General features: G+C 44.5%; 2 long non-coding RNA genes across 3 annotated transcripts; both read left to right on the forward strand.

Moving 5' to 3' along the window:
* The first annotated feature begins 13,618 nt into the window (after positions 1–13,618).
* On the forward strand, positions 13,619–16,548 carry LOC135320436 (uncharacterized). The gene is made up of 2 exons (XR_010379582.1): positions 13,619–13,904; positions 15,723–16,548. It is a non-coding gene; the product is annotated as an uncharacterized LOC135320436 (long non-coding RNA).
* Positions 16,549–22,412: 5,864 nt separating this feature from the next.
* LOC135320407 (uncharacterized) lies at positions 22,413–46,800 on the forward strand. Of its 2 annotated transcripts, none has more exons than XR_010379571.1 (3): positions 22,413–26,646; positions 34,249–34,358; positions 46,280–46,800. It is a non-coding gene; the product is annotated as an uncharacterized LOC135320407 (long non-coding RNA). The 2 variants fall into 2 exon arrangements; XR_010379570.1 differs by lacking the exon at positions 46,280–46,800 and having other exon boundaries at positions 22,413–24,030; positions 24,217–26,646; positions 34,249–42,339.
* Positions 46,801–61,555: the final 14,755 nt, after the last annotated feature.

Consider the following 61,555-nt stretch of genomic DNA (forward strand, 5'->3'; position numbering starts at 1 on the left):
TCCTTGGCTTTGCAGGGTATCTGGTTTCCACAGCAGCGACTCAACTCTGCCGTTTGATTGCAAAAGCAGCCGTGGAAAATATGCCGGGGAACCGGTGTGGCTTTGTGCCAATAAAACTTTATTGATGGGAGCAGATGGTGGCCCAGCTTCGGCCCAGGTGCCGGAGCTGGTCGGCCTCTGATCTAGAGGCTGAATCACCAGAGTCAAGCATCATGTACAAAGTTCTTCCTGACCTGAGGTTGCTCTCCTGAACGATCCTCTTTCCTGCCGTAAGGTCTTTAGGGTGAGTCCTGATGCAACAGGACTGGGGTCCTTCTAAGAAGAGGAGATGAGGACCTAGACACACACAGAGAGACGCCCACGGGAGGACACAGGGAGGAGACGGCCGTCCGCACACCAAGGGGAGAGGGCTCAGGAGACCCCAGCCCTGCTGATACCCTGACCTCAGATCCCAGCCTCCAGGACCGGGAGAAAATAAGTGTCTGTTGTTTAAGCCTTCTCCGTCCATGTTCTTTGTAACAGCCCTTAGCAACTAATGCAGACACCTTTTCAGTGCCCCAGAAATTATGCTGCCTTGTACCTCCATCACTTACTTGGCCATGAAGCCATGCCTGAAGTAATGTCTTTCGGGAAACCCGCGCTGTTGAGTTGGAAAGTCACAACATATGAGGGAATCAAGGTAGTCAATGACTTCATTCCCGCTCAAGTGAGGACCAGAAGTTGACCCTCCTTGGAAATCGTCACTCTTACCTCCGGCCCCCAGCCCATTTCCTCAGCATTTGGGAAGCAGCTGAGGCGTGTGGCTTGGTTCTGATTTTTCCATTCTGCCTTAGTTCATGAGATGCTCCAATGGATGGGTATATTTTTCTTGGTGCAACAATCTTCACGACTTCTTAAAAAAATACTATTTAATGCAGTTTCTGTTCTGGCTGAGGAACATGGAAAATTTTAGGCAATGGTCCCAGGGTTTCAGACCGTTTCCAAACTCTTCCTATTGAATAAAAAAATAACGCACGTTCCCCTTTTCTGTGATCGGCCCAAATGGGCTTTTTGTTTTCACCACGTTCGTTCTCCAGGTCATAGATGGCCTGCTCTTTGTTTGATCTCTGCTGCACTTTGCCACCTTTAAAGTACGCTCTCGGTGGTTTTATGTTAGACGACGCTTCACAGCCTTTCGTGGAACTGATGTGCCCGCCTTGGTACACCTTCTCGGAGGAGTAAAGGCGCTTGCTTGTCTGCACCTGCTTCTCCTCGCACCTGAGGTGTGCTAGTGTTGGCCCAGATGCGTGGACCGCACCGGGACCCGACACCAAATTGTCGCCAGTAAAGTAACTGCACGTGCCTTTAAAAGTCACACGTGCACAGACTGACGGTGAGCAGCCTAAGATTTAAATATGGGAGGAGAAGAACCGTCCAGAGGGCGTGAGAGCATTGCTCTGTTGCCACAAAAATGCACACGATGGAATGCACTCAGACGAGAATGGCTATGTTCAGTTTGTTTTCAGTTAGCACAGTCTTTCTTTTAGTATTTTCGTCCCTAGAACTTCATAACATCAATTGCAATAAACACGTCCCCCTTCATTTGGCTCTGGGACGCGAGTGTTCGTACCCGCGGGGCACGTGCCTCAGAGACACACATGGTACAATTGAAATTCCACTTATAATTTAAACATTGGCTAATGAAAGTCGTTGAGAGTATGGGACACAGAGGAAAAATGACTTTTCACTGCATCTGTGGGATTGCTAATAGGGAACTGGTGTGTTACCCGCTCTCTGCCATGTTACAGATCTGCTTCTTAGAACGATGTCTCCACTGACTGCTTGTGGAAACTTGGCCAGGTTCCTCACTCTCTCTAAGCTTCTGTTCCCTTCTATGCATGAGTCACAGATGATAACAGCGCCTATCCCAGGATGGCAGTGAGTTCACGGGACACCACGTCTCTAAAGAGCTTAGCAACATGTCTTTAAATAGTAGGACAGTCCATTGCCTGTTGTGTGTCTCTCCCTTTTATCTTCTGAATTTCGACGCTGTTATCTTGTTCATGGAAGAAAGCGAGATTTGGTCACAGTCCATGGTGGAGAGAAGACCTTTTAGACTCATAGGACGTTGGATGTTTGCTGAGACCAGATGTGAGAGTTCCCAGGGCAGGCTGTTGAGTTCACAGAAGTTCCCTCTTCGTAAGATGCCAGTAGTGAGAATTCACGTGGACCCCCAGGCCAACCACCTTGGACCCTGTGTCTTGCTCTGTCCCCCCTCCACTGGGTCCACCCAGGCTGCTGGCACACAGTATCCTACACTGGGGGTCTTGGGCACAACACACGTTATTTCTCACGGTTCTGGAGGCTGGTTGGCCAAGATCCTGGCGGGGGCACATTCTGTGTCTGGCGGGGATGCAGTTCTGGCTGACAGATGGTGTCTTCACACTGTGTCCTCACGTAGAGGAAGGGGCGAGGGGCCTCTGGATATTTATCTTGCTAACTAAACTTGCCAACCTTGACTTTTATTAACACAACCATCTATGTCGCGGGGGAAGTAACTCCCCGTGCTCATCACCGCGAATGTTAGCCACGTTCTAAGAGTCTGTCTTACAGTTTCCATACACGCAAGCTTTCTCAGCTTGTACTATGTTCAGCTCACATTTATGTCAAAAATAAATCTTCCCCACTTGACTTTCTCTTTGAAGTGGAATGCAACTTATTTGCTCTCTTCTGAAGAGTAAATAACGATTTCTTTTTACTTTTGAAATGTATGTCCAGAAAGTGTTCTAAATCCTGGCGTCAACCCGTGACACTGGTTGTTTCTTGGAACGCTCAATGTATCGAAACGCCGTCCTATAAATACGTTCCTACATATTACAATGTCAAGTGGAGGACAATGTAACGCTCTGAAAGTCAAAGATGCACTAAAAGCCATTTGCTGCAACGTGGATGGACCTAGAGATGATCATAGTAAGTGAAGGAAACCAGGCAGAGAAAGACAGATACCATACGCTCCCACGTATACGTGGAGTCTAAAGAAATGATACAAATGAACTTATTTACAAAATGGAAACAGACTCACAGACACAGAAAACAACCTTATGGTCACCAAAGGGGAAAGGAGGAAGGAGGGATAAATTAGGAGTTTGGGATGAGCAGATACACACTACTGTATATAAAATACATAAACAACAAGGACCTACGGTACAGCACAGGGAACTATATTCAACATCTTGTAATAAGCAATAATAGAAAAGAATTTGAAAAAGAACTGACTCGCTTTGCTGTACACCTGAAACTCACACAACATTGTAAATCTACTATAGTTCAATAAAAAATTTTTTTCTTAATATAAACAATAAAATCCAGTGGGGAGGATATGGCTCAGGCAGGGAATGCATGCTTACTTAGCATGCATAAGGTCCAGGGTTCAATGCATGTACCTCCATTAAATTAAATAAACAAATAAGTAAACTTAATCCCCCACCCCCACCCGCTGCCAAAAGAATAAAAATTAAAAAAAAATAAAATAAAATCCATCAGCTGACACACTACGATAACAGTCATTAAAACAGCCAATATCTTTTGGGAAAAAGCTATTCTGCACTCTTCTTTTATTCAGAATCTTAGCGTGGGTGCGGCTGGCTGAGTAATGCCTTCTCCTCCCCTAAATGCCCACGCACCGATCTCTGGGACTCACGAATACGTTACCTTAAGTGGCAAAGTCAGGACTGTGTGGGTGTGATTAAATTAACGGTCTTGAGATGGGAGGATGACCCTGGATTACTCAAGGGGCCCTTGTATGTCTTGCCAAGGGTCCTTGTAAGAGGGAGGCAGGAGGGTGGAGTCCGAGTAGGGGATGGGATGACAGAAGTAGAGAGAGACGGGTTGGGAGATGCTATGCTCCTGGTGTTGAAGATGGAGGATGCTGTGAGCCAAGCAATGCCGGTGTCCCCTGGGTGCCGGAAAAGACGAGAGAAGAGATTTTCCTGCAGAAGGAAAACAGCCCTGTGGACCCATTTCAGGTTCTGACCTCCAGCCAACAGCAGGGATGTGTGAGGAGAGGGGAGCAGGGCAAAGAACCCCAATGTGCAGAGGGAGCAGTCAGCTTGCTTGGGAGTTCAAGTGGAGAGGAGCATGTTGCTTCTCCACAAGCTGATGTTTTGGGCTCTTAAATCTCACCTGCCCTGATGTGGGTTACCTTGTGGCATTTTGAGCAGAAACTGCTAGTGATAACTGAAGTCCATTCTCAGTTGAACTCAACATTTTTTATTTTTGCTTTTGGAAAAGGGTGATAATTTCTCCAGCTTAACGTGCAAACTGGACTCTGAGTCAGCTAGGTGTGGCCATGTGACTAAGTTCAGTAGCATTTTAGTAGAAGCATGGTGTGACATTTAGGAAGGCTGTCGAAAACAGGGTAATTCCATTGAAAAAGGTAGGCCCATTGGTTCCTCACTCATCCCTCATTCCTGCTCCCAGGGATGTAGGCATGATGGCTGGAGCTTCAGCATCCATCTTGAGCCGTGAGGCAACCTTGAGGCTAGAAGTCAGAGCAGAAAGATCGAAGGAGTCTAGCTTCCTGAGCATCTTGGAGCCACCACAGTGATCCTGATTCTTACTCCCAATTATCTCTAGTTTCCAGGTTTATTGTTTTTGCTTTTGTCCTGTCTAAGCCTGACCCTCATCTGCTGTTAATTCTCTTAAGGAAAGTACCTGGTGCATCTCACAGAGACATCTGGCTGTCCTCAAACACTGCCCACTTTCTAAAGGTCTTATTACGTCCGTGATTTCAATTTGATACCCTGTCTGCTTCTCTAGCTGATCTGCTGTAGTGCTGAAGCTCCCTGGCGCAAGACTGTAATCATTTGAGGCAACCAAATACTTCTAGAGTTTAACCCCAGAACAGAATTATGTAACTGTCAGTTTATTGTGCCCTTTGGTCAGCGTGGGAGCGGACAAATGTGAGTCTGCACCAGGAAGGTCAGAGATCTGCATGTCTGCACATTTTGAGGGGAGGCATGGAGGGGAGTAAGAGGAGAGACACCCTCCGTTTTCCTGGCCGTCCCTCCCAGGGAACCTTGTAGCACACGGTTCCCACACTGTGAAAAGCATAAAGCACCCGGTCTGTTGCAGCTACAGATGTTCGCTCCCCGACATCTGCTTTATGACATCAGCTCTTTGATGGCTGATGACCCTCAGTGGACGCTCTGAAATGAGCTGCGAGAAAACTCGAAAGCCCATTCAGGAAACCGCGTCAGGTTCCAGCTCCCACTCGCACTCAAGCTGAGCTGTGATTTTTGGCAAGAAACGCCCTCGTAGGTGTCTACATATTTTGGACGCAAACCTCCCATTGAAATGCGGTTCCTGATTTGCGTGGAATTAACGGAGAACGATGCTTTCTGTTTAAAAGGTGGGGCAGATCATCCTCGGGGCTGAAACGTTGGCCAAATTAAAAAGATGCAAGTCCCGAGGAACATTTAGCAAGTTTTTTTTTTTTTTTCCCTCTTCTTGAATTTCTCCTTGAAAAACACTGACCTGCAGACCTTTTTGTAAGCCTGTTGGGATACGAGGCTGGGGAAGACGGGCAGAAGGGAACCCTGAACTGACTTGTAAGCCACAGGTCCCTGAAGGGGGAGTGCGTTTAGACAGGTACGTGTCAGAGCCGGGTGGTGCAAAGGGTGAGATCTTATCACAGGACTGATTATGCAGTGTGGGCGCAGCGAACAGCACGGGAGGTCTGGGGGGGGGGTTTCTCCAGGAGGCCGTTTCCACCTCGGGGCTGAAGGCACAGGGAGGGGAAAAAAAAGTTGCCGGAGGCTTTTGAAAAGTAGGATTGTGGGGTGAACTGGGAGGGCCATGGGGGTGGGGTGGGGAACACACTGTGAGTTTACAGGGACATGGGGGGACACTGTAAATTTGGGGGAATAGATGTGGACACTGAGCTTTTATTTAAATTTTTTATAATTTATTTTATTTTTAGTGTTTTTTGGGGGTGGTTGGTAATTAGGTTGGTTTGTTTGTTTATTTTTAATGGAGGTGCTGGGGATGGAACCCAGGACCTCGTGCATGCTAAGCACACACTCGACCACTGAGCTGTACCCTCCCCCTCTCTGTAGCACCTTAGAGGGTGACACCATCTTCGACAGAAGGGTCAATCTGGAAAGAATTGAAGTGCGAACTCCTAACAGCCTGCTTTGTAGGGGGAAAGGGGACAAACCAAAAGAGTTACGGGGTGAGGGATTTGCCCGTGCTTGACTTGCTTTGGACACCGCGCCGCCCGTCACCACGAACCGGACATCCAGGCATTGGCAGAAATCGGTGAAAATGATAGAAACTGGGGAACCAGCCACAGACAAGCACACAGAGTAAATGCAGGGAGCCCCCAGAACTCCCTGAGGCTGTGTCCCTCGGCTTTCCAAGTGCTCTCATATCCTGTTTTGCAAAGCACAAATGAGCCAGGGTGAATTCCTATCCCGCAGAGATACCGTTGCTTAGACCCGGGGCAAGCCAGCTTCTGCAGGAACTGGCTGGAGGGAGGGTTCTGCCGTCCCTAAGGAAGGAAATTCTCTCTTTCACGTGGTGCTTGCTCCCGCAGTGTGTCGTTTTGTCATTCACGTCGTTGTCGGGCGCGATCAAGGAGACCCCGGGACTACGTGTAAGGCTCTCTTGTTTGCCCTGTGATGAATGGTGACTCTTGAAGGGTATGCATTGGAAATATCTGGGGATTTCTCTTGTTCCCAAGGAGGTAGTTACGATTCCCTCGTCTCCTTCAGACCTGCCAAACCAAAATTTCTGAGATAGGCTTGGATGTATGAATTTTGGTAATTTATCCCTGGTTTTCTTACATTCCTCTCGGTAAGAACTCTGCCCTAAAGATTTGGGAGGGGTCAGGATTTAAGGGTATTTTCAACCCTGAGCTGTAGGATTCTGTAAACTCTTAAATTTGGGATGGGGCAAAAACAAACAAAAAACCTAGATATCCATCGGGGTTAATGAGTACCTACAAACTGGAAAAGTAGATATAATCCTGAGCTAAAATGTATCTTTTAAATTTTTTATTTATCAGCATGGGTGCCTAAGCCTCAGGAAACACTGTCTCCTGGAAGCAGCCAGCTTGTGGTCTCTCCTGTCTGTTCACCAACTTCCTTCTTCTGTTCCCCAAATAGCTTGTATATTCTTGTCCTAGACACACAGCAGCTCCCCGTGATTGCTTCTCATTCTGCTCAAACTTCCAAAACAAGTTTCTAAATCCATGACTCTTAATGGCGTCTACAGCACATCATTACAGTTTCAATCATCACTGTGAGCTGGCCTTGAGATGAGTTAAGACCATGGGACCCAAGGCCACGATCAGAGCATGTGTGTAGTATGCAGTAAATAATTGGTATACGCATGTGTCAATTATGTAAGATTTAGAACAAAGAAAATAGAAGGATTCATGTGCTAGAGATATTCTGTAAGCCTAATGAACAAAGAAACGCAGATTGCGCATGTGCTGGCAGAGCACAGATAAAAAGTAGGGCAGGTGCATCATGGGCACGCACCTCCCTGTGGCAATAAAGTGTTGTTAACCCCGTGGTGTCTCCGGCTGGTCTGTCCGGCGGTATGGCAACCCCTCGTGCATTTTTTCGTTTGGGCCGCTCACCTCCTAGAACCCCACGTCAGCCTCCCTCGGCTGACAATCACCCAGTGATAGATACATAGATAGATAGATGATAGATAGATAGATAGATAGATAGATAGATAGATAGATAGATTCCATGTTATTTAATGTGTCCCTTTGTAAAGTCTCATTTCTTTAGTTCCCAAACAAAATCGAATGTTCTAAGGAGGCACACTGAGGGGAAAACAGACATAGGAACTAGACGTGGTGCATCATGTGAATAGCAACGTAAACCTTGAACTCAGAAAGCAAACCACTTGGCTCGGGATAGTGGTCATGGGAAAACCGGGGAGATCAAAGAGGTAGAATTCAGGGTCGTCACTCAGACGTTGTCTGTGGGGCGTCAACTGTCTTCAGTTCCCAAAGACTGAAGGGTTCACCTCTAAACGCATCCCAGGATGTGGCCCTTTCGTCCTTCAATGCAGAACACAACAGCAACGCAGGATGAGTCAGGCAGCACGGTTCTGCTTCTGGTCCAGATGGGGTAACAGGAAAGGGATTTGCTTTTCAGCCTCAATTCAAGAATAAGCAAGCCGTGCACAGAAAACAGCAGCTTTCAAGACTGGACATCAGGCAATTAAGAGCAGTCACACCCCCTGGACCCCAGAGACAGAAAAATGAACAAAATGGAATCCTGTCTGTTTGATCTCCGTGTTGCTCCAGTGGGACGTAGCCCTCAAGAGAGTGGAAAAAAAGGTGGAGACGGGACGAGAGTTCTATCATCTCGATCTGGTCATGAACACACACACAGAAGGAAATTGCACAGCTCAGGGCTCAACTTGGTCACAGGTCACTACCAGCTGGAAGCGGGGACTGGGGAAGGCACCCCTACAGGGCAGTCGTGTGCCCAACAGACACTTGGGGGGACGGTGTCTGACATAAATGGCAAAGGGGAGGATGGATTAGGGTGGGCTTAGCTGTGTCTGCTACAGTCTTCAAGGAGATAATGATGACCTGAACCCCAAGACACATCGGTGGGACTAAGGAGAAAGGACCGAACTGGAAAGGGATGGTAGAATGTGTGGGACTCTGGGACACGTCTGATGTGAACATGGGAGCAGAAGGGTGGGATTGAAACACGTGGCTGTGGTTTCTCTTTTGTGGGGGGGGGGGACAGATGGGGGTGCCCGTTGAGATATGACACACAAAAGAAGTATGTTCAGGATTGAGAGACGGGTGAATGCAAGTTTTGAGACCTCATGAGCTTAAGCTCCCTGGGGGCATCTAAGTGGAGACGGTCAGTAGACCCCCGGCAATCTGAGTGTCACTAGGGAAGGGCTAGGGGAATGGGGGGCTCATTTGTGACGGGGAGATATTTGAAGGAGCAGAAGTAGATGAGGCCAACTAGAGAAAACGGAAGCAGCCAGGTTTGAGCTCTTTCCAGCATGAGAGTGTGGAGGAGAGGACGTTAGACAGAATAATGATTAAGGACAGGCAGCAGGGGAGGGAGGGAGACCCCAGAAGAGGATGACGGTGTGGAAATCAGGGGAGGGGAGATTTCTGGGGAGACTGAGGAGTGTGTACCTCCAAGAAGGTAAGGGTTTGAAGTTCGGATCTTGGATTGGAAAGTAGGTTATGCAGGAGTTTCCTGGGGGGCAACGCCAAGCACCACAGTGGGGCGGGCTGACTACTCAACGGGGATGAGCAATGGGGGAAAGCAATGAACGTGGCCCCCGTGCTAGAATATTCGGGACGCTAGCTTCAGGGAAGGAGGAGGGCGGGAACATCTGCAGGCGCCCGCCACTTCTTCTGTGTCTTTTAATAATGTCTAGCCGCATCCGACGGCTGGTAGTCACAGGCCGATGGTGGAAGCAAAGGAGAAAGAAAGGTCAGGGAGACGCCTCACCGGGGAGAGGAGCGGGCGGGCAGGGCGTGAGTCACGGAGGGCGCGGGCTTCGGGAGGGAGCAGTGGGCTCGCACCCCGGAGGTGCCATCTGTCACGAAGTCGTGGCGCCAGCACTGCGTCCAAGACGGACGCGGTGCACCGTGCACCTTATATGCTGCTAAGATGACGCCACCCCGTTCTCAGGCGCCGTTGCTTCCCGCCCTTGATGATGTCACCGCAGGAGAGTCTCATTAATGGTTTTTTTTAATCCTCTTCCCAGTGTTTCTGTCCGTGTGAACTGCAGTGCTGAGGAAGCATGACGGCTTGCTTTCTTCCTTTTTCCTTTCTTTTTTTTAACTGCACAGAACACCCAACATCCCATCATTCTACAGGAGTCAGACTGACGTCATCTAACGTCAGCAGATGCTTTTCATTAATGGTGGAAAAGTTTCTGCCTCATCCCCCAAAGGACTTTATGAGCGACCTAAGGGTGTAGGCGAAACTCTTCTATTATTAAAAAGAAAAAGAGAAAATGACCGTCTTTGGGAAAATTATCTGCAAATATTAAAAAATACATATATGTGTGTGTATATATATATATAGGAAAGTTAATAAAAAGAGATTCTATACGATTTCTATCAAACGTTCCACCCGCTAGATATGACATCTTTTGTCGAACACGCATAGAGCGTTTCATCATAGCATCTTGGGTTCATATGGAAAGGCAGAACACGTCTCAGTTATTTTAAAAATATACTTCATTGGCAGAATCTGGAAGCTCCAGATGTGAAAAGTTAAAAAAAAAAAAAAGTTCATCCTCTGGAATTTTGTCAGAATTCCCTACGACTTGTTCATATTTCTTACTTTAATAAGAATATTTAGTCACTGGTTTGGAAGAAGCTAGTTATCTCGAAGGCGTCTCCTTCCCCACATTTCAGTGGCTGTTAAACATTTCCTCTCCCTCCTCGGAGAGCCTGACATTTGTTTGCCTTTTCTGACTCATGAACACTTTGGACCCATGAGCTTGTTTCAAAACTCCCATCTCTCTAGAGTCCAGTCTGTTCCTGACCATCCCTCAAGGGTCCCCTTCTCCCTCAAGGGTCCCGAGGACATGGGCTGGCCAAAATGTCACCAGTTCCCACACTGTGAAGGCTCATGTTGCTGGAGAGAAAAGGGCAGGACAGAGATGGGAGAGGATGCTCTGGCCAGGACTGAGGATAATGGACAGAAACCATCTGCTGTAGGAGATAACTTAATTTTCTCTTGGAGAGATGCCGTGAAGGGGGAAAATGTTGGCTGAGGGGTCTGGCCCCGGGTCATCCTTCTCACCTCTTGGGACTTCTCTGAGACATCTGTGGGGAAGATTCCCAAGGTCCATTTTGCTTGTCACACCACCGTCTCCCTTCCAGCAGAGGCAGAGCATTTGACAATGGTCATGGTCTGTGTCTTGACTCTTTTTCCAGAGAGACATGGGACTGGTAATGGTTAAAAAAAAACACAGCCGTTCAAAATTGTGACAACATGTTCCTCTAATAGCCTGGATCAATATCCTCAAAGATACCAGGTCTCCATCTCTACAGCCTGGGAATGTGACCTCATTTGGAAAAGAAAGCTTTGCAGACTGTCCTTGTCACAGCTCAACCAGCCTTGCCTGAAACTCCATCCATTCAAGATTAGATTTTTAAATTTGGGGGTTTTATGTATTTAATTTTTATTGAGGTATAGTTGATTTACTATATTTTATTAGTTTCAGGTGTATAACATAGTGATTCAAAATTGTTACAGGTTATACTCCATTTAAAGTTATTACAAAATAACTTATAAAGATAAAATACAAATAAAATATAAAATATTGGCTCCCTCTGCTGTGTGGTATGATACATCCTTTTTGGCTTATCTATTTGATACAAAGTAGTTTGTATTGCTAACCGTGTTTTGCCCCTCCCCACTTCCCTCTCCCCGCCTGGGAACCACTAGTTTGTTCTCTGTATCTGTGAGTCTGCTTCTGTTTTGTTACATTCACTAGTTGGTTGTATTTTTCAGATTCAACATTTAACTGATAACACACAGTATTATGTACGTTATCACATGCATAAGTCTGATCTATCCCACGAAGCATAACTCCTTCCAGGTCCATCCATGTTGCTGCAAATGGCATTATCTCATTCTTTTTAATGACTGAGTAATATTCCACTGTATAAATACACCACATCTTCTTTATCCAGTCATCTGTTGATGGACATTTAGGCGGCTTCCAGGTCTTGGCTATTGTCAGTAGTGCTGCTATGAACACTGGGGTGCATGTATCTTTTCAAATTAGTGTTTTCATTTTTCTTTGGATACATCCCAGATTTGAGACGTCAAGGGAGGAAGGTTCACAGCAGGACACGAAGGTCGAGTCATGAGGTTGCCTGACCATTCAGGTCCCTGTGGTTCCTGAATCCTGACCACCCAGGCAAAGCTTGTCCATCCAGACTCCCGCCCTTCCCGGGCTCTGCCTCAGAATAGAAGACTGCAGGCTGATGGGATGAGGCGAGTCACCAGCAAAAACTGGAAACAAATACTCAATCTTTGTAATTAGGTCACCGCTACTCCATTGGTCGAAGGCCCCCCATTTCTCATCCATTTGGCAGATCTATTGAGCAGAACTGGCACCTAACCACAGCCTCTGCCAGAGACGTCAAAGAAGGGTGAGGTCAGCCTTGAAAATAATTTTCCAAACGCGTTGGCTCTCCAGATTCCTTCAGCGTAGAAAGCTAGAATTCCCTTACGAACAACCTAACTGTGTTTCCTTCTATGAGAAAATGGGAAGAATGTGCCATCTGCTCCAGGCGAGTGAGACACAAAAGGAGACAGAGTGGAGACGCCCCTGCTCACAGAGCAGCTGCGGGTTCCTTTCCAAGGTGACCTTCCGATGGCTGGGCAACTGGAGGCTCCTCAGCTCTTCTGAAGTGAGTGTGCCGGTAACCTGAGAAGTTTACAAGAGTTGGTTAAAAAAAACACTTAATGTAGAGATGGCAGTTTTAACTCAGTTGAAATCACTGTCCTCTAATTGCTGGGTTATTCTACCTGAGAGGCTCAACTGTCTGGGTGTGGGTGCAAGTAGAAATTCATATGCTTAGTAGAGACGTTAACTGTCAGTCTTTCATACCTGTCAGCCATCTCTCTGCTCTCTCTAGCAAATCTACCAATTTTTCATCTATATCTATTTATCTGTCCACCTATTTGCCATCTACCATATGCATAAATCTTACATATATCTGTATCTATCCATCCACCTGTCATTTATCTGTTCTCTCTATCTTTCCATCCACCCAGCCACCCATCCATCTATCCATCGTTTCTTTCTATCTATCTATCCGTCCATCCATCCATCTTTCCATCCACCCAACCACCCCATGCATCTATCCTTCCTATCTATCTATCTGTCTTTCTATCTATCCATCCATCCATCCATTTTTCCATCCACCCAACAACCCATGTATCCTAACTATCTATCTATCTATCCATCCATCCATCCATCCACCTATTATTTCTGCCTGCCTATCTATTATCTATCTACCATCTATCAGTCCTATAAATCTTTCATATATCCATATCCACCTACCCATCCATCCACCTGTCATTTATCTGTCTTATCTTTCTATCTATCTATCATCTATCCAGTCAATCATTCACAGATAATACCCTCAATGGTTCTATCAGATTCTCATCTTTCACATGGAAAACCACCTGGGGAGTCATCAGTTACCTTAGGGAGGGGACACAGCTGTCAGAGATGGAGCTGAGATGTGTCCTCTCCTACTTCTGCCATGAATGACGTGTGTCATTCACAAATCACAGTTACATTTGACCTCCTCATTGTTACGCATATTGTTACACGTATTCATTTTTACATGCAACTATGTTCAAGTCTGTTATTCTGAGGACTATCTGGCAGGAATTCAGTCAGCATTATAAATACCCATTGGGTATTAAATTTTCTTCAACCTTACCATTGCCGTGGAGTGTCCCTCGAATGCATCCTTTAGCCAAATCTATTGAATTTGTGGAACAGTCCTCTCCGACAGAGGACAGAAGGTAAATCTCAATTGTGTGAGTTTCTCAAGCACAGAAATTCAAGGAGGTGGGCGGGGGGGATTCACCATAACGTTGGCTTCTGCGTAAGCCCAGAAGAGCCCATTTAAAGGTCCTTGTACCTTTGAGAGGTTCACCGTCACAGCTTATCCTCATGGCTAAATCTGCTTCTTTATGTTACTGCTCATGTAGTCACTACTGTCTGATGTGTATTAAACTGTTGGACCTCTTACGGATGTAGTTTTAACTCATCTCTCTTAATAGTGTTCACACTCCCTCCAGGAGTCAAGACCCAAAGAAATCGATTTCACCTTGGGAAACAGCCCAGGGGTCACGGCCCTGTTTCCATGGCAGGTAAAAGTAAGTGAAAAACCCTTCACCTCCCCAACAATAAGGATATGAGAACAGCACCATGTATCCTCACAGTATATTCATTTATCTTCATCGAAGGACATTATTCCTGCAAGGAGGCTCTTGTCCTAACGGTGGCTTTAATACACTTTCTCAGATGCATATGATTATTTTGGGAAGATGGTTACAAAGACAAAAAAGGGTTTGTGTTCAGTAATTCCACACAGTAGCTCTGATTCCTTCAAATTACCTTTCGTGTGAGATGCCTCCCTATAGTTTGCAAAAAAAAAGACTGCATGGCTCAAATCCAGAAGTTTTATGTGACAATGATGGAAATATAGAATAGAGAGAGAAGAGAGGACCTTATGAAATTTAAATTTTTTATGGAAGCGTAGTTAATGTCCAATATTACATAAGTTACAGGTGTACAATAGAGTGAGTCACAGTTTCCAAAGGTTGAATTCCATTTATAGTTATTATAAAATACTGGCTGTATTCGCCATGTTATACAGTACATACTTATAGCTTATTTTATATCTAATAATTTGTACGTGTTACTCCTTTTCGCCTATATTATCCCTCCCCCCTTCCCTCTCCCCACTGCTCACCATTAATTTGTTCTCTGTACCTGTGAGTCTGCTTCTTTTGTGTTATGTTCACTAGTTGGTTGCATTTTTTTAGATGCCACATATAAGTGATATCACACAGTGTTTGTCTCTCTCTGTCTGACTTACTGCACTGTGCATAACACCCTCCAGGCCCACCCGTGATGCGGAGACGATTCTCATTTATCAGGAACGTGTTAGCTATGCTGAGGAAAGGCCCCTGCCCCGCCTGCCGTGAGCCCCAAGGGGAGAGTTATTCTCATTCTGTTTCCGTGATGAACCCCTAGGGTTTATGCGTCTGCCCTAACTCAGCCACAGAAAACGTGGGTTTTCCATGCCTTTGCCAGATGATACGACCTTAAAATGCCATTCATTTGGGTCAGACAACCACTGGAGAGATACGATCTTTGGAGAGGATGGTTGGAAGGACCATGGGTCCTGCACAGCACTGGTGTTCCTTCCAGCTCACCGTGGACCATTCCAAGAGCTGCATTCTTGGACCGCCTCTACTGTAGTGCCTCTGTGCAGCACTCTGTGGTTCTGTGCCAGGATGTGAACATGAAAATATTTATGCATTTACAGATGGTGTTCCTGGGTTCACTGTAGGGAAGTTACTGAAGACATTTTTAGGCATTAATGACTCAGAGATATGACTGGAACAGCTTTTCTTTTTCTTCCCCAAAGTTGGGAAATGGCTATTTGTATAATATAACAGAAGACATCTCACTTTTTCCCTTGGATGCCAGGAAACTCGTAACTAAATTCTTTTTCAAAGTCTTGTCTTTGTGGTTGAGGGGGACTTTGATTTCAAGTGAAGGGAATTGAGAGGGAGAGTGAATTTTCAAATATTCTGCCTTCTAAAATTTTTATCATTAGATTAAATTTATATATATGTTTTCTTTTTGGAGAATTGCACCCTATATGAAAGTAGGGAGCTATAGTGTATTGAATCCCCGAATACCCATTATGTTGAATATTACCAGCACCTGGGCAATCTTGTTTAATCTATACTGACTCCCCTCCTACGACCCCAGACTTATCTTGAGGCTAATCCCATGCATCATACCATTGCATTCAGGTTCTGAATTACGTCTTATTTTGCCGTACATGTTCTTAAGCAATAGGCACAATACACGTAAGGGATGTGGTGGGGGAGGGGGGTGGACATGTGCATATTTGCACAAGCTCATCTTTTTTCCCACGACTCTCTCAACCTCTGCAGCCGTGTTACTGTTTGCACTCACCCTCAGCCTCGAACCAGCCCAAGACCATCCCTTGTTGACAAGTGGATGTCCGGTGGTCTGGCCTGCAATGCTGTGGATGGAGCTTACCTGAAATTGCTCCTTTTCTTGGACCCTGATGGCTTTTTCCGGAAAGAAAGATGCGATTAAAGAGAAAAGAGTATGTCACTGGGCAGAAGACCTCAATAGACATCTCTTCAAAGAAGACGTGCAGACGGCCAACAGGCACATGAAAAGATGCTCAATAATGCCAATTATCAGAGAAGTGGGAGTCCAAGCTACAATGAGGTACCACCGCACACCAGTCAGAATGGCCGTCCTTAAAAAGTCCATAAACTATAAATGCTGGAGAGGGTGTGGAGAAAAGGGGAACCCTCCTACACTGCTGGTGGGAATGCACTTTGGTGCAGCCACTACGGAGGACAGTATGGAGGTGCCTTAAAAAACTAAAAATAGACTTGCCATATCACCCAGAAATCCCACTCCTGGGCGTATATCTGGAGGGAACTGTAATTCGAAAAGACACATGCACCCCAAAGTTTATAGCAGCACTATTTACAATAACCAAGACATGGAAACAGCCTAAATGTCCATTGAGAGATGAGCTGATAAAGAAGCTGTGGTATATTTATGCAATGGAACACTACTCAGCCATGAATAATGATAAAATAATGCCATTTGCAGCCACATGGATGGACCTAGAGATCATGTCTAAGTGAAGTAAGCCAGAAAGAGAAAGAAAAATGCCATATGATATCACTTATATGTGGAATCTAAAAAAAAAAAAAAAGACACAAATGAAGTTACTTACAAAACAGAAACAGACTCACAGACACAGCAAACAAACTTATGATTACCAACAGGGAAAGGAGGTGGGAAGGGATAAATGGGGAATTCAAAACTTGCACCTGTTGTGGAGTGATGGAAATGTTAGCTATCCTGATTGTGGCGGTGGTTTCATGGGTGTCTACATCTATCAAAATTCATCAAATTGTACATCTGAAATAGATGTAGTTTACTGTATAGTCATCAAACCACAATAAAGTCATTAAAAAAAATTTTTTTTAAGTGTCTCACAATTGGAATATTTGTAAGATGCTCCAGGGGTTGGAGGGCACCCATAATTCTTTCCCACCTGCCTCATATGTGTTGTCCTTCAGGGTTCTGGAAGGCGAACCCATTCTGTCATAGCACGAGATGCCACTCTGCATTTGTGCACCTTGCTTACATCAAGAGGTGAGGTGAGCTGGATGCTTCCAGGTACCTCCCCCCTTGGTCTAGGAACCAAGAAGCTCAAACACGCAAGGGACTGGACTTGCCCTGCCATCTTTTTTCCCTCTTCACCACATGGTGGCTGCTTCCAGGATCACTCCTCCATCTGTTCGGCTCACTTCTTGGAGTCACTGACGCATAAATCACCGACTTAATGCTCTCCTAAATCACACGCGATGCTGTCCTCCGGAATGCGCTTCGGGTTAATGGCTGCTGCCGGGTTTATGTCCTTGCGAAACTGGTATTTACGGGAATCCATTTAGCAATTAGGCTTATCTCAGTTTGTGTGAGCTTGACAGGGAGAACGCACGGTCTGGCCGCATGCAGGGGGAAAAGTAATGGACTGCGTTTTCCAAAAGGAGATGAGTCAGATCCCTGAAAGCTGTGCAAAGCCAGGGCTGTTTGGTGCTGGTTAGAGGGAAAATGGGGACTCTTTAGGTCCACACCCATCACTGGTGTCTACAGGGGTCCATCAAGGGTGGCGTGGGCACTACTGTGGCAGTATGTCCAAAGATGGAAAATCCTTAAAAAAAAAAAGGGGCATAAGGAGATAATGTCTGGGAATCCTACGAGAGACTTCTGCATAAAAAGTGTCCTTGCAATGTCACAGAAAGTAAGCTGAGCAGCAAATTGGTTCGTAAGGTTTTTGCTTAACTTCTAGTCAAGGATGAGTCAGACCATCAGCCATGCCTGATAAGGCAGCGTTGTTTAAATACAGCCTGCGATGGATTATTCTGTGTGTCCACTTGGTCAGGCCGCAGGATCCAGTCTGATCCAACAGTTGAAATGTCCCTGTGAAGATATTTTATGCATGTGATGAACAGCTACATGAGTAGCCTTTGCATAAAGCAGGTGACCTTCCATAATGTGGGTGAGCCTCATGTAATCAGGTGAAGAGCTCAAGAGTGAAAAAAGACTGAGGTCCCCCAAAGAGGAAGGAATTCTGCCTGAGTTTCCAGCTTGCTGCCGTGATGACACCGAACTAAAGACTGCAACATCAACTCTTACCTGAATCTCCAGGCTACTGGACTGCCCTAGGGATTTTGGACTTGCTGGCCCCCAAAATCATGTGAGCCTATCTCTGACAATACATCTGTCTGCCTCTTTCTGTCTCTCTAGAGAGAGAGATGGATGGATAGATAAATGGATGGATAAGATGGATGGATGGATGGATAGATAGATAGATAAGATGGATGGATAGATAGATGGGTGGGTGGGTGGATTGATGGATGGGTGGGTGGGTGGGTTGACGGATGGATGGATGGATGGGTGGATGGATGGATGGATGGAAGTATAGATAGCTAGATTAGATGGATGGATAGATAATACGTTGATAGATGATATAGAGATAGATAAATGATAGATTATAGATAATGACAGATGTACAGATAGATTGATAGAAATAGAGACAGATAATATAGATAAATGATAGTGTCAGATAGATGCATAGTTGATTGAAATAAAGGGGGAAAACGGATGATCAACAGTTAAATACAGATAGATGATGTAGATACAGATACACAAAGAGATAGACGTAGAGATACAGAAATCACAGATACTCTGTATCTTTCTATCTCTGTCTCTGTCTCTGCCTCCTACTGCTTCTCTCCCTCTACGGAGCCCTAACTAGTGAATACACCACCTGGAGAAGACAAAGCCTGGAGCAGCACAGCAGAACACAGCACCCAGGACCCCTGTGGTTCCAGGGCGAAGGTAATTCCGTGAATTCCATGAGAGGACCGCACTGTTTCCAGGAACAGCTGGCCAGCTGCGGCCTGTCAGGGCGGCGTGTCTAGACAGATTGGGTTTACTGCATCTGAGCAAAGCCAGCTCCACGTGTGCCTGGGTGTTTAGCAGCCCCATCTTGCACAATCTTCTAAATACCTGTGGTCTGTTAACTGGGAGGTCAAGTTGTTTTTTTTTCTTTTCTTTATATTGAGCAGACGCTGAGTGGGATTATCAGCCTATGACATCAGGGCTCAGATGGGTGAGAGCATCATGAGGTCATGGAGGTTAGACCATCTGTGCAACTAAAATCCATTTTTTTCCCAAGTTGTATTTTCGCACACACACACACACACACACTGAGATGGCTTTGCATTCAGGACAGCTCAGACTGTTCCACCGATGCCCTTTGTACAGACATGGGGAGCGGCCCCTTCTCACCAGGCAGGGGTATCAGCAGCCCCCAAGGGCACGGCTCTGTCTAGGTGTTTCTGACGATGCTGGGCGACGGCTCCGGGCTGTTCTGGGAGCAAATGTGGCTCCATCATGCACCTGTGAGCTTGGTGGGGCAGAGGCTGTCCACGATCTACAGCCGCCACTGACTGAGTTTGTTTCTTGCTTGTTTTTCTTTTGCAGCTCTTTTTGTTTCGTTGTCAATGGAGGTACGGGGGGATTGAACCCAGGACCTCGTGCATGCGAAGCACGCACTCCACCACTGAGCTTTACTTTACCTGACCATGGGTTTCTTTTTACTGTCCCAGGATTTTGACCAGACAGCCACATACTTCATGACTCTGCTGCCTCCATCCATGTGCCTTCCTCCAACACACACGTGTGATTCAGGAATGAAACCAGCGGACCCGCCCGTGGTGCAGCTGTCTTGTGATCGGTCCCCGATGTCTCCCCGGTGTAGACTTTCTCTCCACCGCTGTCCCTTTAACCTCAAGGCGCTGCATGCTTCTTGCAAACCTGACTGCCGGTCCTACGTGAACCATGCTCCATCAAACCCTGCAGGACGCCCCCGCTGCCCTGTTGCTGGATGCTTTGCAGAACAATCGAGAAACTCAGCTTGTGTACAGCCCTGCCTTCTTCTGTTTCTTTGCTCCCTCTGGAATTTTCTGAGACCATGTAAGTAGATACGGATCTTTGCACACGCCTTTGACGGCGCCATTTTGACTCAGTGGTTTCTAATTTAAAAAACAGAACCAACTCTGTGCCCTCAACCATTAACACTCTTTTGCCTTCTGTTTCGCAGAATCAGTTTTGAATGACGTTTTATTTCCAGGTGCTATTTTTAACAACAGACTTTGTGTCTTAGAGCAGGTTTAAGTTCACAGTAAAAATGAGTAGAAAGGACAGAGAGTTCCCATATCCTCCCTACGCCCCCGCAAAGCCTTCTCCACAATCAGCGTCTCTCACTGGCACACACATTAGTAGAATTAAAATAGATGAGCCTACTTTGAAACAGTATCGCCTTAACTCTGTTGTTTACATCGAGTTCCCTCTTGGTGTTGGACATTCTGTGAGTTTGTGCAAATGCCGTTAATGACACGTATCCATCACTAGCACATCGTAGAAAGCTGAGTGTGCCCCAGCAGTTCCCCCCTCGTGGGTAGGAGCTCTGGACAAACACTTGCACGTGTGTCCACGTATAAGCATGCTCTCAGGAGTAATCTCTCCAGTACTCAAACTAGCAGACAACCCACGTGTTTGCTGGCAGGAGAATGGATATACACTGGGTGCGATCATTGCTCAAGGGAATATTGTACAAAAGTGAGGCAAATAAACTAACCCTACAAACAACACCATCATGAATTTTAGAGATACACTGTTGAGAGAGAAAATGTACAGTGCACCACACTGCTCACATTCCTTTGGCCATATTATCAGTGAACAAAGCAAGCAGAACAGAACAGTAATATGTTATTGAGGGATACAGACATCTCTGGCAAAAGTATTACTGTTTTCTTATGACACATAAAATTTGGGAAAATACTTAACCCTCGTGGGGATGGTTCACGAGGCGTGTTGGAAGAAAGGGGAGCCCAGAGGGTAATAACAGTCTGGAAACGTTCTTGACTTTTGAAGCAGGTGGTGGATTCATGTTTGTTTTGTTCATCTCTGTAGATTCGTCACCTTCATATCACTGCATGTCTCCTTGTAAAGATCGCCAACATTTCATATAAAAAGTAAGTTAGTTTTAGGTGCAGTAAGTTATTCCTGGGTGGCTTCCCACCCCATAGTCATTCCCCATCCTTGAAAGAATCTTTTTAACTCAAGAGTGGGTTCTCTAGGACCGTTTTGTGCTGCTGTTACCAACCTTTGGGCTGTTATAACAAAGTACCATAAACTGTGTGGTTTATAAATAACAGACATTTATTTTTCACAGTTCTGGAGGCTGGAATTCCAAGATCAAAGTGCTGGAGGAGAGGGTATAGCACAAATGGTAGAGTGAATGCTTAGCATGCACGAGGCCCTGGGTTCAATTCCCAGTACCTCCATAAAAATAAAAATAAAGATCAAAGTGCTGGCAGATCTGGTGTCTGCTGAGAGCCGTCTCGCTGGTTCATACGTGAACGTTCTCCCACTGTGTCCTCACATGGAGGAAGGGGAGAGGGGGCTCTCTGGGGACACTTTTATAAGGACACCAGTTCCATTCACGAGAACACCACCCTCATGACCTCATCACCTCCCATGGTCCTCATCTCCAAATATCAAAACCTTGGTGATTAGGGCTCTAACATATGTATCCTGGGGGGACACAAACATGCAGCTCGTAACACTGTATATATAAGATTTGTTGCAGGGAGTTAACTCGTGAGTTATGGAAACTGAAATAAGTCCCACAATCTGCAGTTGGCAAGCTGGAGGCTCAGAAGAGTGGATGGTGTCAGCTCCACTCTGAGTCTGAAGGCAGGCAAAGACACATGTCCCAGTTTGAAGACAGTCAGACAGACAGAAGTTCCTTCTTATCTGTGGGACACTAAGTCTTTTTGTTCTATTCGGGCCTTCAACTGATTAGATGAGGTCCACCCACATTGGAGAGCGCCCTCTCCTTTACTCAGTCTGTCCATTCCAATGCTAATCTCATCCAGAAACACCCTCCCAGACACACCCAGAATCATGTTTGACCAAATATCAGAGCACCCTGTGAGCCAGTCAAGTTGACATATAAAATTAACCCTCATAATATCTATGTATATATGTGGGTGTGTGCATCTTACGATGCATTAAGCACTGGGCTGGCACAGGATAAAGAATATTATAATTTTTGCTGGGAAAATAAAACTGCACTGGAATAATAATTTAGAGTCATCCTGAAATATCATTTGCTATGTCCAAATACAAATTCAGGGAAGGATCTGAAAAAAATAAAATAGACAATGTAGCCAGTTGGCCACATGTAGAGAATGCAGACAGCCATGATGCCTCAGAAAAACTCCAGTAACTCCATAACTTTTCCGTGTCTTCTGTGCTCCTCACGGCTGAAGGAAAGACACCAACCGGTCACCCTGTTGTGGCCATGGTGTTTGGAGCTGCTGGCGGCTGGCAGCCTTGCAGCTGTGAGATCTGTGCGACGCTGGTTTCTCCCTCACATCCCTCTCTAGAAAATCTGTGTTCCCGGTTCATGTAAAGAATGCAGGGCAGTGTACTACACATATTTCAAGTGTGCAATTTGAACAGGAATCATACCATAATAAAGGTTAAAAAAAAAAAAAAGAAGAAGAATGCAGAGCAGATCTGAGCTCAGCTTAATTTCAAAAAGGCAAAGGCAACTGTCCTCAGCAAGAATGAATGACTCACTTCTTTAACCATCAGAAACGAAACGTCCAGCTTCACAATTCGATCCCACCAGCTGAACGTGGAGGAGGATGTGTGCTCCTTTTGTTTCAAAAAGGCACTGTTGCAACCATTTCCTTGCACCCCCACGCCTGCAACTCCTCACCCAGGCGTTCTTTTCACTTTGGACGGTGGACGGTTTGTAAGTGTGTCTAAAGAAATAGGAACAACCAGATAACCTGTATTTGCAGAGGATGCTAGAAATGGTGATCACAACCAATTAGGACAAAAGGGAGAGGTTGCCAAGAATCTTTGGTTGATAAACAAGCACAAACATTGTGACAGTCTGTAACATATGCCTTAGGACTGTATCTGTTTAGAAGAAGCTAGCTTCACCGTGACTAATGTTTCAAACCACAGCAGAACTTGTCTCTGGCGAGGTTAATGGAACAGAATAGAGAGCCCAGAAATGAACTCACCCAGGTATCTTATCAGCCAGAATTCCACCCAGCAAGCAAACAGGGCATTCCTCATTGTCTGGAGAACATCAGTATGCACATTTCCCACTGATGAGCACCTAATTAGAGCTAATGAAGTGCTCTCCTTGTAAGCAATCCTGTTGTGAGATAGACCATCGGATGACTCAACACAGCTGTCTCATTTTAGGCAACCCACGTTTAATTTCTCTCGTGGCATTTCACACTTAAGCCTTGGCAGAGAAGATTCAGGACCAGAGTCAAATTTTAAACAAAATTTGATGGACGCCTTTTGGGCTCTTTGAGCATTAGAGTTGGAGATAACAAACTCAGTTCTCTCAGCCTGCAAGACCTTTCGGTAGCCAATCGAGTTCCAAGGAAGATTTGGCCCCAAAGTTTAAGAAGATGGCAACTCATTCATCCATTAATATTCATGAGTATTAATAGAGTGGTCTTAGTGGTGACATGTCTCCTAAAAGAGAGATAATTTCTTGAGTTTGATTACGCTCTGCCTTTTCTAAACTCACATTTTTCCGGGAGACATAGTGTTTATCGCTGCTGCCAAAAATAGCGGAACATCGTGGTGGATGGCGGGGAGCACGCCTGGTCCAAGGGAGTTACGAGCAGTTTAACAAGCACTTGTGTGTAGAAGTCTGAGCGTCTGTTGGGTCCTTCCTGTACTTTCTGCCTCATCTTCCACTCTCTCTTAGATGGAGATACATATTGCCAGGTCACACTGAGAAGGACAACGAACGTTTCTGGTTTCCGTTTTCTCCACAGTGCTTTTTATATGGAGCCCCCCATGCCCTTGCAGTGCACTGTGCGTGTTTTTCTATCCCAGTGCCCTGAGACGAAAGGATTCCTTTCCTCCCAACTACGAGGACAGCGTCTTCTTCGCGGTAAGGACCAAAGCTGTTTCTCTCGTGTGGATAAAGCCTGATACAGTTTTGCTGCTTTTTCAGCGACTCAATGAATGTTTCTGTTGATTCCAAATCAGTGAAATTCCTGGTAAGCGTGGACAGATGCGTCACCACAGGTAAATGCTTTCAACGTCCACTGTAGTTGATGCTGAAACGTAAACAGATTCTGTAGCGCCTACATTTCCCCCAGCTTCAGCCATGCCAGCTGCAGCCTAGCTTCCCACAAATACAAAAAAAAGGGGGTGGGGAAGACAGCAAGAATCCTAAATGTCTAAACCCGAACATCTTGCTTGTCCTTACAGCCTGACTACCCAAGATGTCAGTAGGTGATTTGACTTCCATTCAGTCCTGGTAAGGTGGGTCGCAAGGAACAGCATCGACCTACTGCTTATAAAATCAAGAGGGGCTTCCCAAGATGGGAGTGGGGGTCACAAAAACAGTGAGAAGTGCCCCCCCCCAAATCACGGATGCTCCAGAGTTCTCATCCAGGGGACACGTCTGCAGTTGCTTTCTCTAAACCATCCCTTAAGATTCCTTCCAGCCTCATGCTTCCATCTCCATCGGAATAATGAGCTGGAATAATGAGCTGGAACAGAAAGCTGAACCCTCTCCCTCCAGAGCCTCCCAGCGCTGCGTGCTCGCACAAGCTCAGAGGCATGTAAACAAGACAGTCAACATCCTAAAATCTGCTGCCAAGCCTAAGAGATAAATCATCCTCCAACGGAGCCCACATGCACTCATCGGCCAATTAAACTTTATCTTGCATTTCTTCCGCCGCCAGATGGGTTTTGGTAGCAATGAAGGATGAGGTCCTCCAGGGGTCGTTCTTGGGAGGGGACTTCGAGAGTGTTCTCGAGGCTGAGAGCAGAGGGGGGACCATCTCTTGGAATTGAGATGGAGAGGAGTGCTGTTGGAACAGGACATTCTTTGGGAGGGGGGCCATGATGGATTTCAACGCTTAGATGAACAGACTTTCTACCGGAACAGACTCCCTTGGGTTTTACCAGGTAGATGGGGATGCCTCGCTCGTCTGTCTCTGTTTCTCATCCATCACGTCTCACCTGCCCCAGCCTGCTCCCACGACTCCACTATAATGGTGCCGGCGGAGGGTCCCCTTACTGAAACATCTGTAAATACAACGTACCTTTTCCAGTCCTCTTCTTCCTGATCTTACAGCAGCCACAGGTGCTTCTTGAAACACCCATACTCCTTGCTTTCATCATGGTTATGGGCTGAACCTTGCCCCTCCGAAATCCACATGTTGACGTCCTCAACCCCAAGACTTCAGAATGTCACTGTATTTTGTAGATAGAGTCTGGATATTTGGCTCATCTGGGTACATGTGGGATAAACAAAGTGTTTCTTGTAACTAACCCGACACTTGGGCTCAAAGGTCAACAGAGGCTCCGTGAAACATTTGCAAAGTTGGGGGGTTGGGGAGGGGGGAACTTGGGGTTGGACTTCCTTTGGCCATCCATTTCAATTCTCTGATTCCATTTTCTGCCTATTACCAAATCCACTGGTTTTTTGGTTTTTTTTTTTTTTTTTTTTTTTCAGTCTTCCTCCTTTTTTAACTTGGGTGAGTTTTTGTGAGACTTACCAATGAAATCCACCTGGAAGCTGCCCTTCTGTTAGAATAATGACCGTACCTTTGAACACTCCTCATCACTCTGCTTTGCTCCATTTCTCTGTGCCTCATTTCCCTGCACGGAAGACGCATCCTTGCCCTCAGTCTTCTTTTTCCATTTCTCCCCAAATGGGCTGATTCACAGTGTGTCCCTCCAAAATGACTTCATTATCACATCTGTCAGGAGAACCTTCAATACAAATCTGCCGTCCAAACCATCTTTCGTAAACACAGCCCTGCATGTATAAATGATTATTTGCCAGGAGTCATGTGATGGATGATCAAAAGAGAATTTTTTAAAAAGTGGAACAAACCCATTAATTTCATTCACAACTTGGATCCTTTTCAGAAGGGAAGATAATGGAGTGTTCCATGACAGAAATGGGGTATAAAACTCTGTATGATGAAAAACGCATATTCCTAAACATGGATCTCCTAAACGTAGAAGAATGTGTGGCAAAATATAAACAGTTCATCATTTGGCTGTGAGTTCATGAGTAAATGAATTTTTTTAAAAAAAAGAGTAGCTTTTGCAAGATACAATTCACACACCAAAAAATTCACCCATCGAAAGTGTATAAATCAGTGTTTTTTTTTAATATATTCACAGAGCTGCCAAATTACTATTCCAGTCAACGTTAGGACATTTTCAACACCCTAAGAAGAAGTCCATTAATTGTCACTGCCCTGCCTCCCCGAACGCTCCCAGCCCCTGGCAACCGCCAGTTTACATTCTGTCTCGGTGGACTCGTGTGACGTGCGCTGTAATGTGTGTTTTGCTTTTCCAAGTAGTCTACAATGTGGACATATTCCTTTCATGATCATTAAAAAAAAAAAAGCATCAAAGTTTCCTTCCTTCAACTTTTTAGTCTTAGTCTCATTTTCTGAGTAATGCTGACACGGTTGCCTTTAAATTGGAAGAGGCTGACCCTTCCCGAACTTTGATTTCATGCAGGTCTGTGTCCAGTAGGTGACTTGGGCTGCCCTTGACTGCGGCTCCTGGAAGCATTTGCTCACACAGCTAGATCCCCAGTCCTCTGGACAACTGTACAAGCAGCGGCAGAAAAAATAGCAGCTCACACTCACAGCTGCCTTCATTAGCAGGGTAAGTATCGGGTGAGCTGCTTCTGGTCATTTCAGCTGGGGTCCCAAGACTAGTGAGAGAACCCATAGACAAGAGCACAAAAAAGAGAAGAGAAAACCAGTTCTCAAGACATCGTAGACAACAGCACGCTTACAGAATATAACTAATGTCGCAGGTCTTGGTCATTGATGAAGGTTGAGCTAGTTGATGAATAATGCAAGGTTAAAGGTTATAGAGAATTTGGACCACAAATAGCTAATGTTGGTGAGGATGTGGAGAAAAGGGAACCCTTGTACACTGTTGGTGGGAATGTCAATTTGGTGCAGTCACTATGGAGGACAGTGTGGAGGTTCCTCCAAAAATTAAAAATAGAACTACCATAGGATCTAGCAATTCCACTCTTGGGCATGTATCCAAAAAAAAGAAAAAAAAAGGAAACTAATTTGGAAATATGCATGCACCCCAGTGTTCATAGCAGCATTATTTACAATAGCCAAGACATGGAAATGACCTAAATGTCCATCGACAAATGACTGGATAAAGATGTGGTATAGATAGACAGTGGAATACTACTCACCCATGAAAAAGAACGAAATAGTGCCACTGGCAGCAACATGGGTGGACCTGGAGATGATCATACTAAGTGAAGTAAGTCAGACAGACAAAGGCAAATATCATATAATGCCACTTTTATGTGGAATCTAAAAAATAATACAAATGAACAATATAACAAAACAGAAACAGACTCACAAACATAGAGAACAAACTAGTGGTGACCAGTAGGGAGAGCGAAGGGGGCAGGGGATTAAGAGGTACAAACTACTGTGTATAAAATGAAGACGCTACAAGGATATATTGTACAATTTTGGAATACAGCCAGTATTTTATAATAACTATAAACAGAGTATAACCTTTAACAATTGTGAATCACTATGCTGGGCACCTGAAACTTATATAATATTGTGCATCACGTACCCTTTAATGTTTTTGAAAAAGGTTATAAGAATTTGAGGGACAGAAATATAAAGAAACCAATGAAACGATTCCAAGGACTGTTGAACTGCAATGTCAGCTAATCTGAATAATTTGCATATCAGTGTCTCCTTCATAAATATTAGAAACATGTAAGAGAGAGACCTCCATCTATTAGCTTTGCAACAAAGGTTTTAAAATTTTCCAGGGGAAAGTAACTAGGTTTGCTCATTTATTTATTTTTTGATGGCAGCACTGGGGATTGAACCCAAGACCTCGTGCAAGCTAGGCACACGCTCTACCGCTGAGCTATAACCTCCCCCTTGCAACAACTTCTGAATTTATAATAACTTAAATATTGAAGATTTAAAAATGTTTAAAGCAGGAGAAAAATAAAAAGACAAAGAAAATGTGTCCACTTAGGGTCTGTCTCATTTTCTGCTCTTAAGTGATACAATCGTGGTCGTGTGTCTCTCATTGGAAGGCACTTTGGAGATGATCTGATCCACGGGAGGAAATTAAGAACCAGAAACACTGTGGGTCTTTTTTTTTTTAAGGTCACATGATTGGTAGAAAAATCAATTCTTCCTTGGTTGCTAGCTTTGGGGCACAAGTCTGCAGTTGCCTGATGCCAGAAAGACTGGGGATAGTGTTTATGCAACTTAGATGCTGAGAGCTTGAATGTTTTTATTTTCCTTTTGGTTTACATTTGTTTTTTGAATATTGGAGTTTAGAATTTATGACTAGTTGGGATGGGCAACGTGGGAGCAGACCCCATCCTCTGTTTCAGGCAGATGGCAGGGAAGAGTGGGCATGGAGAAAATAGAAATGTTAAAATGTGTTCCCAAAGATGTCAAGCAACAGCTGATTCTGAACAACAAAGACCCTGTGGAAATATAACCCCTCACAGATTAGAGGTTGTCCACTGCAGGGGGAAACCACAAGACAATATTAAAATCATAATGAACACTATCTTGCATTACATCTGTCTCATTGCTAAAACTTGAAGGTAACTTGCATTTTCGAGAAATGCATCACTGTGTAACTTTCCACTGATGGATAAGGTTCCCCAGTTGCCACCAGGTTCGTGATTCTCAAAGTGCGTTTGTTTATCTAGTCCCAGGTCCCTCAAACGCTGCGATTCCATGAGCAAACATTATTAACCAGCCCTATTAAAGCTCTGTGGTCATCCAGTCTGAGTTTGTCTAAGTGCTTTATAAACATCCTGTTTGAAAGGAGAGCTGTTTGGCTCAGAATGTTTACAGTGCATCCCATCACGGGAGAAATTCATCTGCAATGTAACTTGTATACTGTTTTCTGGGGAAGATGGGCGGTTCTGAGACTGTTTGAAGACCTGCACATTGGTTTTCCAAAAAAAAAAAAGAGCATTTCCACCCTGCCAGGAGAAGGATTCCTAGCAGATCCAAGCAAAACAAAAGAAAACAAAACTTTACACGTGTGTACAGAGGGCCTGGATTTCTAGAACAAATGCGCTGGCTGCGCCATCAAGGCATTGAAGAGGGTCACTGAAAGAATCTTTGCAAAGTGGACAAACTTTACAGGAATTCCGTGATGACCAAGTGTTCATCTTTAGGGCATTGGAGTCTCTATGTTGAAACATTTGTGCATTGATGTCTGTTTTTCCAGTGCAAAGTCATGCTCATTGTAAACGAGCAACCCGCCTTCTCTTATCTTTCACTCTCCAGCCAAAGTGAAGTAGTCCCTATGAGAACCTTGCAAAATAACCCGCACATAACTTGATCATCGCTCATGTCACAGTGACATCTGATTTCCACTCACTATCCTTTACCCATGCCCTCTAGTCCATGAAGTAGTGTTCAAAAGCACACATGTTGTTGTACTCACGTTTGTGCTGTGAGCTAATGCACGCTGAAATATATTCAGGTATCATTTCCTACCCTGTGAGTCCTGCCACGTTCGGAGCTCACAACCCACACATTCCATGAATTCTGAAGTTCCAGGTGGTGGGTGGACACCTGTTAACCTGTTGGGAAGAATGGCACCATTTCTCTGCTTCATCTCTTGAATTATTTTGTTTGAGTCACCTTCAAGATGGTGTGAAAGCTGGGACTGCTTGAGAAAAATGTTTCTGATATATATAGATATAGATATAGATATAGATATAGATATAGATAGATATAGATATATTTGTTGAAATAACCCAAAGGACTAGGTTAAACCAGAAAGAACTGTATGAGCCAGGACATCACTCTGAGCTCAGAGAAGTGAAGACACAGCCAATTTGAAGGTGAGTTTAAAAGTCACAGAGCAAAGACTGAGACATTTCCAAACGGTCGAATCAAAAACCCTGAAGGAGTATTTTGGAAAGGCAGGGCTGAGTCATATTTGAGGAAACAACTGTTGCTCATTTGAGAAGATCCACGAAAGACTTTCATTCTCTGATTCAGACGTCATGGTATGGAAGAGGAAACACAGCACCAAACACTTAGAAGGAAAATGGTGGACATTCAGAAACAATGAGGAAAGCTTAAAATAGCCAGGCGGCCTCCAAGCGCCCGGAGAGACGCAGAGCAGGCGTCTCTGCAGCCTCGGGACGGCCGCAAACTGGGAGAGAGTCTTGAAAGCATAAAAGAGAAAGTGCTGCCTGCGGAAACCTCTGCGGCGACTTGCGTCTTTCCCGAGTGCGAAGGGAATAAACATAATTCTGCCAAGCCAGAGGGGTTCCCTCTCGTTGACCCTCACTGTTGTTACTTCGAAAGGACACTCGCAGGAAGAAAGATGCTGAAGTCAGATAAAGGAAGAGGATGCAAGACTCATTGTGAGAAAAGGCGTGAAATCACCAGAGTGAAAACCGAATCTGACACTCACCATGTAACACCCGTTCCCTGCCGCCTCCACCACCACCAATAATCAAATTATGCCTCTGAGGGCATACAAGCAAGGTGGGACCAGAAGTAGGGCTGATACAACTTGCAGAATAAAAACTGGAATTGTCACAGTTAAAACACATTGCTTCTTTGGGAAGATAGTAAACACGTTAACTTTATTATTTTTCTGCTGATGTTATGAGGCACGTTAGAGTTCATCAGTAAAATAATGACTGAGAAGACGACTTTCTCTTAAATATACGGAAGTTTTTTGTTTTTTGGTTGTTGTTTTTTTTTTAGCTATCAGAGAAGAGAAAAAAAATATGGAAGTGAAGAAAGGAACTGGTTCACAGAAAACACAAAAAAAGCACACAAAAAGAAATTGAGAAATATTGTCAACTGTAATAAATGGACTGAGAATATCTGTTAATAGATATGAACTCACAGATTGGGTTGAAAAGAAATCTGAGATCTTGCTATTTGTAAAACTCTGAAACCAACAACCAAGAAAGGCTCAGATAAAGATATAAAAGCACTAAAATAGGTGAATCAGTATGAAGAGAAACTTTCTGGAGCCCTGTTCAAATCAAGCAAAAAAGACTTAAGGGAATTAAAAAGGGAAAAAAAAAAAAAAGGAGAGAAACAGGGATGAAAAAGGCTACGATGACATGATAAAAATTCTTTCACCAAAAAGTTATAAAAATACTAAAGTTCTTTGCACCTAGTAACAAAGCATTTAAATTTGCGAGCAAGATTTGGGAGAACTGTAAGAATAAACTGTCCAACCCGCAACCCAGATCTTTGCTTAGAGAGAATCCTGCTTTCCAGGGAAAGAGGGACATACCCTTGTATTTCTGAGGTTTTTTTTTTTTTTAACAGCTGAACTTAACTTACTTTCTCCTTTTTTCCTCCCTGAATGAACCTCTTTCATGATCTGCAGAAGAATCCGCAGTAAAAGCAGTGGTGTCTCCTTTCAAACGTGTGTGCTTTCAGTGTGCTCTGTGCCTGGGCAGAAGGACAAAATCAAGTCTCATTAGTGTAAAAATTAATGTCTTGAGATACAGTATAAACCGAATAAAATTCGTCTTTATTTTTCCTTAATTGGCCTTTTGACCACTCCATGGAATCCCAAAGCCCTAATACACTGTGCAGGGTCTGTGGTAGGAGTCGAGGGGAGCGTGGGACTCCGCCAAGCTCAGTCTCACGCGTTGAAATTCTGATACCTGGCCGCCCTACAACATGTGTGATTCATTAAGAAGGATTTTTGCAAGAGTCTGAATAAACTTGGAGACGGAGGCTTTCTGTCATCCATGTATTTTCACGGAACCAGGGGACGTGGTCTCGGGGATGACGGCCAGAACGCGGCCAGTTGGGAAGAAAAGGTTGCATCAATTAAAATCTTTCACCCGCCAGCCACTTTGAAAATGAAAGTTACACGAGGAAAATAAACATCCAGCCCAAATCAAAACCAGACGCCTGCAGCTCTGAGGATCCCTCTGCGTTGAGTTTCCACTCGAGCTTATTTTGCATTCCTTCTAAAATGGATGCGCCTTCTGGAAGTTACTTTGCGAGGCAAGATCTCGCATTTGTTTGGGACAACATGGTTAGATAGACAAACAGATTCCCCGGTTCTGACTCAGCAAAGGGAGATGGAACTCTGTTGTACACACGGGGACACGTCTGGAACAAATCAGATACATTCACTTGTTTCTAAGTACCAAACCCGGCAGTAGCTTAAAAGTAACTTGTGTATTTCCCCCTCCCCCTGCCCACCCATCCTTCACTGTTGAGGACGGTTGCACCCTCTGCAAATCTTTCATCCAGTCAACACGACCTTGAGTTTTAGGCATTTGATACTTTTTTGAGACACAGCACATCATGTATTTCTGGTTTTCTAAAAAATGGCTTCGTGGACACACAGAACTGCACCGACTCTGAAATCCACCAGGAGAACTTGGAAGCCGTGAAGGACTTCTCATGCTCGCTTGGCTTTGACTGAAGCTTCTGGGTGTGATTCTGTGCACAACATTTTCCTGAAAACCGAGTTACATAAGGGCATTCTGAAAGGGAGCAGGGCTCTGTGGAGTCCTCGCTGGTACAAATCCTTTCGGTGTCCTCCATTTCTTGTTAGCAGGGCATGGACTTCAGTCAGCCTCCTGGACCTTCCCTGAGTTCTGAAGGACAGAGTCAAAACAGTAGCTAGTCAGGGAAGGGAGGCGGGAAATGCAGAAAACAAGGAAAGAACAGTCAAGAAACAAGAGGGCAGCCTTGGGGGAGGGTCCTGCTTCCCCCTCAAGGCACATCCAGAACAGTGTCTCAGTTCTGCAGGAACTGAGGCCCCCGCCCAGGTGGAGGACGGTGCCTTCAGGCTGAGCCCAGGATTCCTGGAGCCCCGTCCTGGTGCCTCCCCACCGGCCCATCAGAAGACAGTCACACCCCTGCAGCCCCCACCCCACATTTTGCGTATTAAAAACTTCTCCCTGAAAACCACGGGGAGGTCAGGTTTTTCAAGCACAAGCCACCCATTCTCCTTGCTCAGCCCTGCAATAAATTTTTCTCTGCTCCAAACTCTGACATTTCCGTTTGCTTGACCTCCCTGTGCGTTGGGCACACAAACTTTTGCTCGGTAACACTTCCACGGTTTCTGGAGACAGTGGGAGATCCCTGAATGTGTTGTAACCAGACAGAATCAGACTCAGCTCTGTGCTTTCATGCTGAGCCATTTGCATTCGACCTGTCTCACCTGGAAGAGTGAGAAATAGAAAGAGAACAGAGAGGGAAACATGGTGGGGTTTCCACAAGAAAGCAGAAGGTGTAAATCCCCCGCCTCCAGCTTTAATCTAAAGAATCATTTTCTCCTTCCGTTCCTGCCAGAAGGGTCACAGATACCCTCATTGTCAAATGGTCATCATGCAAGTAATTGCCTTACGCTCACAACTTTTCTTAGCTCTAAAAAAAAAAAAAAAAAAAGTCGCATGCTTAGCATGCATGAGGTCCTGGGCGCCATCCCCAGTACCTCCACCACCACCAACAAAAAGTTGACATGTGATTTATAAGAAGTTTTCTGTTAAAAACAAAGTCCGTCCCTCACATGAGGCATGCACCCCCCTGCCCCGCCCCAGCTACCATGTTTTAGCGTGGATTGATGGAAAAGGCAGTTGTCTGCAGAATAGAACTTGTTTTAGTGGCATTTCTTTGACTTTTTTCCCCTCTTTTTGTAAAAATCTATTGCCTGGGGTGGCCTTCTTCATGACAATAAAAATTAAATAAAAATAAAAAATAAATCTTTGAAGGATACTACGCAGTAGCGAACCAAAGGGGCAGATGCTAAGTGAATGGACGCGTGAGAGAGTGGACTTTGTCTCGTCTCCGGAGAGACATCCAGTTGAGCCACAGAACCTTGTAAATAAGGCACATGTCGTGGTTGGTTATGCTGCAAAACTCTGATCCCCTGTATTGGTTTCACCTCATGTGAACTTACCAGTGGTTTTTCAACATTCATGAAGACCTTAAAAAAAAAAAAAAAATCGCATTGAAAGGAAACAATGATGAAACATGAAGTAAACTTGAAGCCAAAGAATTTGTCTCAACAGCTCCAGCAGACTTTACCGGAAGAAATCCGTGGACCTAATGTTAAAAAAAAAAAGGGGGGGGGTGGGGATGTTACTTCATATTCCCAGATTCCGCATTACTTTGTGGTGGTTCTTTCAAGAGATCTAAGATGATTTCATTTTCATCCTTTTTTTCCCTCTTGTACTTTTTACGTTTTTTGATGCATTGTTTTGCTCTGTTTTGTTTATAGAAACTTAGACATTTGCTCGATCTGTGGCCAGCGACCCTGATCTTCCCCCGAAATGTGGCCAAGGGCTCGGCACCACCTGGATGACGATGTTTCAATCCTGGTTACTGACTGTGAGTGTCTAGCAATCCCTCTATAAATGCTATTTCCAATACCATGCAGTTAAACACACCAGCATACACCAAAAACACAAAATAAATTCCGTGAGAGCCTCTCCAAACACACTGACCTCTGCGAGGCCGTCTGATCTCATGTTCAGCTCCGATGCTGAGAAAACCAGAACGAAACTGAAGACCCGTGTTCCTGCTGAGAACCACAGCCACAAAAGAGAGGAGGAAGTCATGGAATTGGGGACGATGGCTTTGCAGCTGTCTGGTTGTGATCTGGAGCTCAGGGGAAATCTGATGCCGTGTTTGTTGTGTGTGTATATATATTCACGTAGCGTATCACGGGTGGCACATTTTGAGCCCACGGTGAAATTAACACAAGACTAGTGATGCCATTAATTTAGACATTCTCTTGCTGTGCCTAATTTATAAATTAAACTTTATCGTAGGTGTATATGCATCCATATATAGGGTTTGGTACTATTCATGGTTATAGGCATCTTGAAATGTGTGCTCCAAGGATAAGGAGGGACCACAGAATTAAAGTGATGTATTAGAAGTCAAGGAACACCTGGAGCTATCAGAAGGTGGAAGATGCATGGAAGGACCCACGTATAGAGCCTCTGAATGGAGTGTTATCCAGCTCACACTTTGATCTTGGGTGTCTGGACTTCAGGAATGTGAAAGGATGCATTTTCTGTTGTTTTTCCACCCAGACGGTGGTACTTTTATATGACAGCCTTAGGAAAGTCATACAGACAGGAAAGTGAATAAGATTTCTTAACCATTGAATGCAGGACACACAAGAGAAGAATAAATACTGACTCCAAAGGTTTGGGCAGAGATGGAGAGGGTTACAGAGAAGGTCAAGTGTCCAGCACTGGGCTTGCCGAACAAAATGCCCATGAACTCGGATGTTAATCACTTATCCACGAAGCATCGAAGTGCAGGTGCTGAGGAGCCAGTTGGATAATGTGAGTCTGGAGCAAAGATACTGATGTAAATTTGAGGGTTGTTGGCAGATGAAAGTATATAAAGATGGAAGGTGCATCGGCCACCCAAGGAATAACAAAGATATTTACATTTTGTAAATTGCTACAGCACACAACTATCCTATTTTGGAAAACGCTCAGGCGCAACTCTGGGACCACACTTTCCCTCCTTTGCTATTCCTTGCATGACCGATACACCAGAAATGCGCACAACGTTGTAAATCAACCGTAATTCCATTTTCTAAAAAAAGAAATACGTATTTGCTCTTCCCCGGGTCCTGGTATAGAGCTGCTGAAACCCTTGGAATTTCCTGTGAGGGCAACCAGAATGGCGTCTTTTGTTATATCAATGAGGTGACCTTTGGGAAGCACGTAAGGATGGGGGCTGGTTGCTGGGGGAACCAACCACGTACTGAGGGAAAGGGCAGTCCCTTTTTTCAGCACTCTGATCACAGGTTCCAGCAGAATGCTTGGCTTAGGGCTTATATTAGCCACTGCTGGGTAATAAGTCATCACACGCTCAAAAGCCTTCAAACAAACAAACAAACAAAAACCACACGTCTACTATCTCATGGCTTCTGTGGGTCAGGAATGTGGGCACAGCTTAACCGGGTCCTCTGATGAGGCTTTCACAGAGCCAGAAGCAAGTGCGCCCAGGGCTGGGGGCTCATCTGAAGGACTTCCCACTAGGGAAGGATCCGCCTCCAAGCTCATGCATGCAGCTGTTGGCAGGATTCACTTCCTTAAGGGTTGTTGGACTGACGACCTACTTTCCTGGCTGGCTATCTGTCGTTCCCTGCCATGTGGACGTCCCCGTAGGGCAGCTCTCAAAGTCAACAGGTTTCATCAAAGCCAACGACAGTGGGCATCCATACAGAGAATCTGCTTGTAAGACGGAAGCCACTGTCTTAACGTCATTTGATCACCGAAGTGACATCTCATCACCTCTGTCCTATTCTCTTGGTTAGAAGCAAAATACAGGTCCCACCCACGTGCAGGGGGAGCAGATTATCCAGAGACTTGACTCTCCAGAGAAGAGCATGATTGGAACCATTTAGAGCCTGACTCCCACCTGGAGGAGCCATAATACATGTTTCTTGGGAGAAAAATAATAATCGTTGCTGGATGCAGAGCAAACAGAGAACCCAGCCTTTTGAGCGGGTGGCCAGGGTCTGTTGTCAGCTTCTGTCCTGAGAGTGAGAGCTGGTGAGGGGACTGAACCCCCAGGACACCGGGCAGGCGGGTGGCGGGGAGGGAGACCACATTACAAATGCACACAGCACCAAGCCCTGCCTGCCCTCCGTTGTTCTGAGAACCAGTCTGCTTTGCCTTCTAATCCAGCCTGCCCCATTCCTTCATGATTTCTCAAAGGAAATTAAAAATGTGTTCGGTTTTGGAGTTGGCCTTTTGAAAGCTGTCCCGTGATTGTGCTTCCATGCACCACAACAAAAGCAGACTTTACGGGGTTTCTTTCCCAACCTTTGTTACATTTTAAACTGCTAAGAGACCCAGTAAGACATCCCCGCACCCCCTCCTGAGTGGGGCTCCCAACGCAGAAACAAACTTGAACTGTCGGAGGCACTTTAGAAGTTGTTTGTTCAGCTGAAGAAGAAACACAGCTTCAGTGAACTTCAAAAACAACAGGGCTAAAATCCTCCCGTACCCTTGGCATAAATTAATTACCCTCTATTTTCCAAGCTGCGTAGGGATAGAAGTCAACAGCAGTGCACTCTAGAAACAAAATTGTGGACTTGTCATTTGAACATAAGACCCAAGAAACGTTACCCCAAAGGGCTGAACGTTTCCAGGACCTCTCATGAGAGTTTTACTTGGATATACTGTCATTTTCTTCTTTATGTGGCTCAAAACGGATTTGCCTTTGTCTAAGGTTTGCAGAAGGACTGTTTGCATTTGGAGCCAGATCATTCTCTGCAATGGGGATTGTAAGCTGCCTGGCAGTGTCCCTGGCTTCTACACACTGGATTCCTGCAGAATCATTCATTTGTGAAAAACCCAAAATATTCCCAGACATTGCCAAATGTCCCTTGGGGGAACAGAATCACTATGGATTGAGAATCACTGATAATTCGTGGAAGACAGGGAGAAAAAATTCCCCCAGACTTTAATTTTGGGTACTAAGAACCATATAACATGTCCCAGTATCACTCTGTCTGGTTAGCACCCTTGGCCTACGTCATTACCAGCACCAACATTTGCTAACAAAGCGGGTCTAGGTTTCACTCCCCTTGACTTCAGCAAGATTCAAGGTATGGTGTTTTATCTCTCCTAAAATGAGCCATAGCCGAGCGCACTTTTCCCCGCAGACCCTTTCTCTGGCATCTCCCCCAAGTCTTCAAGTGCTTGGGGTCAGTATGGGGTCTTCACCGCCCCTCAGCATCCAAGGACAGAGGCTGATGGAGATACGTAGGTCTCTGGGCTGTTTCTGATCCCATGTAACATGGAGAAGACTTTTTATGCCCATAAGCTCCTGAGTGAGCTGTTAAGCAGGTGACGGCTTCAACGGAACCATCATTAATTCATTAAACGTCCGTTTTCAGACAGACCTAAAAATGGAACATTTAGGTCTTCTGTTGTGTGGAATCCTAGCCAGGTTCATAAACACAACGAAGTGTTTTTCCCTTGCTCCATAAAATTAAGGACTTTCTGGTATGTCCAATTCTGTCTACCAAACACACTGTCTTCAATTTCCATGAAATAATTTCAAGCAAAATTCGATTTTAGTGTTTTGGTTTTTTTTAACGAAGTGAAGGCGCTCAGTGAAGGAATGGACATAACAATACACCAAGAAGAATTTTTGTAATTCCGGAGGAATCAGAATTCAGCGGAGTCCGCAGTGAAGAGCCACACAGACTCAGCGATGCGGGCAAAGACAACGCGCAACAGAAAATCACTTCTGCCAAGTCTGTCGGGAGCGTTCCAGTGACACGATACCACCTCATCGCAGGAGGAGTTCTTCAGCCCCATCCTTCAGCCCCGGGAAACGTGAGCATGACCAGAAGAGCACAGATGCAATATTCTCATTCTCCGGAAGGACCGGCGCGGGGACACGCCATAAACCACAGCATGAGACACGTAGGTCTAAGCAAGTGATGTGGTTCTCCCTGAAGACAAGACCCCACCTTTTCATAGCTGCAGAGGTAGGACTAGGCCTATGAAGTAGCTGCCTCGCATTCTTTCCAACAGCGGTGGGAGACTGGCGCCTGAGAACGAAAACTCCTTACTCCTCCAGGGACAGCAGACTCACACAAATACCTCCAAATGCAGCCCCAAATAGCACATCTTTGTGTTCTAATCACAAGTTTTCTTACGAGTCTCACAGCATCTTCCAGCCAGCTTACGATGCCGTGAAGGTGTTCACAGTATATAAAGGAATATGTCCAAATCCCGCCCTGGCACCTCTCCACATTTTGGGCTGGTGCTGCTTCTCAAACCCCCTCCAGGCTTTCCCTGGTTTTCCCTGGTTTTCATCCACACTCCTGTTAATTAAGATGAATTTCATGGCTGCCGTAGAAGGTCTCAAGAAATTCTTGGCCACGGTGATCAGAGCTGTTGGCAGGAAAATGAAAAGAAAACCCACACTTGATTTTGTGATTTTGCATGAAGTGGAATGATTATGTAATTTAACAGTCAAACTGAGATTGAAAGATTGAAAAGGGAGGAGGATCTTTGCATACGTTCATGGGCACAGGTGTAAACTGGGATCACGCCAGGCAAGCCAGGGCATAGGGTCACCTCACCAAGACCGGAAAAGGCAATGAAAATGTGGCGTATGTATAGATACACTGGAATACTATTTAGCGATAAAGTGGACTGAAATTCTGATACCAGCAACAACATGGATGAACCTCAAAAACATGATATTAAGTGAAAGAAGCCAGACACAAAAGACCACACATTACAGGACTCCATCAGTATGAAATGTCCAGAATAGTTAAATCCAAAGAGACAGAAAAATCAGTGGTTTCCTAGCCCTGCGGAGAATGGGGGTATTTCCTTGGAGTCAGCGTGGAATTTCCTTTCAGGGTGATGAAAAAATTCTGAAACTTTGATGGTGGTGATGGTTGCACAACACGGTGAATCTATTAAATGCCACTGAATTGTTGTCTTTGATCTGTTGATTTTCAGTTATGTGAATTTCACCTGCATAAAAATAAAAAGGAAGTGTCTGCCATGATGAGTTCAGAAACGTCAAATTCACTTTAATGTATCCAAATAACCCTCATCCACCTGGGATGTCCTGAAGAACTCAAGCTGGGAGTCTTTGCCTCTCAGTATCAGTATGCCTCCATTGTTTCCTTTATATCTTCCGAGGGTGTCTGTGGACACCCAGAAGTGATTTTTTGCCTCATCCGGCAACATCCTACCCTTCATGATCACACAGCAGAAGCAATCATCCCTCTGTAAATGCTGCCGCTCAGGGAGACACCCGCTCCCTGCACAGAACCCCTGTTACTTTCTTTCCACCCTATTGGGCTCAAGGTCTTTGGAGATGCTGGCCCAGGAGGTCTCACAGAGCTGTGGTTCAAGACACATGTGCTCACTCATCCTGAGCTGAACCAATGAAATCCTGACGCGGAGAGGAAAAAAAAAAATCAAACTTGCATAGAATCCCTGGTAGGAGACATCACATCCCAACAATAACATCCACCAGCACCGATTTGTGAAAAATGAAATATTGGCTGTTGGAGGCTGGATGTTTTCTCTCTCACCACTTCCATCGACCATGTCGATCAGCTGAGAGATCTTAGGAGCAAAACAAAAAAACAAAAAAAAGTGCAACTCAATCTTTCCACCGTGAGATGGGTGCATGTGTCATTTTGTGGCGGGTGGAGAGCCATCTAGTGTGGCAATCACAGCTTTGGCAATGCTCAGCTCCCCGCTGCCGAGTGCAGAAGATGTCACTCATTCTTCTTCCATGAAACGCGCCTCTGCAGTCAAGCTGTTGGAAAGGCCAAAGTGGAAAGAACCTCTGAGTGGGTTGGCTTTGCTGTTTCCCGGGTGCCAGCCCTTGTGTGTATTGTAATTTTTTTTCTTTTTTGCAGGCATGCGTTCAGCACCCTTTGGGAAAGGGAGAGGTACACACAGCTCCCTTCCATTAGCTGCGATTCTGGATGTCCACAGAAAACACAGGTGTTCGTACAAAAGACAGAAACCATCCCAATGAAATTCAGGCAATATTTCCTCTCCAAAGAGTTCATTTTCTGAACCAAAACTTATATATATACACACACACACACACACACACACATACATATACATACATACATATGTGTGTGTGTATGTATGTGTGTATATATATATATATCCGTAAAAGCATTCAATGTCAAAATACTATCAGCACTTTTGCCTCACAGAAGAGTAGAGAGAAGGGAAAACTTGTTTAAGCAACACGTGTAATCAAGGATGTGACATGGCTTGGCTGAGAGTCTTACCAGATGCCATGATGTTATGATACATGGAACACAATGTCTTGTTTTGGTTTTTTCTTAAACTACATTCATAGATTTAACATGATATATGTTAGGAATATATACACACACACACGCATACATATGTATATATAATCTCACACATGTTAGAATAATTCTGGCAATGTGCTCCTGTTGGTTTCAGGACTTGTTACAATGTGTTACTGCTCTCAAATAGCCAACAAAATTAAGATAGTCTGCAGTTGATGGGCGTTAAGGATGACATTGCTCCAATATTTAACCAATGGCAAATGTGTGCAAAACCGTGAGTTCAAAAGACATTTCCGTCGCAAGTAAATGAGTCATCGGTATGAAAACTAAAATGTGGGGAAATATAGTCAATAGTAGTGTAATATCTTCATATGATGACAGATGGTAACCAGATTTACCACAGTGATCATTTTGAAATGCTTAGAAATACCAGGTCAGTATTGCTGGGTACCAGGAACTCATGTTGTAGCTCAGTTATATTTCAAAAACAAACAAATATACAAACCCATAGAAGAATTAGATGAAGGCAGTCAAAAGGCACCAAAATTCCAGTTATGAGATAAGTAAGTACTAGGGATGTCATGTACAACATGATAAAGATAATAAGATGAAAGTTGTTAAGAGACTCAATCCTGTGGGTTCTCATCACAAGGAAACAATTTTTTTCCATTATTTTAATTATATATATATATATATATTTAATTATATATAGACTTCCTGTCAATAATATCAATAAAACTAGAAGGAAAAACGCTAATTGGAATATATGTTTTCTTACAAGGAAATATAAATCACTAAATTGGTTCCCCAAGAAGGGGCAGGGTTTCAGAAAGGGGAGAAGAAACAGAAAAGAGAAAAAGGATGGAAGAAGAAATTCATTTGACTTACAAAGTTTTAAGGCGAGAAAATTAGGGAGTCGTATAACGGTTGAGAGAGGCTGGGCCTTGCCTGTGGCTGTTTAGAAGTCACCTTGGTGTGACTCGCCAGTTGTTCTGCCAAAGACGAGGATGAATCGTCTCAGCGAGCAAGTCTTTTTTTCTTGAGTGTGTCTAGTATTATTTTCAGATAAGCAGACCCAGTGTACATGGCGGGGCTGCGGAACGTGCCCTTGGGAGACTGTGAGCTGGATTTCAGGAAGAGCCTAAGAAGATTCAGCATTTCCCTCAGGATACCCCCAGGAGAGCATCCACAGGCCTGGAAGCACTTAACCACCCCTTGCTTACTTGAGAAAATTCAGAAAGGATTATTGAAACAGATTGGAATGTTGAACGAAACTTATAAATGTTCCTAAGCTGTGTTCATTAACTGAAAAAGATGCTGAAACAGGACAAATGATGAGCTGGGAATGTAGCTAGGGTAGCACTCCTCCACCCCCAGAGGGGAGAGACGTTGTGAATATTTATGACAACAGAAAATGCTGGACATTGACAACCAAGAAAGTGCAAGAGAGAAGTTGTCAAAGGGAAATGTTTTAATTTTCTTGGAGGGCTGAAAAATACCAGAGGCGAGGAGGAGGAGGAGAGGGTGGAGGAGAAGAAGGGGAGGGAGAGGAGAGGGGGAGGGGGAAGGGGAGGAGGAGGGGAGGAGGATGGGAGAAGGGGGACCAGGAGGGGGAGGGAAAGAGAGGAAGGGGGAAGGGGAGCAGAAGGAGGGAGGGGGAAGAGTTTGGGGGAGGGGGAGGGAGGGGAGGAGGGGGAGGAGGAAAAGGAGAAGAAGAAGAAATCAAACCAGGAACTCTTACCCGTTACGCTGTCAGGTCTTTGGGTGAATGTAAAATGCATTCACCCACCAGGGGAAGACAGGGCTTGGAATTCAAGACATCTATTGCACACGCATTGTTTGAGCTGTTGGTGCGTCAAAGGCAAGGTGCCACTTGTGGGCAGAGTATGGTAAAAATGGAAATGTGACGCGCAGGGAAGGGAAAGATTCCTTGGATGTTTGCATCACACTGAGTATGGCGCTTTCTGCTTTGAGAAAGGAGATAGCTCTAACGTGAGACCTTGATTCACTCTGGCAGACACATTCCTTCAAGGAGTGATAAAAGTCAGGGGGCAAACCGGATATTCCAGGTGGTTCTACCTTTGAAGACCTTACAAATTACAATTTTTGAGTAGGGGCAGCTTCTTACCTGTTAACAAATGCCATCAAGGGAGGGAAAATAATAGAGAATCAGGTGGAGATCAACCCTACAGGTGGAAGATTTGAAGTCCAGCTGCAGCCAAGTGCATCTTAACTCTTTGGATGCAACCAGCCAGGAATGAATTAGGAAAGAGAATGCTGTGCTGGTGTCACATTCAGAGGTCACTCAAGTTGCCCAGAGTGACATGACAGGGACAAAATTGGGAGTAGACCCAGAGTTAAGGTCTGGTCTCCCTATGCGTTGGGACTCCAAAGGCCCCACACCAACCCCAGTCGCTCAGTGTGAACTGGAAGATTCTCAAGTATCTGACGAGGAACTTCCACGAAAAGTTTCCGGTGGGGAAAGCAAATGCACGTTGGAGGAGACGGATTTCCCCGGAAACGCTTCTTTTAGGGGAGCGCTCAGATGTTGATTCGTAAAAGTCAAACCAGGCCCTTTAGTGCATGTAGTCTCTCTGCCTCATCCCGACGGTGGGGTTGGTGAGTGACAGTCTTTCTGAAGCAGGAGCATGCTCCAGCATTTTCCCAGAGAGAAAGAAAGCATGGTTTTTCCCTCTCCCCAGTCAGAAGATTTTAAACCAGTTTTATTTGAAAATCCTGTGTTCTGGGTCCTGGGAAATTCTGAAGCTGAGTTTCCTTCCTGCGTTTGTTAGAAAAATTGTATTTGGTGGGTATAAACCAGAAGCCGTGACATTTCAGGCATTGTTTCTGTGAAACTCTTAGATGTATGTTTTAACATGCATTTCTTTCCCCTAAAATACATTGGTTTAAATATAATTGTTCTAAAGGAGGTGGTTTCTTGAAGCTAAAAACCAGACTTGCTGCCTCCTGCACGGGAAGCCGTCCTTTCCTGCGCACACAAAGAAGGTCATCCTTTCCCTGGCACTCAATCCTGAACGGAATTCCAGGTGTGTGTCCTGGACAGAGCTGATGTAATAGAGAAAACAGCTGGAGATTCATGGAGGTAGCTGCTTATCAGACATGCTGAGTCATATTCAGCTCGGTTCATCCCAGTGAGCAGATGATTCCAGGGAACGTCAACCTGCATCACTGTTACTGCAGTTTCAGAGAACTTGTAGGACACATCTTGGGTTGCACAGCCTTTTAGTGTCCACCTACAGAAAAGCAGGGCTCTGGGCTAGAGTTTCCAGCCTACTTCCCATACACCTGGGACAATCTTTAGGGTTGACCCCCACCCCCATTCTTTGAAATCATCTACAATTCACACTTCAGGGTGCTTAACCAAAATGAAATCTGTGCATTTGGAAACTCTGTCTACATACTGAAGCACATTTCCATAGTAGGTATGCATAGATGTATGACTGATAGATGATTGATGGATGGATGGATAAATGGTAGGTTAGATCGACAGATGACAGATTAGATAGATAGGCAGCAGATAGATAAACAGATGATAAATGATAGATAATAGAATGATGATAGATAGATAAAGGATAAATAGGTCAAAGACTGATAGATATAGATAGATGACAGATAAAATAGAGAGATAGGTATAGATAGTTTATAGATACAAGATCAGAATAGCCAAATAGATAAATAGAAAGATGATAGAGATGATAGGTGTTTAGACTGATGATAGATAGATAGATAGACAGATAGATGGATGGATGGATGGATGGACAGATGGATGGATGGAGGGATGGATAGATAGATAGGTAGATAGAAAGAAAGGTGGATGGATAGATAGAAAGAAAGAAAAAGAAAGGTGGATGGATGGATGGATGGATAGATGATTGGATAGTTGATTGGGTGGATGGTTGGAAGGATGGATGGATGGATGGATAGATAGATATTTTCTGGGTCTCTGTTGTGCTGTTGTGTTAATTCTTTGGAACCATGCATGCACTAATATTCAACCATGCTTACTAAAATTTGAGAAGTGAGAACATGAAGAGTCATGTCTCAGGAGGTACATTTATCATGTAGGGCTTCTGTTTGGCCAGAAGGAAATCTCCACCACAAAAATGACAACACCCATGTGTCCCCAGACCCCTCTCTCGATGACTCTGCCTTCCAGCATCGTTAATCTGTCCAGTGTCAATTCTCGGAGTGTGTTATTAGAGAAGCAGCCCCTACCACGGGCACCACACAGCCCCATGGCCCGTGAGAGCGCAGTGCAGCCAGTTGAGGGCTGGCTGGGTCCAGGCAGGTGTGATTAACTAGGGGACGTTTCCCACTCCAACACCCACACAGAGGAAACCAGTGAGACACAGATTCACTGGTCATCTTGGCAAGAGCAAATGCTGAAGAATGTAAAACTCAGCCTCCACACCGACATATGTGCCTTCCCTTGCTCCTGGGGGTGGGGGTAGGGGGCAGAAACCTATCTCCAACGTCACAGTCAGGGGCAGTCCAGTCCTTACCACAGCCTCGCCCACCTGGGAGCCTCCTAGGAATTTATCCTAGCCAGGGCCATGGACCCTTCCGGATCTCAGCCACATCCTTTGTCTGCCCCTGGACTGGTTATTGTCTTTAAGCTTTGTGCGTCTGGGCATCAGTACACGTGTGTTTCTACATGAGTTTGTATATGCATGCTTGTCCATGCCCATGTATTCGTGTGCATGCCTGTGTTTACGTTTGTCTGTATGTGCGTGTTTGTACACCTGTTTGGGTGTGTGTGTGTGTGTGTGTATGCACGCACGTGCTTATGCATGTTTCTGTATGGATGCGTCTCTGTGCGTGTGTTGGCGTGCGCGTATGCGCGTGCCCGTGTCTCTGCGTGAGTTTCTGTAGGCATGGATGTGGGCATGCGTCTGCGTGTGTCCCTGCCTGTGTGTATCCTCCAGAGCCATCCTCTTCTTGTCATCTAAGGTTTATTCTAAAATAAATCCTGAGTTACACCACGCCTTCAAACCTGTTTCCAACAGGTAAAAAAAAAAAAAAAATGTTCCCCTGGAGAAAGTTCTGACAGATAAATGAGAATTTGCTTAAATGCTTAGAGATCGTATCTCAAACTTCACACAACAAACACGTCCACGGTAATGTGTTTCATCTATAAGAAAATCACATGATGGGTGTTGGCAACAGATTTCTCTCTAGGGCATTCAGATTTGAGTTGGATATTTTCATGCACACCCCAGTGAATCTAGTCCTGAATGTATGCTGTCTCTCACACACACACTCACACACCCATGTATACATGGTTCTCCTAGACCTCATGGTGACCTCTGAGAAAGATAAGAAACAGATCCTTTGCACTTCCAAATCCTACATATATTTAGGCTCCGAGTGGGGAGATATGTGGATGGTTCTGTCCCATGGATAATGTAACCTGCAATTATATTCTTTTTTGCAGAGACAGATTGCAGGGTGATCCAAGTCAGCTCCGTAAGGAGCAGAAGAAAACAGCGTGTCATGGAGACAATTACTGTGAGCGTAGCACCTACCCCAGTGAGGGCCACGGCGGATGGCTGGGTTAGAGTTCCCGCCTCAACAGAAAAACCGTCCCTAAAAATCCCAAGACAGAAAGGAGTCCTTGCCTGGGATGGATGGTGGGGGCAGACGGCTCAGGTATCAGACACACTAAGCTTGGAGATTTATGAGCTTGGAGGAGGTGAGCGCTCCGCTCTGTGCCTCCGGGCAGACAGCTGCGCCTCGGTGCTTCCAGGGGAGGTGACGTAACTGGTCTGGAAAAGGCAGGCGAGGGCTGAGCGCTGGTGAGACGAAAACCTGCAGCGTCTGCAGAAAGTTGGGAGGAGATCTTAGGCCGTTTACCGGCGTTATCTATCACCTTCCTTTCCAAAAGCCTTCCCCACGGGCGTTTGCACCGTCCCTGTAAAACCTCCAAATGTCACCGCCCAGAGGGGGAACAAACGTAGCCTGTTGAAAAAAATGTTGCTTTGGCCCATTGCATTCTTTTTTTTTTTTTTTTTTTTTTTTTTTTTTTAAAGATAGATTCTTGGAGCCACAAAGAGGGTCTTACCAGCAGTCCAGATTTAAACACCTCTTTGGGGGGAAGAAACTAACTTGGAAAAGATAAGGAAAACAGGGAACTTTCCCAAAGTGATCCTTGGAGCGTTTGGTGTCATTGGCAACTGTAGTGGGTCTATTGTTCGAACATCTCCTTTCAAATCACTTCCTGGGAGTGAAGGAAGAGCCAACGATGACCATTTGGGCATTTGCCAAAATCAGCTCATGTTGCTTTTTTCCTGGTTAATGCCGTCTTCTCGGCAGTGACAAAAGAGGCAGAGGGAGAAATGTGCTACAGTTGCCATTGGACTCAGATGCCTGGGCTGCTGGCTGTACCCAGGAATTCCTGGCTTCCTAGATCTCACGTTTTCCACTCTGCATGCACATCGGCTCACCCTCTCACCCAAAAGAAAGTCTTTCTAGAAAGTTATGATCATTTCCTGGCTATGACCCCAAAAGCACAGGCAACAGAAGAAAAAAAATTAAGAAGTAAACTGGACTTCATCCAAAGTAAAAACTTTTGTGCATCAAAAGACAGTCCACAGACTGGGAGAAAATATTCGCCAATCAGGTCTCTACTAAGGGATTCCTATCCAGAAGATGTCAGGAACGCCTCCAACTCAACAAAAACTAAGCTCAAATCTAGGGAAATCCAGGGAAACCTAGGAGAGGTGGAAAGCAGGTGGTACTAGCGTCCCTTAGAGCTTGTGGTCACCCATCCCGTTGGCTCTGGGGTGGGGCCGGAGCATTTGCATGCTCTGCAAGGTCATGGGTGGTGCTGATGCTACTGGCCAAGGACTCCAGCCTCTGGTGTCGAGCCCACACTCTGCACTGCATGGGTGTGGTGAGTATCCACTGATGGTTGCTTGGTTGCTCCAAGGCGTGAGTTACACCATGAAGACAAACAAAACCATTCACCTCTTTTACACGTCCAGGAAGCCCCGAGTTACGGAATTCGGGCAATACCTTGAAGACAGATGCGTCCACCTGAATATTAAACTCATATGCCAATGATGGTCCCGGTCATGGAAGTATCTCAGAGGGAAGGTTGCCATGGCCAAGTCAACGTCTGTTGGGCTCTACCACGAGTGACAGCTCCAGGTCACTCAAGGTCATGTTAAGGGCATGGAATTCCTCTGCCACATCCACATTGCGATGGGACATGCAGAGACGGGCACTCCAGCATCCACCTCAGCCCACGCTGAAGGTGAACTCCCGTCCTTTCTCCTACCCCTACCTTGATTCCCTTCGGGGCTGTGAAGTTGGCTTCTCTGGGGCTGTCCTGTCCTGGCTCTGAAGAGAGCAGCTCACGGACCTGGAGTCCTAGTGGGGGTCCTAGAACGTAGAGGACATCCTTTCCTCCTTGGAGTTGTGATGGGAGTGCCAGCTCGGTCTGCAAGGAAGTCTGGGGAGCCTGTGCCAACCTAATAGATCCAGGAAGTCAATTCCACCCTTCATCTCCTCATTAACGAGAGTCTGTTCTGCCGGAAGGAGGCACAAGCCTTCCCAAGAGATCACCTTTCAGTGCAGAGTCACCCAGTGCGAGGCCCAGGGCTTGCGGAAAAAGCAGGAGAGGGGACAACACTCCATACATCACCATTGACCCATCAACAAAAAGACAGAAGTGTGATTAAAAAATGGTAGCAGGCTTTGCACCAGGTGACATTTTCCATTCAGACGCGGTTTTCTGTGTTCTCCTATTTCTTGGTTTGGTTTGGTTTGGTTTTGTGGAGAACATTCTACAAAAGCAAATACAAAATGTGCATTCGGCTCAAATCGTTCCCTTCATAATTCAATCCCATTGGAACCAATTTGTGTGTTTTAAACAAGTGTGATTGCAGACTTGACCGTATAGGGTGTGTATGTGTGTGTGTCTGGGTGTTTGCGTGTGAATTATATCCACCTATGAATCTTCAGTCACACGTCAGGGACTGAATTAAGCCCTGAACATGTAATGCAATTTCTGCTAGAATGAGCGCACACACACGCGCGCGCGCACACACACGCACACACACACACACACACACACACACAAACACGCGCGCGCGCGCGCACGCACACGCGCAGACACGCACACGCGCGCACACACGCGCACACATGCACACGCACGCACACACGCACGCACACGCACGCACACACGCGCGCACATGCACATACACGCGCGCACATGCACGCACACGCACACACGTGCGCACATGCACACACACGCACATGCACACGCACACGTGCACACGCACACACGCGCGCGCACATGCACACGCACGCGTGCACGCGCACACACACGCACGCACATGCACACGCACGCACATGCACATACACGCGCACGTCTTTCCCCCCAGGGAGAGGACAAGGCGCTTTCCTGATTCTTTCCGTGGCTTAATGGCCGCATCGTGCCTCTTCGCCCTGATGAGCCCGTTTTCACGCTGCCTCCGTTCAAAGCGCCCCTCCGGGTGTCTGCAGTCAGGAGACGGTTGTGGGATGGCGGCGGAAGGAAAACGGGCTTCAGGGCAGCGTCAGGAAGTCTTACAGACTCTGCTTTCTGTGGCTGTGGGTCCTCCCATCTCTGCTGGGACACAGGCGGGAGCGGGAAGTCAGAGATTTGTCGGGAATTAAACGAGAAAGCCGAGTGGGGAACCGGTGAGAGGAGAGAGAAGTTCGGGTCCTGAGACCCTTGGGGAGGGCGAACGCCGTGGGACAACGGTCTGCTTCCACCGCAAGCCGAGAGCCCCGGGTGGGACTGGGGCTGGCCGAGGATGCCCGGCCAGAAGGTGGGGTTATTGGCCCCAGAATTCCTCAGCAGCCCCTCCGTTCCATCGGGAGCACGTGTGTGTGCACAGCGGGTGACGGACGTGTGAGCAGGAGGGGCAGAACGTCGCCCTTTATGAGGGGGACGTACTAATGTGCTCCGGATGCCACAACAAATACCACAGGCGGGGCAGCTTACACAACAGCCATTTACGTGTCTCAGTCCTGGAGGCTGGCGGTCCAAGACCTGGGTGTCTACAGACGGCCGGCTCCTCCCCGTGTCCTCCCGTGGCCGTCCCTCTGTGTGTGTCTGGGTCCTCATCTCCTCCTCTTGTAAGGACCCCAGTCCTCCAAGATTAGGACCCACCTAGTGACCTCATTTTACCTTCATCTCTTTAAAGACCTCATCTCCAAACACAGCCACGCTCCGTGGCGCTGGGGGTCAGGCCGTCAACATACGGACTTGGGGGAACACAATTCAACCCGCAACAGGAGATCGGGGCGTTGTACATACTCTTACTTTTGCAACACGACATGAGGAATTCAGGCTCGTACAGACACGTGGAAATAAGCCCTTTTAAATTTTTGTCTCCATCAAAGAATGCAACCCTTCCCACTTGGAATCATTACAGGGTGTAGAATAATCATTTGAGGGGTGCCAAAGGAAACCAGAAACGTGCTCGTGTGTTTCTTTCTTCCCACTTCCAAGAGTGCGACCATGAGTCTCTGTCGGTCCCACTAAGGGGAAGGGAGGAGGGGAAAGTCAGGAGGGAGACCTCACTCACCCTCCTCACTCAGGGGTACATCTCTTCCCATGGTTAGTGTCTGTTGAAACAGTTTGCTAAGCAACTCCCGTCACCCACTGGGAGGGACGTGGGTACATGCGTCACCTCACACCGGCAAATGTTTCATCAAAAAGACAAAGTGTAGGCCAACAGAATCTGCACATGAATCTTCAAGATAAAAGGCAAAATGTCAAAAACACATACTCAGGCATGGGTCTGGGAGACTGGGGCTGTATTTCCATGTTCCAGGAGATCACGGCCATTCTTTCTGCTCAGTGGGACATGTGTGCACATGAGCTGGGTTTGAACCTGTAACTTGCCCTTCCATCTTGGACACTCCTTGTTTCTTTAAGGCTTGAGTTTCACCACCTGCAAAATGAGAACCAAGACTCTATTCTAACGAGGATTATCTACACTTGCTGGGAAGGACTCAGTAAACCCCGGTCTGGGTCATGGCAGGCACCCACCGGGAGCTGTTATTGCATTTTTGCCCATACAGGTAGGAGAATGTGGGTTTCCCCCACATCTCTTGGCTGCGTGACCCTGATTTCTCATAGGAAGACACCTATGGGTGAGTTTTTTGACCTTATAACATCCTCAGATCTCCCAAGAATCCTCACTATCTTTATGAAATTCACAACTCAGTGTTCTATATATGCACTGTCATTTAAAGACATACATCTCACATAAAACTTTTAAAAGATGATATTTAACCTTTCACCTAGGATGGAATGGATTCTTTTTCCTCCAGCTTTATTGAAGTATAATTGAAAAAAAATGTAAGATATTTAAGGTGTACCCTAGACAAGGAATCAACCACAGACAGAAATGAGAAAAGGGCAATTTCATGGAGACCAAACAACATGTTTCTAAAAAAACAAACAAACACAACATTGTAAAATGATTATAAATCAATAAAAAATGTTATAAAAAAAAAACCCTGAAAAACAAAGTGAAAAAAATACCTTTTAATAGCCTATAATGGAAAAGAATATTAAAAAGAATATATATAAAAACAAACAAACAAACAAACAAATGAAAAACAATAGGCCAATGATGAAACCAATGAGGAAATTTTAAAAATACCTTGAGACAAATGACAATGACAACACAATCACACAAAATCTATAGGATGCAGCCAAAGGCCCTTAGAGGGAAGTTCATAGCAATACAGGCCTTCCTAAAAAAACAAACAAACAAAAGACAAATCTCAAGTAAACAAACTAACTTACCACCTAAAAGAATTAGAAGAAGAAAGACAAACAAAACCTAAATTCAGCAAAAGGAAAGCAATAATAAAGATCAGAGGGGAAATTAAAAAAATAAAGTTTAAAGGTGGGATGAATTCTTTCTTTTTTTTTCTTCCAGTTTTACTGATGGAATGAATTCTTTTACTGACTATGTGAGCTTAATTCAGGCCCTATAAGGTGACTTTAGTACAAAATACACTACAAAGATACCACCTACTCTGACTCCACAGGACTCAGCGCTGGAAGTCTTCATGATGACTTCCCCAAGTTTGAGCTCAGCAGTTGCCCGTGGTCTTTAAGGCAACTGAAAATACTCTTTTCAGAGCCAAGGTGTCTTGACTTGCCAAATCTCTGAGTTCCCTTTTTTCCCTGGGTCCTCACGTTGGCTTCATCCCAGTTGTGCTGGGACAGCCCTCCAGCCTTGGACGGATAAAACGAAGACTCAGCTTCCACGAGAAGAACACAAGGGTCTTGTACTTTCTGATCCCTATGGGGCCCCGCTCTGTGGGGCTACCCATCATCGGGGCCAGCTTTGTTTTCCATTTACGTTGAAACACAAAAGCCATCTGGGTTGAGCTTTTTTTTTTCCCCTCTTCCACCTGAAAATTCCTTTCATTGTTCTAGCTGCCATTCTGCCCAGGATGGGTACAGGGGTAGATTTTAGCAGCGTCTTCACACCCTAATCTGTCTGATTTGGGGCACCTTGGAGAGGTGACATTCCTTCCCATGAATTTGACCCCTACAGCTGTTCACGAGGAACGCGGGAAGGCCATGTCTCCTCCTAGACTTCAGCGAGCACCCTTTCTAGTTCAACAGAACACTTGGCCTCAAGGAATTCCCTTGATGCTCCCTTAAATCTCTAATGAGTGACAGTGGAAAGTTCTGTCACGGACCTTTCAATTCTTAAGGCACGAAAGCTGGCGAATGAAGGTTTGAAGGCCAGCCGTTCCCAAAATAACACTGACCCCATTTCCATCTGGAGTCCTTGAGTCTGGTCCATGGACAGAGTCTGGAGTTGCTTTGTGGTTTTCAGAGCCGCGGGATATTGTGTTCATGATACATCACACAAATTATATTACCAATGAGCGCTGACGTGCGGGTGGAATGATACAACTCAAATGATTCTGTTGGTGGTTGTTGGTACCTATAGACGTCTTTTATGAAGTCCAACGTCAGTGCCAAGGTAAGGGAGAAGAAAGCATTGTAATAATCACTTTGTGTTGCTCCTGGCTTTTCCTAAGAGCAGATTTGTTTTTCAAAATTCTGTTAATTTTACCCTTTACATTTTAATGTTTATTAAAAACCCCAATACAGAACATAAGCATAAGATAAATATATAAACATATGTATATATTAAACTATACGTCATCATATACAAAATTTTATACATAAATGAGATGCATTTAATATATTTACATTAAATATAAATATAGCATATCTTAAACTGAAAATCTCTAATGGATTCTTGATATTAACTAGTTATGGCCATATCTACTTGAACTCATTTGTTTAGCAATCTATTTCTCCAGTCATCTTATGTTTTAAGCTTATGGTGAGCCATCTTTTTTTTCTTTAAAGATTTATTTTTTTTTCTTATTTTATTTACTTATTGGTGGGGAGGGGGAATAGATTTATTGACTGATTTTTAGTGGAGGTACCAGGGATGGAACCCAGGACCTCCTGCCTGCTAAGCACACGCTCTACCACTGAGCTATACCCTCCCCTATGGTGAGCTGACTTTGATTCCCCTTTTTTTCTCATGAAACATGATCCAGGTGTTAATGTAAAATATGCATATGTGTAGTGTGCCCGTCGAAGTTTGTACTTGACAATATACTAATAGAGACTGTGAGACATTCTCATTCTACTCTTGGAAAATTTACAATTATTTTTACATGCTGATAATGTGTAAAGCTGTGTTTCTGTTATACTCAATGCCCCCCCCCCAAAAAAAGAGAGAGAGAAATCCTATTGGATGAGCTGTAAGTTGATACTGAGAAAAATAAGAATTACTTACTATAAAAGTCTGCCACATGTCGTGTCTTAAAGAAAGAAAACCAACTAAAAACACGGTGGCTCTCAGTCCTCTGTTTTTCTCTTGCTTCATTGCTGCCCTCATTGAATTCATAACCTCCCAGAATCTTGGCTTTGAACGTTCAAGTCTTCCAACTAGCGGTCCCATCTCATGTATTTGGTACAGAACACAATCAGGTGAGAAACACTTCACGAACACATGCCAGAATAGGAAAGATGCAAAGAGGAAAATAACAGAACTGCTATATTCATCTTACCACGTTCATTTAGACCATCACCAAAGAGGAAATGTTAATACAAAGAGCATGTTTGGGGTCTTACCTTCAGCAACAGAATTCCACCATTCATAAAATCCATGCCACTACGTGCCTAAGAATTCCTTTTTTCTCCAAGAAATGACTCATTTTATTACCATAACCCATCTACACACTGGTTCTGATTCTTAAAAATCATTCTGAATAGGCAGTGTGTTCTTATTTCTTTTTACAGTTGAAGTCATTTTTGGATAAAAAAAAAAAAACCATTTTTACCAGATATGGACCATCTAGAATACTTTCTATGTGTTCACATTATCGGGAAAGCATTTCAATGGAAATTTCAAAATAGGATTTTATACTAAACACGGGTGTTGGTGTGTGAGGAATGACAACCTCTGCTGCTGAGAATGTTTTTCAGATCAAGAGGTAAAATGAACACAATCATGTGCAATATATTTTATTACCCCTTTAAAATCTCTCAACGTTTCTTAATTTATTACTGAATGTTTTTATGATCTCTCTATGAATCAGATAAGGCAATGGCAGAGATGAGGAAAGTCAAGCTTGCTTGAGAGGATTTCAGAATTGGGTCTTGGGCATGGGATTAGAACACGGCTGTCCACCCTTTCAGAAAAAAAAAAAAAAAGACTTTGCTTACACATCACATCATCAAATGTTATCCTTAATGTAAACTTCAGAAATTCTGAATCGTTATTCTTTTTAGTCAGAAGAAAGGTGATGTGAAGATGGTGGGAAAATACAAACATGGTGCCAGAAGTCTTGCTAGGCAAATTCTTATTGCTTCTGAGATGAGGTGTCAGATAACTCATCCATTAACTTAACCATCTGTCCAGATGTCAGTCCTTTAAAGATGAAACTTTTGGCTACCAGATCATCCAAAACATGGTGTCAGAAAGCAAGGGATGGGAGAGTGAATGGGATAATGATGTAGAGCTTGGTTTCCACTGATTCCCTTATGAATATTTCATCTCCTTGGGATTTTAAGGGGACTTGGCAATTCTGGTCAAAATAAGAAAAGAGTAATTACCCACATAAGAAGTAGCCAAAAAGAGCATGGAAACTATTTGAATCCTACATGGCACTCTATTTCAAAATGTCAGCCACAGGAAATGTCTGTGGGTGGATTGGCTTTTTACTAACTGGAGGAGGGGTGATGGCAGAACTGTAACTGGCAGAGGATAAAACCCAGTACGAAATGGAGACCTCACTCTGGAAATAAGAAGGGCAGGAATATGCAGTAGAAGAACTGAAATCTCCAAAACACTTTAAACACTTATTTTTCCTAAGTCTATGTGGCTCCCATTTAGTGAACACAGTGAGTTTGACTTCTGGTCCATAGACTTAATTTGCTGTCCAATATGAATGCTGAGAGCACAGAATTTCCTAGGAAGAGACGTGGAAAGATATGCTTACTCTGTTCTTTGGTTCAGTTGTAAATAAAAGCCCCAAATTCTTAGATCCCTAATGTATTCAGAATTGTGTAATCCTATAACGTGATATTTTTAAAAATATATACATATTTTATAAAGCAGCTAATTGGTGTAAGTTTGTGTATGACTTCGTTGTGGTAGCAGAATTATCCTCTGATCCAGCAATTCCACCAAAAAGCAATGAAAAAAGGGGGTCAAAAAGATATTTGCACACTGATGTTCATAGCAGCATAATTCACATGAGCCAAACGAGGGACACCATCCAAATGTCCATTGATGGATGAACAGATAAATAAATGGTCTGTGCATACAAGGAGATATCCTTCAGCCTTAAATAGGAAGGAAATTCTGACACAGGCCACAACATGGATGAATCTTGAGAACATTTTGATCAGTGAAATGAATCAGACATGGAAGGACAGAAGGACAGACACTGAATGACTATATGAAGACCCCAGAGCAGTCAAATCCATAGAGACAGAAAGTAATGCAGTGGGTGCCAGGGGCTGGAGGAGGAAATGTGGAGTTCGTGTTTAATGGGGACAGAGCTTTCCTTTGGGAAGATGAAAAAGTTCTGGAGATGGATGGTGGTGATACAATATTGCGAATATAGCTAATCTCATTGAAGTGTTCACTTAAAGGTGGTTAAAATAGTGAATTTTGTGTTGTGCCTATTTTCCCACAATAAAAAATACTTGGCACAAAATAAAAAAATGTAAGATTGGCTGATACAAACTACTATGTACAGAATAGATAAACAACAAGGTCTTACTATATAGAACACAGAACTCTAGTCAATGGCTTGTAGTAACCTGCAATGAAAAAAGAATTTATATATATATATATATATATATATATATATATGACTGAATCACTATGCTCTATGTCATAAACTAATACAAAATTGTAAATCAAAAAATAAATTTAATATACAAGAAAGTTTAAAAAATCTAACCTAGTAGATGTTAAGCATCAAAAACAAAACAAACAAAAAACAACAAAAAAGCTACTGCTGTATTGTGATAGTTTTATTAATTTGGGGGTTTTACTTATCCACTTAATGGAATATCATCAGTTCATATGAAAGCCATTTGGGACCATGCTACCAGACTCGTTTAGTAAATGAACTGTGCATGTGAAAAATAAAAGCACGTGGCAAATTTCTTCCTCACCAAACAAAGGTTACCATGGTGGCTTTATCTAGATATCTTCGTTGCTCTTAAACACATCTATTAAAACTGAAGGCAAATCCATTTCCATTCAGAAGTGCCAAGGGCTGAGTCCCTACGTGTCCCTGACAAGCAGCATTTAACAAGGCATATTCTCTCAGATTTTCCCTCATTAGCGCGAATTCCTGCCGACACGATGCAGAACTCATTGCTGCCCTGTATCTAATATTTTCTCCACACGGGACTCATAAGAACTGCAAACTCTAAGACTCAGTGTCAGTTGACAATTTGGGTATGGTGCCATCCTCCTCTCTTGTCACCCAATGAAAAGCATCCTTTAAAATTCCAGGAACACAATGGCTTTTTTTTTTGGTCTAACCTGACACCACTTGGCTTTGTCAGTTCCAAGTCACATCTACCTGCGGACCATGACAAAACTCTGCATCACAGGAACCCTAGACTAAACTGCATATTGAAAAAAATTTTTTTTCCTTATCCCAGTTTTTAATTTAGCTATCTAACTGGGGATTTTTTTTTTTGAGATTATGTAGAGAAAACAATGTTATTGTTTTACCAAGTGTCATCAAACCTTTATGGAATGTTTATTACGTTCTGACAGCTCCATTAAACTCTTGGCATTTATAGCTACTCCAGGAACTACTTTTATTACCATCCCTGCAGTGGGCAGGTGCAGCTTTGTTACGGGAGTTGAGCAGAGGGATACATCGTCCATCATGTGTGGTCCAGCAGGGATTCCATCTTATGGCTTTACTTTTGTTGAACAGAGACACTGAGCTCTACACTCACTCTACGGGATGAGGTCTACACTCACTCATCTATGGGTGAGACCTCAAGCTCTCACTGGACTCTCATGGGGGCCACGTCTCTGTCCCATGGGTGGTAGACCTGTGGAGATACATGTCAGATTTGGGAAATAGTCCACGATGATGTATACCAGGCTGGTTCTGGGTGTGACATCTATCCATGCATGGACCAGCGGATGGAGGATGGACAGAAGAGATGGATTCTGTTGGGGTCTACCTGGAGCTGGGTTCTTCGTTAAGCCTCTCTGAGCACCCAGAGGCTTTGTCTGTGAGGGATGCATCTCTACCTATGCGAGTGAAATTTCTGGTCCCACTGAGATTCAGCTACGAGGAGGAAATATTTACTGAGGTTAAACTTTTAATAACAGTGCACTAAGATTAAACCTTCTGAAGCAATGTGGCTTCCAAAGACCTAGCTGTTACCATAAGCTTGGAGTCCATTAACAGATGAAGAATTGAACCAGACTGTGATTCCCACATTTCCTGCCTTTTTCTCTTCCTGGCTTAAAAATGCTCCAAAAGAGAAAGCATTTCTTTAAGAGGGAGATTTGTTGAAATGCATGGGCATTCATTATGGCAAACAGAATCCAAATACTGAATTTTCATCATTCCTTCCTACTTTTTTTCAACGTCTGGCTTGGCATTACCTTTTTTTTTTCCAGTTCTGAAGGCACATCCAAAAAGCACACAGAAAATAATTTAACAAGTTTTGTCTTCCTAAGGTATTTTCATAACATAACATGTCAATGCCTTCCTTTCAAATTTATGTATGTCTAAAAAGAAAAATGTATCTTCTGGCTGGTGTATGCACATATACTTAAATAATAAAGTACACCTACTCGAAATGCCAGAGGAATGAAGAAAACAGATTCTTCTCTCTCTGGTAACTTTAGAAATGTGTTCAGTTATTTTTATGGCTTCTTGGAGCCAACTTAAGATGCAAGTGGTATTTAGGCTGGGTAATTAGAATGCGCATGCTTGTGAAGTTTGTAAAGCTCATGCCCGCTACTCTTCAGTTGCCTCTGATCCAATGAACGCCAAGGCATCTTTCCGTTCGTCTGTCCCAACTCTTCGGTTTGGAGGTCACACCTGGACTGATCATGACCAGCACCGCATATGAAACCATGGCTTCCAGAACTCCACCTTGTAAGCCCAGCTCTGGGTCTGTATCTCTAGGGTCCTTCTACACACCATCTGGGAGCCAATACATCAACCAATCTACTTGTATTTCCATGACCCATGTTCCAATTCATGGCTGAAAGCTATGTTCACTGCCGTGCAAACACCTCCCAGGTCTCGGAAAGCAGATTGAACATCAACCCTGCTAAAATCCAGCCTGCCAGTTCCCCACGAGCTGAGCATGCCTGGAGAAAATTCACACCAGCGTGCTCATTTCTCTGTCATATTTCTTTCCTCCTAGTACAATTCTTTCTGCACTTTCTGAAACAATCATTTTCCGTCATCTCCTCTTTTTCTTAAAGCCCCTGATATGCCTTCCCCAGCTTAAGCTAGTGATCTTGCCTTCAACCTTGCAGAGAACATAAACTCTATTGGCTGGGATTGACCTCACCGTCCGTGCATCAAATCCACCTGCCTTCTCTATACTGCCTTCAACAAATGGAAGAACTATCTGAGTATATTTGTGTTGAAGCTCCTACTTTCACCTCCTGCCCTTGGCAACCAGATGTAATGCCCACAGTCCCAAAGTGCTGGCGTACTGTCCGTGGCCCATCTCCTCCGTCATGCACATCTCCACTGCCTTCTGCCCTGGCTGTTGTCCCAGGACTTGTGCAAATCTCACACTTTTGGTGGGGCAGGGGGTAATGGTGAATGCTCTCTGGGTTATCCACAACCAACAAGGATGGATTCAGGGCATAGATATCCCATCCTTGAGGGGAAAACAGTCCTGAAAATTCTTTCTACAAGAATGCTGAGGGAGTTCCCAACAGGACTGAAGTCACCTTCCTTCTTGTCCCTTTCTTCCTGGCTCACGTACTGCAGCTTTTTAGGACAACTTCGTACAGGTCCCTCTGTCTTTAATGGAACCCAAACTTGAGACACCCACCTCACCCAGAAATGCCTCCTTTTCCACCACAGAGAATAAGAAGCCTTGTCATTCCTCTGAGAGGAAGAAAGAACTCACCTCAACACAAAGATTGGAAAAAAAATTTTTTCTTGAGGCATTAAACCAAGAGTGGGATACGTTTCAATCTTTCTTTTTTGTCCCCCTCACCAATCTCCCCAGCCCCTGGCAACCACTTTTCTTTTGTCTGTTTCTATGGCTTTGACTTACAAATCATACAGTATTTGTCTTTCTCTGTCTGATTTACTTCACTTATCACAATGCCCTCAAGGTCCGGCCATATTGTCTCAAATGGCAGGAGGATTTCCTTCTTACGGATGTATAATATTCCACTGAGATATATACATATAAACATATCTCAGTGAAATATTATATATGTATATATCTCACCTCTTCTTTATCCATTCATCCATTGGTGGACACTTAGATTGTTTCCATCTCTTGATTATGGTAAATAGTGCTGCTATGAACAGGGGAATGTATGTATGTCTTCAATATCCTGATTTCATTTCCTTTGGATAAACACCTGGAAGCAGGATTGCTAGTTCCCATGATAGTTCTATTTTCAGTATTTTTAGGGACCTCCATGCTGTTTTCTGCAGTGGCTGCACCAACATCTACTCGCACCAACAGCATGCAGGGGATCCTTTTTCTCCACATCCTCGCCAACACTTGTTATTGCTTTTCTTTCTGATAAGAGCCATCCTAACAGGTATATGAGGTGACACCTCACTGTGGTTTTGTTTTGCATTTCCCCCACGGTGAGTCATGGGGACTACCTTATCGTGGACCTGGCGGCCCATCTGAATGTCTTCTTTAGAAAAATGTCTCATCGGTTCCTCTGCCCAAGATTAATGGGATGATCGGTTTTGTTTGCTATTGAGTTATGTAAGATCATCTCATCTTTCTTGATGGCATCTTTTCGAAAAGTGCAGCTTTTGGTTTGCAAATGACCTCCTATTAGGTCATGGATAGGACACAGATTGAATGCAAAATAAATGGTGTCCAAGACACAAGCACTCAGGGCCAGGGGTTCTAGCCCAAGCTATCTGGGAATTGTAATGGGGAATAGGAACACTCTTGGCAAAGTGCCCTGGTAGAGTAATTGATCCTAAATTAAAGACTTAGCTGGATACGGAGGAACTGCATAAAATTGGCGAAGCCCCTGAAGCACTGTGTCTTTATCATCATATTGAAAATGGAATTGGTTAGCGATGATATGCACTCAAAACATAGCTTTAGTTTTTTTTTTTTTTTAAACTTGAATATTGAATTGGTGGCAAACATTTGGGTTAAATTTATGTTAAAAAAAATGGATAGTGTTCTGAAATGTGGATGGAGTGAGAGTCACATACACATGGCTTTGTGCTTACATCCAACACAAGGATTAGTTGAACAGCTGGAGAATTAGTTTTCAAGATTTCTTAACCTGCTAGACAGAACTCCAAGAAATAGAGAAAGTCCATATGCATTTTCACTCTTATGGGATGTTATCCTTTTGAAAAGTGTGACCCAAACATAGAGGAAATAGAATTACTCACTTCTGGAAAACAGGTGTATCTAACATTATATATATATTTTTTTCATCAATTGTCTCTCTTTTATGGCCGTTTTTCATTTGCTCAGAATTTATGGACTGCTGAAATGACTTTTACTTCAAGTTCATAAAATATAAGACAAAAAGAGAAACCAGTCTTTACCAATTGACAGGCATTTATATGCACACACGCTTGGGAAGAAACCATCTTTTGGGGGAGCGTTCCTAGCTCATTGACCATTTCAGATCAAGATATTTTGGAGTCTGAGTGACCCTCAATGGTGAGTCCATGGGGAATCGCCAAACCTAAAAATGAAATCAATAACCAAAGAGGTTCTCCATCTCCCAATGGATATTTCCAACAATGTGTGGTCTGTGTGTGTCTGAGTTCCAGGTCAGTAAAATTAATGGGTAAAGGACAGTAATGTGTTTTGTGAAGAAGCTTATTATGGGCTTAACAGTGCTCCGCACGTTCATATGTGGAAGCCCTAACTCTCAGGACCTCAAAATAGGACTGTGTTTGGAGA

This window comes from Camelus dromedarius, chromosome Y (assembly GCF_036321535.1).
Source record: "Camelus dromedarius isolate mCamDro1 chromosome Y, mCamDro1.pat, whole genome shotgun sequence".
Taxonomy (NCBI): domain Eukaryota; kingdom Metazoa; phylum Chordata; class Mammalia; order Artiodactyla; family Camelidae; genus Camelus; species Camelus dromedarius.